The following is a 60,948-nucleotide window of genomic DNA, read 5'->3' on the forward strand; positions in this document are numbered from 1 at the left end:
GCGGAACTTGCAGTAATGGTTGGGTACGTGCACACACCTTCCTGGTTCTTACAGCCACCGTCTTGCATACCTGACCCACTCAATAACTGGTTCATACCACCACCGTCACACATACAAGTCCACTCATTAACTGGTTCATACCACCACCGTCACACATACAAGTCCACTCATTAACTGGTTCATACCACCACCGTCACACATACAAGTCCACTCATTAACTGGTTCATACCACCACCGTCACCACCGTCACACATACAAGTCCACTCATTAACTGGTTCATACCACCACCGTCACACATACAAGTCCACTCATTGTTCATACCACCACCGTCACACATACAAGTCCACTCATTAACTGGTTCATACCACCACCGTCACACATACAAGTCCACTCATTAACTGGTTCGCTCAAACACAATCACACATACAAGTCCACTCATTAACTGGTTTATATCACCACCGTCACACATACTAGTCCACTCATTAACTGGTTCATACCAGCTCTGTCACACATACAAGTCCACTCATTAACTGGTTCATACCACCACCGCCACACATACTAGTCCACTCATTAACTGGTTCGCTCAAACACAATCACACATACACGTCCACTCATTAACTGGTTTATATCGCCACAGTCACACATACAAGTCCAGTCATTAACTGGTTCATACCACCACCGTCACACATACAAGTCCACTCATTAACTGGTTCATACCACCACCGTTCATACCACCTCTGTCACACATACAAGTCCACTCATTAACTGGTTCATACCACCTCTGTCACACATACAAGTCCACTCATTAACTGGTCATCATACCACCTCACACATGTCCACTCATTAACTGGTTCATACCACCTCTGTCACACATACAAGTCCACTCATTAACTGGTTCATACCACCTCTGTCACACATACAAGTCCAGTCATTAACTGGTTCATACCACCTCTGTCACACATACAAGTCCAGTCATTAACAGGTTCCTATCATCAACATCACACATTATAATCCACTCATTAGCTGGTTCATACTACCACCGTCACACATTTCAACCCACTCAATAACTGGTGTATAGTGTTATGCCGAGGGATAATTTGGTATTATAGTGTTTGTAAACTAGGTGTTTTGACTATTTTCTGTCCCATGCAGCAGTTATTTTGGTATGTTTAGGGAGATTTTCTTGTAAATATTGATGTATAACTTATGAAAGATTATTCTAGAGTGTTTTGCATCATTTTGTTATGATTTACTTCTTATTGTAAGCCTCAATTAGCGTAGAACGTTCTAGAACAGGGGTTCTCAACCAGGGGGGAATTTCCCCCCTCAGGTTTTCAGGGGGGGGGGAAACTGATACTAATATGGAAAAAATAAAGGATTTTCAGTATTATATGCATATTATTTGGAATGCACTTTTTGAGGCAGACAATCTTGGAAAGGAGGGGGGAATGACATTCTGACATATGGTGCAAGGGGTGCATGGGGCAAACAAGGTTGAGAACCACTGTTATAGAACCTCCCAAGCGTCTGACGAGACGTATATAAACACCAGCGAACGCTGCTCAGAGTGTAAAGTACAACAAGCCTACTAAGACAACTGAAGATATTTGTTGTGCAAATATTGTGGAATTATTGTCATCAATATAAAGTGAAAAGGTTAAGGAATTGTTCACTGGTAGTGTGTTGACTATATATTCGAAGTGAGAAGTCCAGCTGTGAAGTCATTACCCTGTGAACAATATTGTGAAGAATTAATGACTATTAAAGACGACTAAAGTGCACAAGTGTGTTAATGTTACCTGGTGGAAATCTACCTGCCTCTTGTTTGTCTGTACACTGATACCGATCGTCGGGAAATTACTGGAGACTGGCGGGACAGCCAGGGGTAATTCGACGACACTTGTGAGATATCTATTGCTTCTGTACAGTTGCCAGCAAAATTTCTCCCACAGCCCTGTGTGGCAAATTGTGGGAGGACTTTTGCTGGCAACTGTACATACGACCTGGTAGCTGGTAACCAGTGGTGAAAACTGGGTAAGCGGTGAAAGGAAGGTCGTAACAATATCATCATTATCACACATTCCAATCCATTCATTAACTGATTTATACCATCACAGCCACACACACACACACACACACACACACACATACACATCACACACACACACACACACACACACACACACACACACCAATCCACTCATTAACTGATTTATACCATCACAGACACACACACACACACACACAATCCACTCATTAACTGGTTCATACCATCACACACACACACACACACACACACTCACCAATCCACTCATTAACTGGTTCATACCATCACACACATACCAATCCACTTTTTAACTGGTTTGGATCACATGAAGATTAGATCCACCTTATTTCACCTTAGGCTTAACCACACTAACGTTGAACGTATCTAACCTACCTTTACGCCCTATTTTGCGTTAGGGTGTTCAATCATCAGATGAACTAAGGTCACGGCTAATAGCTAGTATTCAGGTAATCTGTTGGTTTCTTTCATCAGTGTCCTACTTTGGCGAGTTTGATTCAAGTTGTATTCCCTTGAGTCCTCGCGTTACATCATAAAAGAAATTGGCCTGTCTTTACGTTTTCCATCTCTTTCAATAGTTTTAACGTTCCAGAGAGACTTGTCAGTCTACTTTGGTTATTATCCAGATGATCGGCTAACGAGCCCATCAGTGGCTAATAGGATATAAGTAAAAGTTTTATGAGGATATGTGTTTTTGGAGGTAAGGTATACAGTGTACAGTAAGGTATGCAATGTATAGTAAGGTATGCAGTGTACAGTAAGGTATACAGTGTACCATATACGGTAGTTCAGAGGGGGACATACGAGAGACTAATAGAATTGAAGGAACAATGTCTTACCTTTGTACAAAGTTCGTTAACTCCCCCAGCCAGCTAATGCTGCACTGCCTGCTTCAGATGTATGAACTTGAGTCTGTTACTCCGAACATTTAGATTCAATCGTATCGGTTTCATGTTCTGGTTGGTACTGAGACAGTTTCAAACATCTGAAGCAGGCAGTTCAGCAATAGCTGGCTGGGAGAGTTAACGAACTTTTGGGTGAGACTGTACAACTTAACTTATATTTCCAAAATTTCGGTTAGCTTTTGTTACATTTGCCAGGGGCAGAACCTGGAAAATTAAAAGAGGGGGGTCCAAGAAGTTTTGAGTGGGGGAACATGGCGAGCAAAGCGAGCCCACCCAGCTGGGGGGTTTTGGCAGATTGTTTCAAGATTCATAGTTCTCATTCCGAAAAAGGTTGCCCTCACTTTTTATTATTATTATTTATTGGGCACTCCCCTATATCCTTGTGTAAGGTGAAGAGCAGAAGCATTTACAGCGCCCAACAGGGAAGCATGCTAAGTTCATGCTTGCCTTTTATGTCTCATGAGTGAAGGGCGTAGAAGCCTGATGAGTCAGTGGTTTATGTCAAGTTATTGGAAGCTCCAACTTTCCCTGAATACGAATTCGCAACTTTCGACTTACAACAGGTACCTAGGTGCTAGGTGAACAGGGACTAATGGGGGCTAGGAAGTAAGTCCAAACAACTTCCACCGGCCCGGGAATCGAACCCATGACATCTCGCTTACGAGGCAAGAACGGTACCGCTTCTACCACCAGTTCCCCTGTTGCCCTCACTTTTTTCTGGACTTGTGGCTTCTTCAACCTTGAGCTGTGACCCCTAGTGGGGCGGGCGACCGGCAGCTCCATGTATGTACCGTACATTCGATCGAGTAGTGCCCTCTGAGATGTTTATATACTCAGATTAGGTTGCCCTTGCCCGTTGCGGGTTTTCTAATCTTTCTGGGTAGCTGAGGTCCTATAGAGCAGGCACAGTCTGGTGGCCTTCCTTTTGACATTTTCAATCAATTTGACAGTCTCAAGCATATCTCGGGGACCAGACAGGGTGACACTACTTCAATCGGAGATGCACCTCACTCTTGAAGATTGTGACGAGCGACGGACCATATCTAAACGACCTTCTTATAAGACCTACTGCCCTTCACTGTTTGGTCTAAAACGACGCCTAAACTTTCGTCCTTATAAATAATGTAAAAAAAAAAAATCCTCAATGCTGACAGTACATCAAAATATGAGGCATCACTGATATCAGATATGGATCCCATAACATTGAAGTCTTGTATTTTAGGGAATTATCTCAATTTTCTTTCTGTTATTTTGAGTAAATTAGCTCAAATGTAAGGTCTCAATGTGTTTGCGTTTGTATGTGTGTGTGCGTGTAATTATAATATTGCACATTAATAAGCTTGTATAGCACGAGGGATGTACGACAATTCAATGGACAACGTAGTACGATCACTTTGAGGGCGGGCAACATGGCACTGGCAGGTTGTTTGTTTTCTTCGCTCAGCTGAGTGTGGGGATAAACAATATTGGTGAGAGCAGAGTTATATTATTTCATTACCACAAAGACGAATGATTATTGTTCACGTAGAAAATAAGAGTCTAACGCGTAGTTTTTAAAAGGGTGTAGTTGCATTTTTACCTAAGGAAATGGTTGGGTAAGTCTACATTACTCATGCTCGAGTGAAATAAGTTTCGGTTGATTTCTCTGGTTTTCGTCCACTTTCAGCTGTACGTTAATAACATCACGTGTAGTATTCGTTTAGCCTAGTGCACGTGGAAAGTATTTGTATTTTATTTTAGATATAGATATTAGTTAAAAGTAGAGTGTTGCTCCTTGACGATAATATTTTGTGGGAACACTGGTCATTTCCCCCAATTGTGCTCGGTGGGAAATTCATAGGTGGCTGTTCTGGAGTGATATTGCCTTCTGCAGGAAGATTTTTTTTCTTTCTCTTATTGAGGTCAAAGATTTTTTTTAGTTAACTTTTGTAGTAAAATTTTATTTTTGAGTTACTGAATGATTTAAAAAAATTCAAATTACAGTACAGTATTAGAAAGATGAGTGTCCGGTTCTGCCTTATTTTAAGATTTATTTGATGGGATTTTATTTACAATAAACCTTTTAAGATTTATTATATACTATAATGTGATATTAAAGAGTGAAGGTGTGGATCTCATAGCCTTACAACTCCCTAAAAAGGAAAATTATGCTCATTAGTGGTAACCTGTTTCTCAGCTAGTGACAATAGGCATTCTTCCTTCTGCCAGCTCTGGGAAGGGGTGGGTGTGATCCTGAATCCTAGAGCTCAGTCTGCTCAGAGTCACAGACTCAGCTCCTAGACTAGTGTGTGCTTCTTGACAGTGAGTGAATATTACACAAAATAGTAAGTTTATTACTTTTCACACAGTTTTGGAAATGGATTAAATTTAGTGGTACCATTATGTTATTATTATAAGGTTTTTTCATTAAAATATCACGACTCATAAATATGGTTTAATGCACGGTGCAATGTGAGACCGAATTCTTGTGCACACCTCTTTTATAATATAGTCTTTGCAGCCTTCTTGAATATATCTTACGTTCCTGTCGCCAGTATTCTGTGTAATTTGAAGAATTGTACCTTCAGGCTGCAGTCCTGAATTTTCCTTCCTTCTTTCCAGAGTTCTGTTACTGGATAGTACAATTTGGTACAGTGCCATGATATCAGAAAATCAATCTGTATCACGTTAGGCCCGGTCCGACTAATTACCCAAATGTACCCAAATGTAGCCGCAATGAAGTCAAATAATGGTCCTACATGAATAAATCGGACTGCTAATCACTTCTCGACTAGTATTTGGTGTCACAAAGTCACAAAAAATTGGAAAACTTACTTTAATCTGAGTTAATAGATCGCGTGCTTGTACCGAGGGAGCGAGTAATTACCCAAATGTAGCAAAATGTAGCCGCAATGAAGTCAAATGATGGTCATACATGAATAAATCGGGCTGTGAATCACTTCTCGATTATTATTTGGTGTCATAAAGTCACAAAAAATTGGTAAACTTAATTTAATCTGAGTTGTGTTAGGTTAGGTTAGGTACATGCACTTGATCTATTAACTCAGATTAAATTAAGTTTACCAATTTTTTGTGACTTCGTGACACCAAATACCAGTCGAGAAGTGATTGGCAGTCCGATTTGTTCATGTAGGACCATCATTTGACTTCATTGTGGCTACATTTGGGTAATTACTCGCTCCCTCGGTACATGCATGCGATCTATTAACTCAAATTAAATTACGTTTTCCAATTTTTTTTTTACTTTGTGACACCAAATACTAGTCGAGAAGTGATTGGCAACCCGATTTATTCATGTAGGACCATTATTTGACTTCATTGCGGGTGCATTTGGGTAATTAGTGGGACCCCGTTAGTCCTCATAGTTTGGTCCACGTGTGATCAGTACAGGCACAGATATTTCTTCTCCGAGAGGTCTGCACCTGGAGGTTCACGAAAGTCTGTACAGGAGGGCAAAAACTAATGATGTCTGCTATGACCAGGGCATTTCCTGTTCACACCCAGCATCACATGATTGCATACAGGTACCTGTACCGTTAGTAGTGGTGTAATGATAAGTGCATTGTGCTATTATAGTAAGATCAGATTCATTTTCCAGATATTGTGTGATATTTTCTGGTATAACTGCATTTCGGACAATATGGATCTCGAGTTAAGTAATGTGTTTTTCAGATGTTTTAGACAATTTTAAAACACTTCTCTTCTACGACGTCATAGAAGAAAAATGTCTTAAAATTGTCTAAATCATCGGAAAAACACATTACTCAACTACTAGGGCATTTTGTCCAAAACTGCAGTTTTGCCTATTTTCTTTTGAATAATACAGGTCAATGTTGTATCTTGGCGATGTAATCCTTTTGTTTCGTGTAGTATTGAAGGAAGGGCAGTGCAAATAAATTGTGTATACTGTATACCTTCTCAGAAATGGTTACAGGATGAATAAAGATCTTCACACTATAAAGTAAGGTTAAGATTCAGAAAAGTGAACCATGGAACTCTAGATGGATTTGTGTATCGGGAGATAGTGCCCAAAATATAAGAATACTTTATTCAATGGCATTTTCGTCAGAAATTTATATTTTTTTATATTTTTTTTTACTTTTCAATATGAGGTTTGGTTCTTTAGGTTCCTTTGCTTCTTCTTTTGTCTTGTTGGGTTAGGTTATGTTAGGTTTACACACCGGGGGGTCCAGGGGGGCACACCCAGAATAGGTGATTAGGTCAGGTCCTAGTTCCTCTGGTTAGGTCAGACATGGATACAGTAGTGATACAGTACAGTATTTGAGAATTGTTAGGTTCAGTTTTTTATTATCTTTTTGTTTGCAAAAACTTGATGCCTGCTACATTTTTGGGATGTTATTGATAAACTGAAGAATTTTTCTTCCATTGAAAAGTTTCCTAGCTTGGCTCCTTAACCCAGGCACATTGTTCATAAATACTATATTATTAAACTTTAAAGTTTTCTGTAATAGGTTAGGTTTGGTTTTGGCAGCTTTTTTTTGTGGAGGGAGGGGCATGTTTTTATACTTTTACTTTTATTTTTATCCTCTGCACCACTGATTGGCTCGTTAGCTACTTGGGCGATTGGTCACGTCTCTTACGCACTGTTGGCAAGTAATGGGCATGCACTGGCTCCTGAATGTATCTGAACCTGCTCCAGTGCTTGTCAAGTCTGGTCTTGTTCCAAGAGATCACAACTCTCACTCTTATAATAACCCTCTTCTTCAAATCCCTTCCCACTTTGTGTGACCAAAATTGCATGTTTTAATTTAAATTGAATAGTAAAAAATACATATATAAATTTCCGATGAAAATTCTATTAAGTAAAGTACAGTACTATTTTTTGTTTTTTTAATTTCGGTCATGGGTCCAGTTAAGTCAGATATAGTTCCTGGGTTCTATGGCGAGGTTAGGTTAGGTTAGGTTGGATTAGGTTAGCTTAGATTAAATATCTAAATATAGGGATGACCGAATCTAAAATTGTATCTTTTTTGTTTTTGTATATCCCTATATACAATTCAGTACAGTACAGTGTACATGTGTAGGCGCTCATGCAACATGGTTGATCTCTGATAGGTCTTTATCAATTTCAGCTGAGAAAAGCTTCTTTCACCTGATGCAACTGTTCACTGGGATAGTGAGAAGGATCCTGAGAGCAATCCCAAAATTTGGAAAGTCTGCTGATTGTGTATTAACAGAGAAATTGCAACATTTTGAGAGGGTCTCCAATGACTGAAACTGACAAGACAGATTTCAAAGTCTCTATCTCTTCTGTGAGCATGTGACCATAAATATCACAATCTTTGTCAAATGTGAGAACGTCTTCTAGCTTTTAGGCACAAATTTTTATCTCAGACTTTGATAACTGATGAAAATTATACATAAATCCAAAATCTTGTAATGTGTTCTCAGTTGCTTAAATCTACTGTCCAAATATGAAATAGCTATGTAAATTATCTTAAGAAAGCAATTTACACCGAAAAACTCTTGTGTATCTGTAACGGATTCATCATCCGCTTCATAGGAGAACATTTTCTTCTTTCCCTGGATTCTAACATCGTTGAAAACAGGCTCTATCACTAGATCATTTGCTATTTCTCTAGCAGCTGTTACAGCACTTTGAAAAGCCTTTCTGTCAGTATTCCTTTAACCATTTGCAAGTGTTCTCTAAGCTTTGAAATGCACTGTCTAATCCTATGGATTCACCTTGTAGTTCTTTGTTGACAGCATTTACATGGAACAAAATGTCATACCAAAATATGAGAGCAACAAGGAACTTTAACTTCTTCATTTCTGTGAAGAGGGATTCTGCTTCACTGCAAGTCTGAGGATCATTTGTAGTACAATATAGGCAACTTTGACTAGTGCATCATGGAATTCCACAGTCTGGGATAAATTAATGTATGATTGCAAAGTTCCTAAACTCAAATTTACTGACCATACTACAACACTTACTCGTTAACTTTGTTAACAGATGCTGTTTTCTATAGTTTACACCAAGTGTCTACCCGTAGGCATATCCAGACATCAGCAAACACAATGACCTCCCAAATACCCTAGGAAAAACACAATGTTTACCTGAAATGTTGAGTGGCGCCCAGTACGAGTAGCTTTCCTGCCGACTGGTGTGGCGCACGCCACAAGGGTTCAGCTCGGGCTCATTATACATGCCAGTTCGTGCCGCAAAATTTCATTTGATAATGATATACACCTTTGCAGTTAACAAAATTACTATTTTTATATATTCCCTGTGTCACTATACCCAGGAGTGGAGTATTATTAATGTATTTACATATCTTATTGAAGAATACGGGCATACAGAGCATATATTTCTAACTTACACAGGTGCACCCAGAAATTGGGTGGGGGGGAGGGGTGTCCAAATATCAAATATTTGACCTAAGTGAGGAGCCAACATTGTAAACTACAGAGCACTACCGATAGAGAAACATTTCTTACTACAGGGGTTTCAGGAGCATATTTAATTTGTACAAACATAAAATTTACATGAATTTATTGAGCCGAATACATGCATACTGTATAACACATTTTTTATTATTTTTGCATCCCAATGGTTATAATATATAGATAAAAGAAAAAAATTACATTATTTTATTTATTGCGCTAAATATACACATAAATACCGTACTGTACTTAACTATGTAACACATTTTTAAAATTTTCCATCCTTATGTTTATATGTAGACTGACTGATATCAAAAGATAATAGAGGTCATAAAAATTTCTTAAAATATTTTATTTGCACAGACAGAACATCTTTACTTTTCAGCAAATTTATTTACAAATTTCATCTTCCTGGGATTTCTATGTGTAAATGTGTCAATTACAATACTGTACTTGGTTTATGTCCACTGGTATATCTCGGTGCATGTGCAGTAGTGTCAGGCCTATCAGTCTCTCATTCCCCATTGTTGATCTGAATGGTGTTTTTATTCTTTTCAGTCCACTGAAAGATCTTTCAGCAGAGCATGTTGTTACTGGCAGGGTGCGCAGAATAATGAGCAGGGCCCTCACGTTGGGGAACATGGAACTTGGTGTCTAGGAGAGGGTGGTGGTCAGTGTAGTTGGAAGGCTGGTGGGGCCCTGTTCCTTGGCCTTTTTTCCCTCCTGACGTGCCAGGTGTGTACCTCACTCTTGATACTGCAGGTCCTCCCAATAGAGGTCAACCAGGTCTTGTGTTCTTCTGCTGCCCTCTGCTGGTGTCAGGGTTACCAAGATGGATGGGATAACACTGAGTCCCTGGAAGGCCTTCTGGTGCAGGGGGTTGAACCTCATCTCCAGCTCTGCCAGGAGATGGCCAAGGAGTGGAATGGTCACCGTTCTCCTTTAGTATTCAGCTGGTCCATCAGATGACGTGTTGTCTTGGTGTCTTTGGCGTTTGTAGAGTCTGGGCATGGAAGGTGGGACACCTACAGCCTCACACAGTTGTTTTGCCTGACAAACCATTCAGTGTAGTGATCAATCATGTTGTTTCAGATGTCTTATAGTGCTGCTTTTAAACATTTAACTTTTTTGCTGGCATCAATTATGTCCTTGGCCTGTGCTTGAAGGCTAGTGGTCACACCTTTCAGGTAGCCTAAAGCGTGTTTTTTTCCCAGCTGAGAAAAGATGCCCTGCCCCCTCCTCAAGATTTATAGCTGATTGGCTGTTGGAAACCTGTCCAATTTTGTCCTGAGTAATGATGTACTGTGCAGTATTCATAATGATCGTTTCTGACGAGAAAGATATTTAACTAAATTATATAAAGATACATACCCGGTACCTTCATTGTTTCAAACAGGAGCACGTAGGAAGTTTATCAGAAGTATTATACGTGAATTAACTGATAAACTCGAGTAGCAAATTCACGCTTTCGGAGGATGCATTTAATGTACAGTATATTATTGTTACCTACAATAAGACATACTCAGACAAATTACATATCAGTAATATTATATTATGCAAAAACTAACATTTTAAAAGATCAGAATCACATTGAAATATTACACGGCTGTCAGCAGAGGCGGGAAATATGACTGTGAACCACAGTATTAGCATACAGTACTATACAGCCTACTTTGTCATGCCATACTAAACATAACACCTGGCTGAGAATAATGGGATTTAGCCTCAAGCTCTCATTACCAGTGACCATCTGTTCACCAGACACTCTATGTTACTCCTCTATTGTTGTCACTACAGTGAATCTATCCTGGCTGCAATCTGTTCATGATTTATATATTGTACTGTACTGCATTACTGTATTTTACATAATCAGTACAGTACTGTACAGGTTTTTTTTTCATCAATTTGTTAATCAGAAAAAAGTAGGGAAGAGATAATATGAATTCAAAAACCTTACACAAATGATGGAGAAAAGAATAGAAGCAAGAACTGACATAAGAAGGCAAAAAACTGGAAAAACAATGAGCAAAAGAAAACTGAAATGCTGTACTATAATGTACCATACAATACTAGCCTAATTCCCATTTCTTACATTCTTACACTTTCCCTTCAAAATTATCTCAGATTTATTACATCTACATCACTAAACTCAATTACTTCTACATCCCATAGTGTGCTTCTTACTCTTTATGTATATCATTTGCTTGCCTTATATGCCAAGCAGCCATCCAATGTACACTAAGATTTTAATGTTCAAACAACCACCTGTACTGGTACTTTCTCCCCAGCCGCAGTTCATGGGCTGAAGCCCGTTAGCAGCGGCGGGAAAAATATGAAGTACACTGTACATTAAAGAAGTTAGCTACTAAAAGTAGAAATTTCATCTCCAAATTTTTTCACTTTTACAGATCACAATGCCAAGCTATAAGAGTAGTACTGAATGCACAGGATGGCCTCAGGACGTGGGCATTATTTCCATGGAATTGTATTTTCCATCTCAGTATGTAGACCAAGCAGAGTTAGAGGCATTTGATGGTGTGTCTCAGGTAAGCAATATGCACCTTATTCTACTTATTCTTGATTTTTTTTTGTAGAACCATAACTTGTAGGGCAGTTCCACTGCAACTTAATTTTGAAACAAAGATTTTCTTAATGAAAAATCTTGGAAGTCCTGTATATCATGGTCTTGTAGCTAAGTAAGGCCATAATCAGCATAAGGAAGTGAGGAATAGCTCTGCAAACAAACTTCTACATAACTTCATTGTATTACCCTTTAATAGTTTTGTTTTATTTGTAACTAAAACAAATGCATGGGTAGGTCTCAGAAACTAAAAGGAAATAAATTTTTGAAGTTATCCTTACTGTACTACGTAACTTGTTTGGGGATAAGCGTTGACTTTACACCTCGGCTGACCACCGATTAATTGTCTGGTTTGTATGTTTTTTGAGGTGGGGGAGGATGGATCCAGCAAAGTTGCCAGTTAGGAATTTCAAAGCCACCAGTCTGTGGCTTACAAGTGGCCTGGACTGTACCTAGACAGTGCAGGTATACAACAATAGTAAACAGTAAGGCAATTTGACCAAGGATAGCTGACAAAACCATCAGATGCCTATTTTCAGTAGGGTCAGGTTTATTTACATTACTACCACCACAAACACAATCCACTGCCATTCTTCAAGTACAGTATAGGTATTATCTAACATAATGCTTTTAGATCTAATTAATTCATCTACAATATGTACTTTAGTTTGTCTATCCCTTTCTTATTTGTCTTCTTGCTGTTGTATCTTCACTTTTGATTTTATATAAGGCATCCCCCACATTACGGAAACTCAGGTTATTGAAATTCGCACTAATGGAATTTTGAAATTGTGACCCAAAAATTTGGATACAGATAAAAAAAACTCGCCCTTACAGAATTTGGGTAAATTTTTTAATTGTTAAAAAAAGTGCAATTTTTAATCAAAATTTTTACCAAAATTTTAAAATTTATTTCATGTGGATTATATGTGGTAGCTACAAGACAGCTCCCCTCCACAGTTGCCAGCAACCACCACAGCAGTGGCGCTCCACTTTTAGAATTCTTTCTCCAGCTTGTGTTGAGTTGTGCGTCTGTGTTCAGGACTATATTTGCCCTTATGGAATTATGGTTAATTTTTTAACATTTTCAAAAGAAAAATCACAATACAGGTATAGAACAAAAAATTTCATTAAAATTAAAAAAATTTTAAATTGTGGATTCTGGTGGTAGCTACAAGACGGTTGGAGAGTGACTCGCCTCCCCATCTGCCAGCAGCCACCACAACAATGGTGCTGCTCAGTTTGAATTCTTTCCCCAGTTTGTGTTCAGTTATGCATCTGTGTTACTATGTACCCTAATTCAAGGTGAGTGGATAAAGTTCAAGTGAAAGCTGTGGTGATTCAAAGATTCTGTAAAGGAATAGCGTTGAACAATAACCATGATGTTTAAAGGAGGTAACTTCCCAGTAATTCCAATCGCACCACCTCACCTGAACCTCCTGCAGCACTCATCATAATTTCTGGTGAGTTAAATTCAAGTTTGCTCATATATTGTTATGTTACATCATGAATGAATCATTGTATGTGTCTATTTTCATTCATAAATGTGCTTTTGTTACATTTTGGGGCTGCAAAAAATTTATGGGAAAAATGGTCCAGCATTTTGGAAATTCAAGTTACGGAAAGATTTTCAGGAGCGGAACCCTTCTGTAACCCGGGGGATGTCTGTACTGTATCTTTCTAGCCTATCTCTGCTGCTATGTCTTCCATATGCCTATAGTGTACTGTACTGTACCATCATAGTACATTTTATCCATTTGACTTTGGAGACTTTTAGACCTCATACTTTTTCCTACAAATTTGCTACTTATCAAATTCTTATAGCTCTCATAACATTGCACAAATTATCCATCTTAACTACTTTCAGTCTTGATCTGTTATTACTCTGAAGCACCAGAGTTACATAAGAGTTACACCAAACTTGTCTTCATGCATTCTTCCTGCCCACTCTCCACTCATGCTCTTCACATTGATTATAATTGTTTTTTCCTTATGTTACTCTGTCCTTAACTTATGCTCTTGCATTTCATTCTTTGATGAAAATTGCTCCTTAAAATTTAAACCTGTGAAAACTTTAATTTTTCTCCATTCATAGTGATATTCACTTTGTTAATGGAAATAGTAATACAGCTGTACTGTGCTGTATTACTGTACCAGGAAATTTATTTTTCTCTAATTTGGTTTCTCATATTATTGTCTCACCTTGTGCTTTATTGTTTCCTTCTTCCCACACAAAGTTTATTAATGTACAGTATTTGTACTTTTTTATATTTTAGTACAGTACACTACATACAAATGGTGATTCACATGTTTATAGGTTAGTAAACTACTGTAGCTGACTTTATATTGGTACAGTAGTTATATAGATTAACATTTTAGCTTAGATTAAGACTTCATTCATTGTTCACATTCATGTGTTGTGTTTTCCTAAAGGGGAAGTACACCATTGGCCTGGGTCAGACCAGGATGGGCTTTTGCTCAGACCGAGAGGACATCAACTCCTTGTGTCTCACTGTTCTCTCCCGTCTCATGGAGAGAACTGGGGTTGGTAAGTACTGTACTGTACAGCAAACTGACTTAGTTTTGTGAATATAATTGTCTTTTAATTATCTTTTCACTACATTGCCTCATCTTTATACCTGTGTATGATGCCCAATCACTATTACAGCAGTGCTGAATATTAATTTTTTTGTGCGTGTGTGTCTAGTGTAGAAGATGATGCAACATGTACTAATATTATCCAGGACTGTAACATCTAGGCCATCCTCTCCTGTGTGTAGATAATGGCTAGCATAGATAGATAATGGAAAGATGATGTACAGCAGGTATATAATGGTTAGCATAGATAGATAATGGAAGAATGACATACAGCAGGTAGACACAGGCTGGACCCCAGTAATTCGGGACCCGATAGTTCAGAAGCTTCGATGGCTCGGGACGCATACAGTGAACACTTAATCTTATGGGAAAAATTAGTTGTTGTGGAACAACTACTAAAAGTCAACAGTAATGTTATGAAAGTTGTGGAAAAATCATTACAATTATCACAACTTGTACTCAAATGTGCTAAGTAATTACTAAAATTTTTATGCCTGGTGGCTGGTGCAAACTATGGGATGTTTATATTCAAATTAATTGCTAACTTACAAGAATTCCAGCAATGTCAGTTATATTCTGCTAAATCAAGTCCGTGACATTTTATAAAGAAAAAACTTAAAATCCCTCTATTGTTTTATCCTGAGTCCCTGAACCCCCCCACTGATAACTAAGCACCTGGTAATCTCCCCTCCTGGCTGTCAATACCTCACCTACCCCTCCCCCTTCCTCCCAGCCAGAAGGCAAAAAGGATCATAGATGGTGAAGGTGGTTTTAGGCTTGAAGTTTTTCTCTTATAAAATGGCACTGACTTGACTTAGCAGAATATAACTTGCATTGTTGAAATTCTTGCAAGATAGTGATTAATTTGAGTATAAACAACTCATAGTTTGCACAAGAGATAAAATCTTTAGTCCTTTAGCTTAGTACATTTGAGTACAAACTGAGTACAGTAATTTGTGGATAAAGATTATGGCTTTTTCACAGGGAAAGGTCTGTATAACTAACCCCAGTGGTCAGGATATTATGGCATTGAATGTTACACAGAACAGGTATTTCAAATAAATTCTTTGTTTAGTTCTTTACATATATGGAAATTCCCATAAAGTGAATGTCATAAAGCGAGGGTCCAGGTGTGCCATAGCATTAACACTTTGTCATAAAGAGGTCCAGTAAGCCTCCGCTAGATTTATGCTGATGTGAATTATATTGGTACCTGTAATAGTACATCTTATGCATTATTTTGCCTTTTTTTAACCTCGGCTTCGATGGTTCAGAATTTTCGCTAATCTGGAACCAGTCTGGTCCCAAGCTTCCCGGATTGGCGAGGTCCAACCTGTAGTATGTATATATTATATACTGTAATGTCTTTAGATATATTTTAAGGCATTAATGCTATACGTATATCCAGATCTTCGTCCTTCATCAAACTATGGTAGGAATGACAAAATTTGTTTTTTTTTACTCGTAATATTCTGCAGCGGTAGATTGTGTTGTGTTCTAGAGAATTAAAGGGGGGATCAGTAATATGTGATTTATATTAGTTCAAGAATTTGCATTAATCTGGGGTTGATTTCTTAATCTTAAGGAGCTGGAAGCATTAGTATTATACCAGTACAGTATTAAGTACAAAATCTAATCCACTGTTGTTATAGGTTATGAAAACATTGGTCGTCTTGAAGTTGGAACAGAAACCATTATTGACAAGTCTAAGAGTGTCAAGAGTTGTCTGATGCAGCTGTTTGAGGATTCAGGAAATACTGATGTGGAAGGGATTGACACCACCAATGCGTGCTATGGTGGCACGTCTGCGCTTATCAACGCCATCAACTGGGTGGAGTCGAGCTCCTGGGATGGTGAGTACATTGCGTTTATTCTTGCTCTTTACCTTTTGTTTATGTTCTGAAAGAGTTCCAACTATAAATAGTTTTAAAGGTGCTTACCATTTTGTGTCACAAAGCAGCACAGAATAAGCCCCTGCTGCTTCTGCTGATACTCATTATGCAGAACCTGAGCTTGTCAAAGCCTTATTTATGCACGCGAAATACGCACTGCAAAGAAGTCCCACTACCCAACCAAATTACAACACCTGAAGCAGACCAACATCAGTCAATGGTATGGTAAGCTTAAAGAACTCTGTGGACTAAACAATAAGACACACCCCCTCCCCTTCCTTAGCCATCTCACTAATGTTGACGCAGCTGAGCAAACAAATAACCATTTCGCTACTATATGCCAGACGCTCCCCCGGCTTGACACAACCACTCTCCCTGCTTACCTACCAGCCCCCCTTCCCACTGACTTAGTAGAAGAATTTCAAGTAGCAAAACGCCTGGACAAACTAAAATTAAAACGCTCTACCACCCCCATTGACTTACCAATGAAACTCTTCAAGGAGTTCTCCCCGGAGCTTGCTAAACCCCTATGCTCCATCATCAATGCTTCTCTCAGTCAAGCCAGATGCCCAGCTGACTGGAAGACCTCTTATGTATCACCAGTCAACCAGCCCACAATCCTTAAATCAGCTACGACCTATAATCACCCCAATACCCAGCCTAATCTGTGAAAGTTTTGTGTTCGACTGGGCTTATGCTGATATTGCAGGAGTCGTAGACCCTCAGCAATTTGGCAACATGAAAACTTCCTCCACCACTCACTGTCTTGTCACCTTTCTCGATTACATATACCGCCATCTCGAGAAACGAAAAACGTCTGTAGCTGTCGCCTTCATTGATTTCACTAAAGCATTCGACCTAGTCGACCACAATATAATCATCAACAAAGCTATTGACCTCGGGCTTCGGAGAAGTCTTATACCATGGCTTACAGACTTCCTCAGTGACCGACGCCAAGCTGTACGCTTCCGAGGGGCTGTCTCCACCTTTCAGTCACTCTCCTGTGGCGTCCCCCAAGGCACCAAGATGGGACCACTCTGCTTCCTTATGCTCATCAATGATGCCCTAAGAGAAACCCCTGCTCGCTGGAAATATGTCGACGACTCCACCATTGGGATCAGCGTCAACAATTCTGCTCCCATCTATACCGCCCTTCAGGATTTATTGAACAGTCTCCAAAACTGGGCCACCAACAACCATGTCACCATCAACCATACCAAGACCATGGTTATGCACATCAACCTCTCCTCCGACATTGTCCCACCTCCTTCCATTACCTAGGTTCCGAACACACTCCAGGTTGTAGATTCCACGAAGCTCCTCGGCGTCACCATAGACAACAAACCAAATTGGAAACCACACGTCAGTGAAGTTGTCAAATCCTCCAGTTTCCGCCTCCACCTCCTCCGCCGACCGAGTCCCTCGAGTTCCTGCACCGAAGCCCCTCAGTGCTTATACATAACATTCATACTTCCCAAGCTCACCTATGCCTCCCCCCACCTGGTCTTCCTCCCTAAATGCCACACAACGTAAACACCTAGAAAAAGTGCAAAAGAGGGCATGCAAGATTATTCTCTCCCCTTCCTACTCCACATATCAAGAAGCGCTCAACACACTGACCCTTTCGACTCTCATTGACCATCACCACGACCTCACCTGCAAATTTGGTAAGAAGCTTCTACACCATCCTTGACACCGGCTCCTACTACCACCTGAGATCCCTAGCCCGAGAATTGCTGTTCGACACCACAACCGCATCCAGCCCATACGTGCACGAACTGATCGCTATAAGAACAGCCCAGTCCCAACCATTGTAAAAATTATCAATAACTTGTAATAGACCAGTGTATTCACTCCCAGTAAACACTACTCCTTGCACTGTCACTATGTTGAAATGCACTGTAGTTTGAGCTTTTCCCCATCTAGTTATTATATATCTTATTTATATCACTTATGTTACTTGTATATTATTTGTAATTCGAAACCCATTCCCCAAATATGTAACTGTATATTTTCAGCCTTCTGGCTGCCAAGTTCTTTCAATAAACCGTTAATTATTATTATTATTATTTATTACAAATACCGTATATCTCGGCTTATAAGACGGAATTTGAACATTAAAAAAATCTGCCCAAAGTTAGGGGGTCGTCTAAACCACCAAGTATAAAATTCTTACCTCTTAAATATTGTGGTTTAGTGTGTCAAGAGTGGTGATGGAAACATCGTAAGCCACTCGCAAGGTCTTACCACTAATTATTTTATACTGAAACTTACATTTGGCAAGCTGGATTCAAATTAAGATTACCAGTATATTAAAATAATAAAAATGTATTATAAACCTGTCTAACATACCGTAAAAGAGAATTATACCCCTATAATAAACACAGCTATCATCACACACCCCTCCCCACGCCTCCCCCCATTTGCCAGTGAGGAGACAAGAAAGGGAAAGTGACCGCGAGATTGGGCTATTTTTAGCCGTGGAGGTGGTCAGTAATGCATATCGGTATATTTACTGATAATAATACTTACGGTATCTCCTATAAATAATTAATTTAAAATTTATTTATTTTACAAGGAATATTCAGTAAATGACTGCATTAATTCTTGAAACTACTGACAGTTAAATACAGACGCTTAAGTGACGTCACTAGTGTTTACACTACACCAGCTGGTAACATTTGATGCCATTACTTGAAGTGAATTGGCCTTATTTTAAGTAACTAACCATAAATAAATACAAAAAGTAAAAAAAAGATCAAAAGTGAGAAATAATATACTGTATGTATGTTGTGTTATCAAAGTTAGAGGAACAATTCAAACTGCAATTGTGTGTAAATGAGGCAGAAAGTCAGGTCAGCGCTGAACCTGGGACTTGGTCACAATTTTCGTGATGCCATATGGCAGCAGGGTCTACCATTAGACAACACATTATGCTTCCAATATCTTCCCAGGCAGTAGTATCTACCTGTTTGGTAGCTGCCTACTACCTACACAATTTTTAGTAATATTACTTTGATACAGTGGGGTATGCTATAACGAACGGATTCTACTACGAATATTCCTATAACGAACGGTTTTACCTATAAAATTGAGAATGCTATAACGAACGAAACTCCTACAACGAACATTATTTAATTTTTTTTCTAATTTATTGTTTTTTTATTACAAATATTAATGATATTCTTTATTTCAGGGGTTTAGATGCATCTTTATGCACTTTTTTAAAATTTTTACAATTTTATATTATATTTTTCAGTGTTAAGTGGTTGTATTTGGGGGCCTGGAACGGATTAATCCTATAACGAACGAATGCTATAACGAACAAGGTTCTAGAACAAATTAGATTCGTTATAGCATAACCCACTGTACATGATAAACTAGACAATGAAAATAAACATCAAATTTAATTACCAAGACGCTTCCCATTGGCAGCTGTAAGAAGAGGGGGAGATGGGCTATTTTTATCCCGTCTTTGTGTCTGAAGTGGCCAGTAATACCATATATTTACTGATCATAATACTTACGGTATCTCCTATAAATAATTAATTTAAAATTTATTTTTTACATAGAATATTCAGTAAATGACTTTTAAATAAATAAACAAATAATTCGGTAAATCTATTTCAAGTAAATGGAAAATAAGCAAACAAATGTTATTTACCACCACCCCTTCCCTCTGGCTCAGAGTGAGATGGAGGGGAGATAAAGAAGGCTATTTATAGCCCGTCTTTGTGTCTGAAGTCACCAGTACTCTAATGCACCATAAATAATTCATTTAACATTTTTTGTACATATATTTTTTGTTGTATATATATATATATATATATATATATATATATATATATATATATATATATATATATATATATATATATATATATATATCCTTTAAAAACAAAAATTTAAATTTTGCGCCATTTTCGATATTCCCCTATGCGGTGCAGCAAACAGACGCCACCCTTTCCCGCCTCAGACACCTGCTGCTCCGAGAAGCCTCAGTCCAGATGTGCCTACCGTACTGTGAACGCTACTGCAATTACCTCTTCTGTTTGTCCTCCCACATGCATTCCACATGGCTCCGGGATGTAAGCCAGCCTCATCAAAGGCAAATATTACTAGCAAAGACTCTAAAGTGACCAAGAGATCAAGAATAGTGATGACCTTAATGGAAAAAACAGTTTTATTTGACAAGCTCAGCAGTCGTAAGAGCTATGGCTCGAGATGTGGTGAAGACTGACAATTCATTTGTGTCTTTTGTCAGAATACAAGTCTTCAAGTGGAGGAATGTGAGTGGAAGAGGACTGTGCTGGCTGGCGTGACTGTGTGAGGGTGTGCAGACGCCGGGACAGCAGGGAGAGGCTGGCAATGCGGGTGTTGCCGACCTCAGCGAAATATAATTGTTTTTAGTTACTTGTAAATAATTTTTTTTGTATATAACTGTGTTTACGTTTTTCCATTATTATACTACAATATGATTAGTTTCAAATAATTATGTTAGTAAATGGCGTGGCAGTGCATTAGTCATCAGTGTGACCACTGGGCCGTGAGTGGAGAGCATGGCGTGGTTAAGTGCATGACCTACCTGAGCTGTTTGGTGGCCACAGGTACAGTGATTCCTAAAAGAGTATTTGCGGTTTTGGCTGTTCGCGGGGGTTATAGGAACGTAATTCCCGTGAAAAACACAGGATTACTGTACTGTACTTGTACAGTGTGGTATGCTATAACGAACTGATCCTACTACGAATATTCCTATAACGAACGGTTTTACCTATAAAATTGAGAATGCTATAACGAACGCAACTCCTACAACGAACGAGGATGAATACGGGACTATTTCGCCTGGCGCATGAATATTGTTGTACCGCGACCCACAACAAGAGCGTCAGGCGCCATCTTTGTCTCATTGTGTAGCCAGTGCACCACTCATTGTTGAAATTTCGTCTTTTGATGTGGAAATTCGCGTTATTTGTATAACTATTTTGTTATACAAGTATACAATTGTAACAATGAATCGTCCAAAGAGAGTGAGAAAGCTAATAACCCTTGAAACTAAGAAAGAAATTATAAAGAAACGTGAGAATGGAAGAAGCATTGCGAAACTTAGTGATGTATGGGATGGCTAAATCGACTATATGTACGATTTTGAAGAATAAAGAGGAGTTAAAAACTGTGCAAGTGGCTAAGGGAATCTTTAGACTTAGCAAAGCAAGGTGTAATGTGGTTGAAGAGAAGGAAAATTTACTCTTAGTGTGGATAAAGGAGAAAGAAATGGCAGGTGGTAACATTAGTGAAGCTATAATTTGTGAGAAGGCTAAACAATTGTTTGAGGACCTTAAAGCCAAGACTCCCAGTGGAAGTGATAGTGATGTGCCAGTGTTTAGGGGTACCTGCATGCTGAATAACACTAAGGTAAGATAAAGTACCGTATTTTTTACATTTTCCACAGAATTTTTTCAGTGTTAAGTGGTTGTATTTGGGGGCCTGGAACGGATTAATCCTATAACGAACGAATGCTATAACGAACGAGGTTCTGGAACCAATTACGTTCGTTATAGCATACCCCACTGTATATGACATTTATATTCAAAATATTCCTGGTCTTACAAGGAATCCAGCAATGTTAATTACCATATATACTCATCTATAAACCCCCCTCGTTTATAGGTCGACCCTGATTTTTTGACCAAGAAATCGTTAATTTACCATATTCCTCGTTTATAGTTTGACCCACGTTTTTGAGGGTAATGGAACAACAAAACCTTCAGTAAATATGCTCCACGTCCTATAAACTGAGGCTCGCCGTGCATGAAACACGAGTGCCGAAGGCAAATTGTTTACCATTTATTATTACGACACTTTACACTGAAACGCGGGTAGTTTCAACAAAAATATTGTATATCTCCATTCAAGTATTTATTCAAGTCAGTTAGAAGGGAATATTATTGTAATACAACAGTTTTTAACTAAACCATTCGAAAAGCGAATACGGTAACATCTTTTGAACGAAAGAAAGCGAAAGTCATTGTTTTCGTCACGATTTTATCCCACTTTCCACTTTAATACGTATGTAATTTCAGCAAAAATATTACATTTCTGTGAATGTATTATATCAAGCACAGTGTGAATAGAATATCATTGTAATATAACAAAATTTTAACCGAAAACTATTAAAAAACGAGTGACATCTCAAGAACAGAAGCTTAGGTAAAGTCTTTAGTTTTCGTCATGTATTTTATCCTATTTTACATAAAAATATATCACGTTTCAGCAAAACTACTATTTATTTCCGAGAACATATTCATTCAGGCACAGTTAAGGTAAAATATACATGTGATGTAACAGTTTTTTAACTGAAAACGATTCGAAAAACACGTGTACCGTCTAGGTGATACAGCTGGTGGTGCGTCATGCGTCGTTGTAAACAATAGGAGGTTGAAGTAGATTACCGGGTATTATATTAAGTGTGAAATATCGAAAAGGTTTTTATTACCGGTATTTTTTGTAGATCAATGAGAACTGTGATACCGTATATATGATATGATAAGTTAGCCTGTGCTAAGAACTTCAACATAGACTACTGAAAGCACGTTGTAAGGTAATTTAGCCTATTGTAAGTTGGTGAGCTTCATTTACTGAAGGAACTGCACAACTTTTCATTACTAATTGGTACATATTTTACATTTCCATTGTTTACTGGCAGTAAATGGTAAATATTTTTCATGTCTGAAGCTAAAAGTTGCTCCTCGCCCTTCCCATCATGCACGGGTTCAACCTAACAAAACTATTACGCATGTATAGGACGACCCCCAATTTTTTGCCTAAAAATTTGGTCTTAAAAACTCGAACTATACACGAGTATATACGGTATATTATCCTAACTTTAGTTTGAGGTAATATTTATTACTATACCTTAAAATCTAGTGTTTTCCCCCAAACATTTCTCAAAGAGGGAAGAGCCAGCGAGTGTGAGAAGAAGGGGAGGGAGTTGAGTCCATTATTTGAATGGACATTAACTTGGCGACTGTATTTCTCTATTTCTCTTAAATATTTATTTTGTGCGTGTACCATCATAAAATTAAGATGTTATTTTTACTAGAACATAGGTATTGTGTCGGAAAAAGTGGAGTTTGGGGGTCAGCCCGGTCTCTATTTCAATTAATCCCATACCGGTATGTCATGTTGTTCACTTTTGTGCGTTTCTCACTTTACGCGGCCCAGTGGGTTCAATTGACCGCGTAAAGTGAGGGTTCACTGTATTTTTCTAAATATTCTTAAAATTTGATAATTATCTTATAAAAGTTTATATTTAATCCCTCAGTGTATCTCAGTATGGTACACACAAATCATACTACAGTATTATCTCTGAATACACAGGTACACACACACAAAAAACTTATCTATCCACCTTGGTCAGGTTTTTGGAAATGAACACAAATGTACAGCAATTTGGTTCAGTTGGTATTTCTGATATCTGCTGGTGCAACTCACATTAAGAAATACCAACTGAATTGAAACTGCTGTACGTGGTGTTCACTTCCAGACACAGGACCCAGATGGGCAGATACTGGGTGATTATTTTTGTGTATACATAAAACTGTAATTGGTTTTATCAAAGCTGTCGAGTACTGTACAGTACAGTATATGACTGATTGGAAAAATACATTAAGTGCTTCAGAAGTTGTCACTGTAAATAAGAAATTGTTTTTTACCAATTATTATTTTAACCAAATTCTTCAATTAATTGGTGGAAGGGCAGCTGTAGGGAAGAAGGAAGTCTTTAAATTACCTTTTGTTTTTTTTATAATGGTTAGGAAGAATTTACCTCTGGTCACAAAAAGGTCAGAATATTTTTTGTGGTTAGGAAAAATTTACTATTGGTCAGGAGTAGATCAGAATGTTTTAGTACAAGACCACAGTGGGAACCCTGCTAACACCAACAATGCTGACATTAAAATTCCATAGGTATTGAATCTCTCACTACCAGTGTTCTTAAGTAAGTCTGAGTTAAAACTGACAACTCTAGAATGAATCAGCCAGCTCATTCAACCAGTTGGCCTTAAATAATAGAAACCCTCATCATCATAGCTAATGAGGGCAGAGCCAGGATGGTAATGGGCACTGAGGGGCTACAGTAGTTATCTTTGTTAACTGTGGTCAGCTTTGCCATTAGTTAAACATGTCACACCACCTCTGCTGGTGCAAGTCACCTCTTCAATACTTAGCATCAACTCAGGTAAGGGGAGTCATCTTCCAGACGTTATGTCTTATTGGTATAAGAAGGTTGTGCTGTAACAGTAGCTTTAGTATGATAAGTTTAGAAAAGCATCAGTATGTCATGTGGAATAATTTTTTATGGAACCTTCTCTACTTTAAATTTTGTTATTTTTTTTACTTCATGGACACTAGTCATATATAGTACATAGTGATGTCTTTTTCTCAACTTCATTTCCATTCTCTGTTCTCTTTTCTGTGTGTATTCCCTTTTAGCTCTCTGTCTTATATCTGATACTGCAATATTCGATGTGTTAATAGTTCAAACAATCAGCAGTCATTTTCTTTTGCAGAATGAGGCTGTTATGGAAGTTTTTAACAAGCATAAGTGATGTTAATGATAACTTATAATCACACAGACATGTCACTATATAATGATCATAGTGTTTAATTTAGGTTCCCTTTAACCCACCTTCCTGTAAATGTGGAAGGCATCTTATAAAATGTGTTAATGACAGAAAATTATTTTCTTCGATAATTATTGTCCAAATTATGTTTTACAGGTCGATATGCTGTGGTGATTGCAGGAGACATTGCTGTGTATGCCAGTGGACCTGCCAGACCTACTGGTGGTGCTGGAGCTGTGGCCATGTTGGTGGGCCCCCATGCCCCATTAATCATGGAGAGAGGTACATCCACACCATTCCAAGTTGCTTGTTGTTATAACTTAGAATTTATTCTACTGTATTTCCATACCTGTATTTTACAGTACAGTACTGCATAGTGTTAATGGAGGATTTTAGAAGAAAGGAATTTGAATTTAGACAATTAAATAGAAAAAGAGATACAGTATTAGTAAGGTTGAAGGATATAGAATTTAAATTTGTTGTTGTTGTGTTCAATGCTAAGTTATTCAGGTTAGTTAATAATCAAATGAAGTGTGAAGCATTAAAAGAAGAACTGTTGGCTTCAGGTATGGTCAAAGGAATGACTGTCAAGTTTCAATGTTAAGAAATGTGAGAGGATGCTCCTTGGCCATGTCAATAGAGAAGAGATATATCACATGATCCAATGTAATGAAACATCATAAAAATTTGAAACCAAATTTGAAAAGGATCAGTGTGTGTACAGTATGTTGACAATGAACTGAAGTTCTTGGGTCATTGTGAGAAGAAGGTAAATCATGTAAATAAATTACTAGGATTTATACAAATATCATTCACGTATCTAGATGGTCTGTCCATCATAACACTCTTCAAAAGCGAGATACTCCTTGCTTGGATTATTGTCTGTCTGTCTGGTCAGTAGATTGAGAATATTTAAAAGAGGGCTACCTAATTGGTGCCTGCACTGTGGCACCTCAGCTACCCAGAGAGATTAGAATGCATGCAGTTGCCCAGCTTATACTATAGATGGACAAGGGCTGCTTTAGCACTCTCGGGATTGCCTAAAATTTATTTAACGAGTCTATCACAGGACCAATTTTTAGTCTGCAGAATGACCAGAAATCACGAAGATATTTTTTTCCCGAGTGCTATTCGTGGCTTAGATATTGTCAAATATTTATTCAGATGATGCCTTCTTACTCTAAAAAGGCTGGGAAATAACATGAAACCCTAAAATAAAATAAAATAAAGGCATTTTGGAGAGTACAGTATAAGCGAAAAGAGAATTTAATGTTGATTCCTCTTCGCGCTGTACCCACATCCGATCCTGGACCCTATCTGTAAGCCGAATCTTCTGTAAACCAAAAATGACCCTTCCATAAGGTAAACATGTACTGTACCCTGTACTGAGTCACAGATGGAGTCTCACAAGAAGATGTGCCAGCCACCTGATGCATAATTCTCCACAAATAGTGTTGTTACTCCGTACTAGTTACCTTCCCTAATAACAAAAACTCTTGCCCAACCCCAAAAATTTTATAATGGGACTTATTGGCAGCATTCTGTATCCTTGAATTTTTGTAAACTGAGTGCTCTGTAACCTGGAGAATGTCTGTATAGACTATTATAAAACATAATTAGATAGAGGAGAGTGTGAATTAACATAATGATTGTTTTGCTAAATATCTTAAAACAATTTTGTTGTATTGGACATTAATTGGTTGATAAATATCAATATACATAGCTTTTATTATTCGATCCTATGCATCAATTGGATTGAGGTAAGATTATGAAAGGAAAGCTAACACAAAGCTTTTGACACTTCCATTGCTGTTACTTGACCATTTCTTATGGATGGCATAATCCATCATCTGATACTCAGATCACAGAAATGTCCCCAGCTATCAGTGACTATGTACAGTGGTCCCTCGGTTAACGAGCGCCTCGGTTAACGAGATTTCGGTTAACGATTTACTTTCCATAAGATTCTTAACTTCGGTTAACGAGCAATCCCTCGATTAACGAGTTTTTTACGAGCCAACTTCAACATGTTTTCGCTTGCATTTGGCGGTCCACCAGCTGTAGTATTAGTCCGCCAATACAGTAATCAGTTTTAGGGCTTAAATTCCTTACTATTTTAGTAAATATCAAGAAGTTTATACTATTCAATAATTTTAAAAGTTTAATATTAACTTTTTTAGTCATTTTAACAATTATTGAACATAATTGAAGGTAAAGAAACTAATTTCTGGCGTGCCATCCAGCCTGTTAACACACCAGACAGGCGTTAGTCTCTCTCTGTTTTCAGTGGAGGTAACATCTTGCTTGAGACTCTCTTCAACTAAACGCTTTTTTTCTGTGTTTCCAAGCAAATTATTGGTCATTTTTAAATATATTTTACATATTGACAATATATAATGCAGTGCAGTGTTGATTTAAAGAAAATAATCTTGAATTACACCAAGAGAGCTAAAATTTTATGGGTGAAATGGCACCATGGGGTGACTTCTCTTCCACCCCAATACCTTCTCTTCTTCCTTCTCCTCCACCCCCATTCTAATTCCCATCATCATCATCATCATCCAGGAGCCTTCTACATACGCACCTCAAAGTAAGTGTACTTTTCTACCTTTTTTGTTGAATTTAGGCAATTTTCGGTGAGCTGGAACCAATTACCCAAAAACCCATTGAAACAATGGTTTCGGTTAACGAGTTTTTCGGTTAACAAGCAACCTGCTGGAACGGATTGTGCTCGTTAACCGAGGGACCACTGTATACATCCATGTTGGTGTATGGTAAGTGGGGTGAAATAGATTAACACACAGTTACTTAAAAACCTTGTTAAATACTTAGCATTCATTGAGACTTCATTATAGTACTTAGATAGTACAGTATATCTCATAGCACTGTTATAAATAAATCTTTTTCATAACTGTCATTGGAAACGTGTCTCACCCATCACTGCAACATTACCACATGTAAGGAATGTCTGCCAAGGGGAAGAACACTATACCTGCCGGCATGTGTACAAAGGGAACCATTTTTCAGTCTAGATACAACGTTGTAAGGTCAGACTTACCCTGGATGTTAGACCTGTCATAACGTAGATTCATTATTTATTATCTTTTTTTTTTTCTCATTCAAGTAAACTTTTTGCCATTGTTATTTTGTTTGGGTTGAGTAAAGTGCATTGCTTTCAGATAACTTAAAATGTTAATCACATGATGAGGGGGGCCAGCTACCATTTTTAATATTTAATCAACCTAGGTATATTACCATTTTTTCCTAAACACTAAAACAAAAAACCTGTGCTTGCTTGCTAGTAATGCGTGTATTGTGACCAACACAGACTCATATACTGTAGTATGTGATGAGATGGTTAACATGATCTATTAAAAAGTAAAACTTCATAGCAAGTAAACACAATCTGGCACCTGTTTAAGTCCCAGACACTTTTCCCTTCTTGTCTTTATCCTCCTACACTCTGACAGCATTTTCTTACTTGGCAGTGGTGCAGCTTCTTTCCTTTGGCATTTCTTTTCCCTTCTTACTCTCTATTTCCTGTTGGCTCCTGTTTTAGTGCAGATCATATTTGAGTTGCATTTATTTTAATACAGTATTTACAAAAATAACCTGACAAACCATTAATTTACACCTATAAAAGTTGTAGTAATCGTATATCTTCATATTTGTTTTTTCTAATGCAGAAATATATTTCAGGTGTTCGAGGATCACACATGTGTCATGTGTATGATTTTTACAAGCCTGACCTGTCATCAGAATACCCAACTGTAGATGGAAAACTGTCAATACAGTGTTATTTATCAGCACTGGATGCCTGCTACCAAACTTTTTCCCGGAAATCAGATGCCTTTAAAGATTGTAAGTTCTCCATGATGAAGGTTTATATGTGATGTGATACTGTAATACCTTATTGGGTGGTATCTTATTTTATCTCAACCCTTTTTACGTATTGTCAAATATTTTGTGTCCATTTACTCATGTACAGTCGAAGGATAATAATAGAGTACCTGGCTTATTTATGGGGTTAGGTTGTAATGTGCCCAATGGATTGTAAATCAGTTGTGCCTTTGGTAAATATGGGATAACACAATCAGAATTCTCTCAAAATTTCCTTAAAATTAACTCAACCTGAGATTGATGCAATTGCTATACAGTCTGTTCTGCTATAACGCGTTATAGAAATTCGCGTAATAGAAATAACAGGGCTTATGGAGAAAATAGGGTTAGGTGCAGATTACTACTCGAAATCGAAAAATTTTTGGTAGTTAGCCTAACACAAAGATTAGCACAGTCTAAATAAATGTTACATTCATATCTAGTAATGAAATCATACAGTAAATGTAACACTTTACCGTGAAGAAATATGAATATAACTTGATGGGGGAGAAGGGTGATTTTGAGGTTGATAACATCAAGTGTTATAGCCTTTCTTTTACGTTCATCATCGGGAATGCGATCAACAGAACGCTTCTTGGATATATTCTTCTTTACCATATTCACAGTTAATACCACAAAATTGGAGAAATGGTAAGCAAAAATCGCATTACAGCAAACAAGCATTCGCGTTATACAAATATCGTTCCTCTATTCATAAATCGTGTTAGAGCCAATTCGCGTTGTCAAAACACGCGTTATAGCAGAACTCACTGTACTGTATTTCACTTGATAGTTCATTAAACACTCCTGAAAGAGAAAATCACCAAGAGTAATGTAGAATTTTATATAAAGTGAACAAACAACAAAAAGTAACGTGAAGGAAAGTATGGGGCAAGGAGCTAGGATAGACAAGAGGAGCAGATTAATATGGATTCTAATGCAGTACAAGAATAACCCGGTTTTTGCAAAGGATGATATTCTTAAAAGTCATTGCAAGTAATGAATTTGCGAATATCGGGGCAATTTTCCCCAAAAGAATTACCGTATTTTTCGGCTTAAAAGACGCACTTTTATGACAAAAATATACCTCGAAAATTACCATGCGTCTTCCAAGATGCTAGTTGATGAGTTGTAGCAGAGGTTTTTTAAATCGGCCCCTTACAAAGACTGTTACAGGTTGTACCCCTCTAGTCCGGCAACCTCGGGACCTGACCGGTGCCGGACCATGGAAATTGCCGGACCAAGGAAATTCACCCTTTTCCTGGTTAGATAGTGACTTGTGCTTATGCCTGAAAGCACTAGCACCACTTTCTCTGCGTCATGGTCTCTTTGAAGACATATTGAAGGGTTAAATGTCGTATAGTAGCTTCTCAAATTTCGCGAGTTTTTAATTCTTAACGTATTTTATTGGAACACACAAAAAAATAAATAAATAAAAATTTTGACGGCGGAAACTTGAATTTCGACGGGTTTGAACGGCCCGCCAACGTGCAGACGACGTGCATAATCGTGTAAACAGGGTCATTTCTCTTATGTACAAAAAGATTCATTATTGTTTATTACTGAATGTCTTTTTTATTGAATTAATGTTTATATGTGCAAAATGAGCAATACAATTAATTAATAATATGTAGAACATTAAAACACATGAGGAAATGACACAGCATTGTTTTCGTTGATTACAACACCAGTGACTGACTGGTTCTACATATAAAACTGAAGAAAATAAGACCTTGGTTGTAGCTGTAGTAAAATTAATATGGTTGTTTTAAGTAATGTTATTTAATGTTAATAAATGGAACAATAGAAGTAGCTAACGATAATGGTAAAGAAAAAGAGAGATCGCATATGTAAGTGCGCATGCGCACACGTGAAAACATATCGTCATTACTTTACATAAGAATATGAAAGCAACACTTATTTACTGTTCATATATATTTTAATTAATGTTTCTGAATTTGTTTTTATTGAATTAATGTACGTGTGTGCAAAATTAACAATACAATTTATTAATAATACGTGGAATATTAGAGGAGACGAGACGGCTGCCGGCATTGTTTATGTTAAAGCTTACGAAACCAGTGACTGATTGGTTCTACATATAAAACTGAAGAAAATAAGACCCTGAGTTTAGCTGTAGTAAAATTAATGTAAAGAATGAATATGGTTGCTTGAAGTACCTGTAATGTTATTTAATGTTAATAAATGGAACAATATAAGTAGCTAACCATTAATGGTAAAAAAAAAGTGAGACTGCTCGTATGTAAGTGCGCACATGTGAAAATATATCGTCATTACTCTACATAAGAATATGAAAGCAACACTTATTTACTGCTCATATATATTGAAGGGTTAAATGTTGTACTCTGTATAGACAAGCAGAGAGAGAGAGAGAGCAGCCGAACTGCCGGATGTAAACAAACCTTAATTTCCCGCGGCTTTTTTTTTTTTTTTAAGGGGATTAGCCCACCCGGGCATAGGTCACTGACCCACATTGGGGCCTGAGGGGCAAAAATTTAATACTCCTGTAATAATAATAATAATTCAGATAAAAAAAAAAAAAAAAAAAAAAAAAAAAAAAAAAAAAAAAAAAAAAAAAAAAAAAGCTGCCTATCTACCTATTGGACAAACTAGAATCGTTCCGGACCACAGAATGCCGGACTAGAGAGGTACAACCTGTACCTCATTACCGTACTTAACAATTACAAGTATTCTCTATACAGTACAGTGGTCCCTCGGTTAACGAACACAATCTGTTCCAGCAGGTTGTTCGTTAACCGAAAAATTCGTTAACCGAAACCATTGTTTCAATGGGTTTTTGGGTAATTGGTTCCAGCTCACCGAAAATTGCCTAAATTCAACAAAAAAGGTAGAAAAGTACACTTACTTTGAGGTGTGTATGTAGAAGGCTCCTGGATGATGATGATGATGATGATTAGAATTGGAATGGGGGTGGAGGAGAAGGAAGAAGAGAAGGCATTGGGGTGGAAGAGAAGTCACCCCATGGCACCATTTCACCCTTAAAATTTTAGTTCTCTTGGTGTATTTCAAGATTATTTTCTTTTAATCAACACTGCACTGCATTATATATTGTCAATATGTAAAATATATTTCAAAATGACCAATAATTTGCTTGGAAACAAAAAAAAAGCGTTTAGTTGAAGAGAGTCTCAAGCAAGATGTTACCTCCAGTGAAAACGGAGAGAGACTAACGCCTGTCTGGTGTGTTAACAGGCTGGATGGCACGCCAGAAACTAGTTTCTTTACCTTCAATTATGTTCATTAATTGTTAAAATGACTAAAAAATTGAATATTAAACTTTTAAAATTATTGAATAGTACAGTATAAACTTTTTGATATTTACTAAAATAGTAAGGAATTTAAGCCCTAGAACCGACTAATGTATTGGCGGACTAATGCTATAGCTGGTTGACCGGCTAGTGCAAGCGAAAACATGTTGAGGTCGGTTCGTAAGAAATTCGTTAACCGAATTTTTGTTCGTTAACCGAATTTAAGAATCTTATGGGAGGCAGTTCGTTAACCGAAATTTCGTTAACCGAGGCTTTCGTTAACCGAGGGACCACTGTACTATAAAACTATTGATTTAACTATTATTGTTGATATATTGCAAAAAAAAAATAACCTTGCTGCTGTGTGGTTTGTATACTAATGGCAGTGGTGCTGCAGTGCCATCTATTGAGGAATTGCTAAAGGTTGTCTGCTGGTCTCAAATGCAGGAATGTTTGTTTCTTTATATGTAGGCTCTCATATTTGGACACCTATTTACAGTAGGCTGTCATATTTGGATACCCATTTAGACTGTAAAAACCCCACATAATTAAAATCTTCCAAATTTAAATACAACTTCATCATCCAAGTAAAAACACACACACAACATTATTGGCTGTCCTTATGTTTTCAACTTTATTACCACTGGTGGGTAGATATTTTTTTTTAATTCAGAAACATTAATTAAAATATATATTAACAGTAAATAAGTGTTGCTTTCATTTTCTTATGTAGAGTAATGATGATATGTTTACACATGTGCGCACTTACATACGTGATCTCTCTTTTTTTTTTACCCTTAATTGTTAACTACTTCCATTGTTCCATTTATTCACATTAAATGACATTACTTAAAACAACCATACTAATTTTACTACAGCTACAACCAGGGTCTTATTTTCTTCAGTTTTATATGTAGAACCAAGGAGACAGTGTTGGTTTGACAGCTGATGCCGTGGTCCTTACGCACGTAGCAGCTATTTTTAGCTCGCCTTTGTGTCCGAGCCGCCAATAATGCTTATATTTACTGATCTTAATAATTATTTGTTAAATATAATTCATTTAGAATATTTTATTTGCATTATTTTTCATAAAAAGTGCTTGGCAACGCTCACCAGTCGGTCGCCAGTCTGCCTGGCTGTCTTTGTGTTTGGTAGAGCAAATAATGCATAAAATAATAATAATTCCTCAAATACAGTCGACCCTCGTTAAAACGGACTAATAGGGAGGGAAGGGTGTCCGTTTTAGCCGATTGTCCGAATTAACCGATTTAGGCGTTAATATTGCATTATACAGCTATGTGTATGTTTATTTGAGTGCCCCGTCGTGGGAGTCCATTTTTTCTTAATCTTGGAGTGCACTGCACCAGAGACTTCGTTATTCTTTAGTAATGACACAGAATTTGATATTGCAACTGGGGTTGCAATTGTTGAGGCAACTTAGGTATGTCTGATTACAGTTGGAATTTGCAAGGTCCATTGTGAGTGATGTTTAAAGTATTTTACAGTAATACTACACTACAATACAACTATACCACTTTTAACAATATTACTTTGATACAACATGACAAAATGGACAAACAATGAAAATGAAACAAACAAAAGTAGGTAATTATGTTCCGGAAGCTTCCCTGTGGCCGAGCGTGTGGTGTGACAGGCAAATAGTCACACTAGAACCTGATAACCCGTGCTGGGCATTTAAACAATGGTGGGAATAGGCGGACGTTCTGGAACATCACCTGGGGCACACTGGTCGGACGTTCTGGAACGTCACCCGGGGCGTGAGGGTTAATTCACCTGCAACGGGCGTGATGCTTAACTCTTAGAGAAACTTGCTATATTTTCTTAAGTATACTGTACATTGTAAATATCCTTGCATTGCTAATAATCTAAAAAATTTAGTTGCTTCATCCATGTCATCAGCAAAATGCCCGGCAACCCCCCGCCCTCCCCTCCCCTGGGTATTTTCTTATAATTTTCTTTTTCTATATCACTTAGTTTTTGGAGGACTATGAGATCATAAGGCATTCATTTTGTTATACCTAGCCACCGAAAAGCCTTAGCCTTACTAGTATTCTTAAAAAATGAAACACTCAAACATCAACCAAGCCAAGGCCATAGTCCTTAGGGATCCTCTGGTCACCACGGGTAGTGCGACGTTATTGAATGGGGCAGAGCTAAAGTTTGACATTACAGCAGTGTGTCCTTACTGTATACAGCCCTCGAGTTAGCGTGTCATCTGCTGTTATAATTCCTTGCTCCCTGCCATATTTCACTGGATTTACTGTTACTAGGGGTCTTTTTGTTAGAATAGTCCTAAATAGTGATTAATCATGGCATTGTAGCTAGGATAAGCTCATCATTGTAACCACCAGGCCACTGGGCCAAGCTGTGAGGTGTTATGCGTGTTTTTTAACTCGTATTTACTGGTAGATATACAGTACGTAACTTTGTTCATTTATTTTTACTCGGCTTGGAATCATGCTTCGGTTCAGCCCATCACAAAGAAGGGTGACCATTCCAATCCCTCTAACTATTGCTGCATTGCCCTAACTTCATCCCTCTCTAAGATTTTTAAAACTATCTTAAACATCTCATTTTCTCCATCACCTTGAACACCAATCTCTTTTGTCGGAACACCAGTATGGCTTTTGCCAGGTGAGATTACTGGTGATCTGCTCTTCTACTGCACCCATCTTTGGTCATCCTCTCGAAGGGATTATGAGGAAACTTTTGTCGTGGCCATCGACATCTCCAAAGCAAATGACAGGGTATGGCACAAGTCTTTGCTTTCTAAACTTCCCTCTTATGGTTTCTGTCCCCCACTTTGTTCTCTAATTCCTATCTTCCTTGAGAACTGATCCATGGCATTTGTTGTCGAGGGATCGATCTCTCGCTCTTTCTCTATCAATAGTGGTGTCCCACAGGGTTTTGTTCTTTCTCTCTTCCTTCTTTTTTTCAATGATTTGCTTCACACTATGACTACCGGTAATTCTATCCATTCTTATGCTGATGATTCTACTCTTCACTCTTCTTCACATTTTCCCCTTCCCCCTAATTCTCATACTAGATCAGTTTCTAGAACCAATATCATTATATCTATTAATGCAAATCTGTGCAGCATCTCCGAATGGGGAGGTAGAAACTTGGTTAAATTCAATACTGTAGTAATAAAACTTAGTATTTACCATTTACACTTCCCAAATTAGATGATCTCCCACCAGTCACATTTCAGGATGCAATCATTCTGCCAAAGTTTAAAATAGATTTGCTAGGCCTCACCATTTCCTCTAACATGTCATGGAACCATTGCTAAAGCTGCCTCCAGAAAGCTGGGAATGCTGTACAGATGCCGTAGCTACTTCACTCCTGAGCAGTTGCTTCAAGTATATAAGGGATTTCTTTGTTCTAACTTGGAGTACTACTCTCATATCTGGGGTGGCTCTTCTTCAGTCCAACTGTTAGATAGGGTGGAATCAAAGGCATTTCATCTTATTAACTCTCCTCCTTTAGTTGATAATCTTTCTTTCCTTTCTCTTTTCCATAATGTTGCTTCACTCTCTCTTTTACAGGTACTTTAATGGGCAATGTTCTGTGGATTTGGCATCCTGTGTACCGCCGGCAAGGCCGTGGGCTCGTAACACTTGTCTTGCCCGCAGTGCCCACCTTTCTCTGTGGATGGCGGTCTCACTAGAATAACCCATTTTAGTTTATCCTTCTTTCCTCACACAGCCAAACTGTGGAGTGTCCGGGTGGGCCATTCCCCATAAAAAAAGAAAATCAAAACAAAAAACAAAACCTGTTTCACTGTCCGTGCTAATACAATATTAAAATTACTTTTTGGTTAGGCAATATATAAATTTTAGTGGGTTGGGCCACAGAAAAATACCTAAATCATAATACGGTCCATGACCGAGGAAAGGTTGCCCATGCCTGATTTGGAGGACCGACAGTATCCTTGGTTTTCATTTTATTCCTGGCATGCGTATAACAGACGTGCGAGTTTTCGTAATGTTTTGGGCCAATTTCATCTTGAAATGCTGTTTGGATGATTTAATTTTCTGATTGGCTACTTTTAGGATTTTTTATAATTATGTAACATATTCCGCATGATGCCCTGTATTCCGGAATTTCTTCCACGTCTTGTATTTTTTTCTTGCAGAGTTCCTTAATTTTGTGATTCATGCACCTGGTCTTATTCCCTCTTCTCCGTGTTTTCTTGGGGTATACATTCCTCTACTGTTATCTCAAGGATTTCCATGAAGTTTTGCCAAGATATATTAATGTGTGCCTCCTTTTTAATGATTTTCTCTCAGTTACAGTGGGGTATGCTATAACGTATCTAATTGGTTCTAGAACCTCGTTTGTTATAGCATTCGTTCGTTATAGGATTAATCCGTTCCAGGCCCCCAAATACAACCACTTAACACTGAAAAATTTCTGTGGAAATTGTAAAAAATACGGTACTTTATCTTACCTTAGTGTTCTTAGCATGCAGGACAGGAGGCAGAGGATGAGGGGGGAGGAGAGAATTATGGAGAAGAGGTGGAAGGGGAGGAGTCATCCTTCCTAGCCCTCTTTGGTGAGTCTTACAGGCACTTTGTCTGTTTATTTATAATTTCTTTCTTAGTTTCAAGGGTTATTAGCTTTCTCACTCGCTTTTGACGATTCATTGTTACAATTGTACACTTGTATAACAAAATAGTTATAAAAATAACACGAATTTCCACATCAAAAGACAAAATTTCAACAAGTTCAATGGTGCACTGACTACACAATGAACCAATATGGCACCTGACGCTCTTGTTGTGAGCCGCGGTACAACAATATTCATGCACCAGACGAAATAGTCCCGTATTCATCCGCGTTCGTTGTAGGAGTTGCGTTCGTTATAGCATATTCAATTTTATAGGTAAAACCGTTCGTTATAGGAATATTCGCAGTGGAATCCGTTCGTTATAGCATACCCCACTGTAATTGATAAAAGAAAATAATAATTTATAAGTGGATGGTAGGGAGAAGCAAAATCCAAGGAGATAGGAAGGATAGTGTGAGTAACACAATAGAAATTTGTAAGATGGACTTCTATGGAGCAGCAGAGTGCATGAATGAGCAGAGCCTAATACCTGTATCAAGTAATTTTTGGGAAGGATATGGTGCTGATGGGTGACATTGGGTTGTGTACAGAGATGGGTAATATCACATGGATGTATCTTACAGTAGCAAGAATTAATAATTGATTAATTAAAGGAGATTATGTATGTGTGTGTATTTGCTCCTGATTTTGGCCGCTCTGCATTTAGCACGAAATAGCTTTGGGAAAACATTGAAATTTGGCTTTATTTAGGGAAGGGCTCCCTTCTCATCTACTGTTAATACAGTACTAATTATGTTCATTTGTCCACAGCCTCGATACCACCTATGTGTCTGGACCAGCTTCAGGCTGTTATCTTCCATTCTCCGTTCTGTAAATTGGTGCGGAAGTCTCTTGCTCGATTAGCTTTCAACGATTTCCTTAACACCCCAGCTGAACAGATATCTTCAAAATACCCTGGACTTGAGGCATATCGGTAAGGTAGTAATGGTTTATTTGACAAGGATTAAAATAGTTTCTTTTTTTATGGTTTGATTAAATTAGTTCATATGTGCCTTTGCAAGTTCATTTAAAAAATTAGAAATATATTGTGTAAATATTTCTGGATTATATACTTTGCTAGGCAATTTCATGTAATACAGACTGCCAGTTTGGGATATTATTATCTTTAGACAACCCACAAATATTTAGCTAAGGATTGAATCAAAATAGGTACACCAATCATTCTCACCACCCCATCACACTTATTAGTAAAAATGTAGTAGATCAGGTGCAATATTTGTTCTCTAGAGAGTAGCCATCTTGTTCAGGAGTAATTCCATCATATTGATTCATATTCAAGCCAAATAAATATCGAGTGCATATCTAGGGACTGGCTCTCTTACAGTCTTGCTTTTTTACTTCTAGTTGTGCCAAATAAGGGATTTTTTTTATTAGGAACTACAACAATTGTTTGTAAAATTGGTGAAATAATATTGTTTTAGGCTTTAAGTTTGTCATTTCATAAGGTTTATTGACAAATATTAATTGTCTTTCCAAGTCTGGGATTAAAATTTCTCTGGCACTGTACATTACTTCATTCCACATACCTCAATATATATGTTATAACCTGAGTCAACTTACACTATCATGAGATGTGTTGGCCAAAACATTATTCCAACTGAATATTCCTTACTTTATAGATGGTAGAGACAAAATATCATTTGGACCACAAGTGCTACTTGGAATGAGTTATGTCATGATGACTTTCAAGTCTTGAGATGTACAATTAAAATACTGTAATCTGAATTGATGTACATGTATTGTTTAGACTTTAGTTGGTAGAAGTTACAGGAACATCTAGTAGTTAGCAGGCCCTTGTTCTCCTCAGAGGTTCATCTGGCTCAAGCAAGGGTTGATGTACGGTAGCTCTTATAAGCGTTGGTGCTTATCTGTTTTGGCGTCCTGAGGAGGTGCTATCCTCTCGCATATCCCTGCCATCAATTCGCAGGAAAAATCTCTTGGGGATAACTTGAATTATCTCCAAAACTATAAATTGTGATTGTTTTTATTTGCTAAACTTATTATTTTGAGCAGTTGTTTCAAGCTTATAAGTGATTCATCCATCCTAACTTGGAGTACTGCTCTCATATCTGGGGTGGCTGTTTTTCTGTCCAACTGTTAGATAGGGTGGAATCAAAGGCATCTCATCTTATTAACTCTCCTCTTTTAGTTGATAATTTCTCTTCCCTTTCTATTCGCTGCAATGTTGCTTCACTCTCTCATTTACAGGTACTTTAACAGGCAATGTTTGGTGGATCTGGCATTCTGTGTACCGCCGGCAAGGCCGTGGGCTCATAACACTCGTCTTGCCTGTAGTGCCCACCATTTCTCTGTGGCTGTTGGTCACGCTAGAATAACCCGCTATACAGTGGGGTATGCTATAACGAATCTAATTGGTTCTAGAACCTTGTTCGTTATAGGATTAATCCGTTCCAGGCCCCGAAATACAGCCACTTAACACTGAAAAATATAATATAAATTGTAAAAATTGTAAAAGTGCATAAATATGCATCTAAACCCCAGAAATAAAGAATATCAGTAATACTTGTGATAAAAAAAACAATAAATTAGTAAAAAAAAAAGAAAAAGAAAAATTCGTTGTAGGAGTTTCGTTCGTAATAGCATTCTCAGTTTTACAGGTAAAACCGTTCGTTATAGGAATATTCGTAGTAGAATCCATTCGTTATAGCATACCCCACTGTAGTACCTCCTTCTTTCCTCACACAGCCAAACTGTGGAATGCTCTGCTTTCTGTGTTTTGATACTCATACTATGTCTCACTTCAAAAAGCGAGTTTTCCAGCATCTTGGTGGTGTAGTACATAAAAAAAAAAAAAAATATATATATACAGTGGGGTATGCTATAACGAACGTAATTGGTTCCAGAACCTCGTTCGTTATAGCATTTGTTCGTTATAGGATTAATCCGTTCCAGGCCCCCAAATACAACCACTTAACACTGAAAAAATTCTGTGGAAAATGTAAAAAATACGGTACTTTATCTTACCTTAGTGTTATTCAGCATGCAGGTACCCCTAAACACTGGCACATCACTATCACTTCCACTGGGAGTCTTGGCTTTAAGGTCCTCAAACAATTGTTTAGCCTTCTCACAAATTATAGCTTCACTAATGTTACCACCTGCCATTTCTTTCTCCTTTATCCACACTAAGAGTAAATTTTCCATCTCTTCAATCACATTACACTTTGCTTTGCTAAGTCTAAAGATTCCCTTAGCCACTTGCACAGTTTTTAACTCCTCTTTATTCTTCAAAATCGTACATATAGTCGATTTAGCCATCCCATATTCATCACTAAGTTTCGCAATGCTTCTTCCATTCTCACGTTTCTTTACAATTTCTTTCTAAGTTTCAAGGGTTATTAGCTTTCTCACTCGCTTTGGACGACTCATTGTTACAATTGTATACTTGTATAACAAAATAGTTATACAAATAACGCGAATTTCCACATCAAAAGACGAAATTTCAACAATAACAGTGGTGCACTGGCTACACAATGAGACAAAGATGGCGCCTGACGCTCTTGTTGTGGGTCGCGGTACAACAATATTCATGCGCCAGGCGAAATAGTCCCGTATTTCTCTATAGAGAAATGAACTAAGTGTTCACAAACACTATGGAAATGAACATTGGACTGATTGTGTTTACAGCAATAACTAAGTGTATTTAGATAATATGGAAATGGTGTATGTAGTAATAATATTACAGGTTGAAGCTCCCATATCCAGAATTCTAACATATGGCAACTCTTAAAAAAAATTGCATTATATTCAGAAATTCCTTTACCTACAGTACTATCCAGCTGTACTACCAAGCAAACCTCACATCAAGCAGCTGCATCTTGTAGTTACAGTATGTCGGTTGGCTGCTAAAGTCTTGTTGGTGCTCTAATCGCTCCAGCCATTCAATACGTTTGTTTGAATTCACAGCTGAGGGTGGTGATGTGCTTATTTAAGTCCTACACTTTTATTCTACCCTTATTAAACTGCACCATGGCTCCCAAATGTAATATTAATATTAATAATAATAATAATAATAATAATAATAATAATAATAATAATAATAATAATTAACTGTTTATTGAAAGAGCATGGCAGCCGGAAGGCTGAAAATATAAAGTTACATAATTGGGGAATGGGTCTCTTGATTTACAAATAACATACAAATATCATCAGTGATACAAATATGATATATAATAACTAGGTGGGGAGAAGCTCAAACTACGGGTTATTTCAACATAGTGACAGTGCATAAAGTAAGATTGACTGGGAGTGAATACACTGGTTGATTACAAGTTATTGATAATTTTTATAATGGTTGGGACTGGGCTGTTCTTATAGTGATCAGTTCGTGCTCGTATGGGCTGGATGCCGTTGTGGTGTCGAACAGCAATTCTTGGGAGAGGGATCTCCGGTGGTAGTAGGAGCCGGTGTCAAGGATGGTGCAGAAGCTTCTCACCAAATTTGCAGATGAGATCGTGGTGATGGTCAGTGAGAGCCGAGAGGGTCAGTGTGTTGAGCTCTTCTTGATATGTGGAGTAGGAAGGGGAGAGAATAATCTTGCATGCCCTCTTTTGCACTTTTTCTAGGTGTTTACATTGTGTGGCATTTAGGGGGAGGAAGACCAGGTAGGGGAGGCGTAGGTGAGCTTGAGAAGTATGAATGTTGAGTAAACACTGAGGAGCTAGGGTGCAGGAACTCCGAAGGACTTGAGTCGGCGGAGGAGGTGGAGACGGAAATTGGAGGATTTGACAACTTCACTGATGTATGGTTTCCAATTTAGTTTGTTGTCTATGGTGATGCCGAGGAGCTTAGTGGAATCTACAACCTGGAGTGTGTTTGGGCCTAAAATAATGGAAGGGGGTGGGACAACGTCGGAGGAGAGGTTGATGTGCATAACCATGGTCTTGGTATGGTTGATGGTGACGTGGTGGTTGGTGACCCAGTTTTGGAGACTTGAATAAATCCTGAAGGGCGGTATAGTCGGGAGCAGAATTGTTGACGCTGATCCCGATGGTGGAGTCGTCGACATATTTCCAGCGAGCGGGGGTTTCTCTTTGGGCATCATTGATAACCATAAGGAAGCATAGTGGTCCCATCTTCGTGCCTTGGCGGACTGAAAGGTGGAGACAGCCCCTCGGAAGCGTACAGCTTGGCGTCGGTTACTGAGGAAGTCTGTAAGCCATGGTATAAAACGTCTTCGAAACCCAAGGTCGATAGCTTTGTTAATGATTAAATTGTGGTTGACTAGGTCGAATGCCTTGGTGAAGCCAATGAAGGCGACAGTTACAGACGTTTTTCGTTTCTCCAGATGGCGGTATATGTAGTCGAGAAAGCTGACAAGACAGTTGGTGGTGGAGGAAGTTTTCATATTACCAAATTGCTGAGGATCTACGGCTCCTGCAATATCAGCATATGCCCAGTTGAACACAAAACTTTCACAGATTAAGCTGGGTATTGGGTGATTGCAATGGGTCGTAGCTGATTTATGGATTGTGGGCTGGTTGACTTGGGCACTGGTGGCACATATGAAGTCTTCCAGTCAGCTGGGCATCTGGCTTGACTGAGGGAAGCATTGATGATGGAGCAGAGGGGTTTAGCAAGCTCCGGGGAGAACTCCTTGAAGAGTTTCGTTGGTAAGTCAATAGGGGTGGTGGAGCGTTTTAACTTAATTTTTTCCAGACGTTTTGCTACTTCAAATTCTTCTACTAAGTCAGTGGGAAAGGGGGCTGGTAGGTAAGCAGGGAGATTGGTTGTGTTAAGCTGGGGGAGCGCCTGGCATATAGTAGCGAAATGGTTATTTGATTGCTCTGCTGCATCAACATTAGTGAGATGGCTAAGGAAGGGGAGGGGGTGTGTCTTATTGTTTAGTCCACAGAGTTCTTTAAGCTTACCAAACCACTGACTGATGTTGGTCTGCTTCAGGTGTTGCAATTTGGTTGGGTAGTGAGACTTCTTTGCAGTGCATATTTTGCGGATGATCTCGGTTGCGAGGGGACCTGTAGCGGTTGTGGTCATTGAGATAAAAGGCTCTGTCTCTCTGTTGCATAAGTCTTTTGATCCGAGGTGTGTTTATATACAGGTACAGGTATACTATACAAGGTAACGATAACCTGTTACATGTCCATACAAAATACGCCTTAATTAATGGTAATTTCCTATATTCGGCTTTAAGCCTCAATTTTAATTCGGTGACATACGACCTACTGGGTAAGCTGTTGCATCGCCAAGGATGTAATTACTACAATGAATGAATGAATCAATCAATCCTATATTCGGCTCAGAGCTGGTCACATGGTTACCGGATATGGTAGCTTCAACCTGTATATTTGTAGTAACATATTTTATTTTTAGTAGGTGTCTTGTTATATTTTCTGATTAACAATTGTTTTCAATATTTTTTAGGGAAAAGAAGCTTGAAGACACTTACTTTGACCGGGATGTTGAGAAGACCTTTATGAATTACAGCGAAGGAATCTTTCAAGCCAAGACAAAGCCATCATTAGTTATTGCTACACAGGTTGGCAATATGTACACACCCTCTGTGTATGGAGGGCTAGCGTCTTATATTTCATGGTGAGAATCTGAAATTTCAGTTCTGTTTTTGTTTTTTGTATCTAAATATGTGATTTAAAGCGACACCCACAATTAAGGACAATGTTTTAATTTAAAGCGAATCATTCCTATTTTGCGCGAGTCAATCTGGCGCGTCATATTTTAAAATTCGCGCCTAATGTTTCTCTGGGCACGCTACACTGTCCTAAGGGCAAAGCTGTACTGTACATGTACTCAAAATAATGCACTAAATGATTAATAAAATTTTTGTTCAGTGCAAACTGTGGCATGATTATATTCAAACTAATCACTATGTTATAAGAATTCCAGCAATGTAAATTATATTCTCCCCGTTCACTTCTGTGATATTTTATAAACAAAAAACAAAAATTCCATCTAAAGGACATAAATAAACAAATAAATACTTCACTAGACCTTCGGCACCAACTGTCAAACATGTCACTGTCACCTCTCCCCCCTACATCTTCCCAGCCAGTGTTGGGTGGTTATACGCTTAGTTTTTTTCTTACATAATATCACAGACTAAAGTTAGCATAATATAATTTGCATTGCTAGAATCCTTGCAAGACAGCGAATAATTTGAATATAAACGTCATATATTTTGCACAAGAGATAAATTTTAGCCCTTTGTAATCAAATTAATTAAAACATGTCAGTTCAGTGCATTTTATAAGAGAATAACTTAAAGACACTCTGAAGGACAGATAAATAAATAAGCACTAGACCTTGGCATCAACTGTCTAACATATCACCTTACCCCCCCCCAATCTTCACATCAGCTGATCGCTAGTAAACAGACCATTTCACTTCCATAATTTTAGCTGTGTTGATTTATGAGTGTTTGTTTTAACATAATACTACGAAAAACAATGTTTTGTTTATTATAGGAGATGGGCTGAGGTTCATTTGGGTAGACTCTCAGTCTTTTTAGTATTTTGTTTCTCTCAAGTACCAAACTAAATTATTCCATTGAAACAACACTTCGATTTAGTGCGAATTCGGTTTAAAGCGACCTCTCTTGGAATGTATCTCGTGTTATATCAACGTTCTACTGTATGTCTAGACCCTTCAGTGGTCAAGGATGTATACAGTCTCTCCTCGACTTACAACATATTCGACTTACGACAACCCGGACATACGACTGCCATGGTCGTATAAAATATTTTACACATTATGTATTTTCAAGTCCCAACATTAGTGATCTCGCTGTGTACTGACAAATTTTTCGTTTGTAATTCCCTTTAAAATGGCTGGCAAGCATAAAAGTGAGAGGTCTCGTGGTGTTGAGAAGAAAAAGAGACACCCATTTAAAAAATTTTATGTATTATTTTCACCTTTTTGACATGACCAATTCAACTCACGACCTGGTCGTCGGGACGGAACCCCGTCGTAAGTCGAGGAGAGACTGTATATCTGTGTGTGTGGACACACACAAAACACTTAAACATAAATAATAATGGGAAATACTCTCACAAATAATCAAACAAATTTATTAAAAATGTGACAGTCTACTCTCAAGTCCCTGCTCTCTTAATAGAGTAATAAAGAACGGACTTGAGGGAATTACTGTCTAGAACGAATGGCTCCCTGTCCCAGCCGCAAAAATGCCGGCAACTTTAAAACTGCCCACAGACAATCTTGGGTACATCCAGGGTGTCATCCACGAATAATAGAAGACCTCAAAATAAAAATCTGCAAACTTGGGGGGGGGCCCCATGTACAGGTAACTTTATCACACAAGTTGAAATATGTGGTTGTGCAGCTGTCTCAACATAGCGTCACATAAGGGTGGATGCTGGTGAACGTTTCTAGTTGGTACTGAAGGCAGCAATTTTATAATAAAAAATCTTTTTGGTAATGAGTGAAAGTAATTTGTTATTAACCCTAAATAAATTCACAGTTAACATGTGTGACCATAAGGTGTGAATTTGGAAGAGGACAGTGACATTGTTTGGAAAGCCTCAAATCACATTGACCCCATTGTATAATATGGACACGAAGTAGTACCTTAAGCTGTGTATTCTTATATTACTCTATTAATTATGTATAGTAAAGTATTACAGAACATGTATTAATCCTATGTAATATTTCCATTTATTATGCACCATGTTATGTATGTGAATTACCATATTTACATTTTATGTATTTAGCTTGTGAATGCTGGCATCTGTACATGCCAGTGCGGAGTAATACAGAGAGTGAAGATCACCAGTCCTTATGGTGTGGAAGCGAGCTTCTTTGTCCATCTGTATTCATCTCCCGTACGAGAATAAGAACCTATTTTCAAGATAACAAGTGTTTGTGTATACCCTCAGTAGTGTAGAACATTTTGGGGGTACCAAAGACAAACATAGACCCATGGCTAACGATACTTTTTGGGGGGACTGTACATTTGTACTGTTTTCTCATCTCATTTGCTCCTGCACAATTCGTTTTAAACAAAAGTATTTATTGTAATAATTCATTTTTATTCAAATGAAACCAACTAGATTTTTAGATATTTGAAAATGAATTTATACACTCCTTGTAACTGGAGTGTTAAACATGTAAAGTACAGCTGCTGTAACCAATGTTTCTCTCACCACTGTGTCTTGGGTTCAATCTTTGGCCCATGTCAGATGTGAGAAGTGTACTAACACTGTACAATTGTGGTGGGGTAGAGCTCCTATTATTCTGAATTAAGGAGGGTTTACAGTATACTTGTTGGAAATGAGTATGTATTATTTAGTGAGGAAACACTATGATTATACAGTACAGTACATATAATGGCATTAACACTTGATTTCTTTCTCACAGTAACTCAGCTGAGAATCTGGCAGGCAAACGAGTAGCCATGTTTTCATATGGCTCTGGGTTGGCTGCTACAATGTTTTCACTGCGTATATCGGAAGACACAGGACCTGACTCTTCACTTTCCCAGCTCGTTGCTTCTCTATCAGATCTGAGCATCAGGCTTGATGCACGGACTAAGGTTCCTCCCACAGTATTTGCCGAGATGATGAAGTTACGGCAGGATACTCATCACAAAGGTGAGGTGTTTACACTTTTATTTGTTACTGTTGTGCATTGTGTATTAACCTTAAGTCTTCTATGGAATAGATATAAGTTTATTATTCATAATTAATATGGTTCAGTAATCTCCCCAGTTCCCAGAACTCTTCAATAGCTGGAATTAAAATCAGCCTGGAATTTTTGTTTTCATTTTTAGGTCTGCGAAAGACTTTACCGAGGTTGAAAATCGGCCGCATTTCTGGAATTTTTTTTTAGAAAATTTTGAAAAATCTCTCCAAACCTTTCTTTTTCTGAGCCTGGGAACAAATTCCAAGGATGAAATAATGCACGATATCCAGTAAAATTATGAGAAAATTTCTCATGACTTTTCTGCTACAGACCTGAGGACGAATGTTCCAGGAGTTACAAAAGATTATAGCATGCTCAGCCATGTCCTCACTTGCTAGGTATGTGGGTGGGAAGATCTCTTTGGTAATTTGGGCCTAGTTCTTACTCTTACTCAGTTCCGTCACCTATTCTTTGGTAGCATGGACATTCTTTTGGTAGCCTGGGCATTCTTTTGGTAGCATGGTTGAGGGTCTAGGCACGTGAGTATGGTAATTTTGGTATCAGGTCACTTGGATGGAAATAAAGGTAAAATACTGTGGGAGAAATGAATACACCTACAGTACTCTAAAAACAAGTTTATTAATATGCAATCAATGGGGGAAAGATATTGTATTAATCATATAATTACCCGGTTCACCTCCTGGGCTTAGTGCAAACTCAGTTCCTTCTTCTTTACTCTTACTCACACCATTACTGGTGGTACATTACATGGCACTCTTGTAGATTATTCAACATATACGTAAACAATGACCCTAGTATATGCAGGGGTCCACTACCCAACATGGGATAATTATTTCCAACTAATTATCCCTCACATACATGTTACACCACTCTCTGGACATTCACTTCCAAGGAGTAACCCAGGGTAGAGCACTGGGGCTGTTGTTATTGTGGGGTAGCCAGACACATGGCGGGTCTGGGGTCTGGCCCAACGAAGCCGTGGGGCACATTAATCAGGCCGCATCGGTGCCATCTTCTCATATATGATCCCGGCTGGACATCTAATACATCCGAGGCCGTTGTTGGATGGTAGAGCGATTCAAGAATCACAATGGGATCTGGAGACAAACGGGGCAGCGTCAGGGGACTGAGAAACATGACAGCACCAACAAACTCTCTTGTCTAGACGACAGACGTATTTACGTTATATTACTTCCACACTGGGTGAATGACAATTCAACTGTTAAATCATGAACACTGGTGAACACTGATATTCACTACAATTGACTGAATTAACTGAATGGCTAGGGAACACGGAACATACCTGGAGACAAACGGGGCAGCATCAGGGGACGCTCTCCCTGGCCATCTTGAGTTTATATACCCCTGAGTTGCCAGTGATCGCTACTCACGCAATGACAATAATCACAAACTAACTGTTACTCATTCAAAGATGACCCTCAGTTGACAAAGGTCTGGCGAATTACTTGGGTTGATTTACACAGACTAATTCAAGATTGAGCTTCCCAGGATAAAGTGGAATAAACAACGTATTGATAACTGTCTTCACAAAGGCGGGGCTTACTGGGAGAGATCGCGGGGTAAACACGCTCCTTCCAGAGGTCGCGGACTCACTCATGTTTTGCGGGCGTGGAGTTTAATAAGAATCATTAGTTAAATAGATCAGCAGTCAACGTGACCATGACACTTCTAGCATACGTGGTAGTTTGTCTGGCCCTTCTAGCGTAAGTGGTAGTTTGTCTGGCCCTTCTAGCATAAGTGGTAGTTTGTCTGGCCCTTCTAGCATAAGTGGTAGTTTGTCTGGCCCTTCTAGCATAAGTGGTAGTTTGTCTGGCCCTTCTAGCATAAGTGGTAGTTTGTCTGGCCCTTCTAGCATAAGTGGTAGTATGTTTGGTCCTTCAACAAGCAATCCTAGTGCTATGACTCAAGACTGTATGTACAATTATCATTTGCACACAAAGGGAAAACATTAATAATCTGTACTTGACCTGGGCACACTTATCAGAACGCAAAATTTACATCACTATTTCCTAACGAAATATCTAATTTTTCATAAATTTTCTTTTATAACTATTTTTTCATAAATATGTGCACTTTATAATGGAATAAGGTTCTTAAGCAACCACTTTACTTAACGAAGGTATAAAGTGATGTGTAAATATTTTCATTAAGCGTAAACAAAAGTTTTGTGTTGTATTCGTGCTTACCTATAGAAATACTTATTTTATCAGGATTACTCATATAAAATTATTTGTAGATAATTTATTTACCTTTTTATCTCAAGTAGCAAGCTAGCTATGACTCATTACGTACAATTATCTCTCGCGTGGTGCAGTGAGATGAGTAACAGTCCAGACCCCAAGTGTTTCTTGGGAGAGTGCCTACCCAAACCCATGAGTGTTAGGATGTAGAAATGATTACAGTTACATGTACTGTACTGTACATTCAGTAAGTGTGAAAGTGCCATAAGTACAAGAAAGGGGAAACAATGAAGTACCTTAGCTTTTATCTTTATTCAAGACATCATTCTTCAGGTCATGAGACCCACTAATCCTCCACTCCGACAATGGGCGACCTGACAGTGCATCAGGTCAGGTCAGTAACGTGAGTCCCGCTAATCCCCTACCCCACCTCCATCACAAGTGTTAAGAAGTAAAAAGTGATTACATTTACATTTTACATTCAGCAGAGTGGACAGTATACCTACTGTAGGCTCAAGATGACAGCATCTGCTGGCGAGTACAGTATATACAGTACAGTAGTACAGTCAGTCCCCGACTTACGACAGGGTTAGGGACCCAAATCCAGGTTGTAAGTCGAATTGGCCGTAAGTCGAAAATGCAAAAAATAATACATAGAAAATCTAAAATGAAATACAGTACAGTGGTCCCTCGGTTAACCAGCACAATCCGTTCCATCAGGTTGCTCGTTAACCGAAAAACTCGTTAACCGAAACCATTGTTTCAATGGGTTTTTGGGTAATTGGTTCCAGCTCACCGAAAATTGCCTAAATACAACAAAAAAGGTAGAAAAGTACACTTACTTTGAGGTGTGTATGTAGAAGGCTCCTGGATGATGATGATGATGATGATGATGATGGGAATTAGAATGGGGGTGGACGAGAAGGGAGAAGAGAAGGCATTGGGGTGAAAGAGAAGTCACCCCATGGCACCATTTCACCCATAAAATTTTAGTTCTCTTGGTGTAATTCAAGATTATTTTCTTTAAATCAACACTGCACTGCATTATATATTGTCAATGTGTAAAATAAATTTCAAAATGACCAATAATTTGCTTGGAAACACAGAAAAAAAGCGTTTAGTTGATGAGAGTCTCAAGCAAGATGTTACCTCCACTGAAAACAGAGAGAGACTAACGCCTGTCTGGTGTGTTAACAGGCTGGATGGCACGCCAGAAACTAGTTTCTTTACCTTCAATTATGTTCAATAATTGTTAAAATGACTAAAAAAGTTAATATTAAAACTTTTAAAATTATTGAATAGTATAAATTTCTTGATATTTACTAAAATAGTAAGGAATTTAAGCCCTAAAACCGATTACTGTATTGGCGGACTAATACTACAGCTGGTGGACCGCCAAATGCAAGCAAAAACATGTTCAAGTCGGCTCGTAAAAAACTCGTTAATCGAGGGATTTCTCGTTAACCGAAGTTAAGAATCTTATGGAAGGTAAATCGTTAACCAAGGCGCTCGTTAACCGAGGCGCTCGTTAACCGAGGCGCTCGTTAACCGAGGGATCACTGTACAGTAAAAGAAATCAATAATGAAAAATGAATAAAGTGTTACTGTGCATTTACCTTTAATGTAGTCAGCTGAATGCACACGGGGCCCCAATAATTTTTTAATTAAACATGGAGACTACATTAATTGGATGAAGCAGAGGAGGAGACAGGGCTGGGTGGGTCATGAATGTCACTTTCTTCAGACAGGCCAACATACTTGCTTGTTAAAGGTATTGGATCATCTTTAGGGAGTGAAGAGGCAGCACTGGTGGGGCGTGAGGAGACAGCAGTGGGGGACTTCTTAAAATATATGTCCAAATTTAGACTGCACAATTTGCCTTTTCTTTTCATTGTAAATCTCCCTGTAGCAAGCAAGTGCATCTTGGATAATTCTGTCAACTTTTGCAAAACGCTCAACATTTTGATCCATTTTGTCAAACATTGCATCCCCATATTAATAGTAGCAAATGCCTCTGCCATTTGTTTCTTCTGAGCACCACCAGAACTCTCACTTTTACGCTTGCCAGTCATTTTGAATGGAATTTTGAACCGAAAATCTTTAAAATATTGTCAGTACACAGCGCGATCACTACCGACAGCAACGACGGCCAAACACCAACAAAGCGCGCTATGGCGGGGACACTGTACACCACAAGGTGGCCCAGCCCACGCCACGCTTTCGTACGGGATGGAAACATTTCGCTACTGGAAAATACGTACATAATTTGAAAATGTTTTGGTACGACTGCGGCGGTCGTATGTCCGGGTGGTCATATGTCAAGTTGGTCGTAAGTCGAGGAGTACCTGTAGTACGGTATACATTATTTTGTTTATTTACAATTTAAAGTATTGTATGTGTACAGTGGTGTTGAATAAATAAATACAGCTCACTGCGAGAAGTGTCATTAAGACCCTGGAAAATTTTCCCCAGTGCGTGGTGGAAAATTCAACTGATTTGGTTGTGACATGTAACTCCATTCATGGCTATATCATATAGATTTTTTTTAATATATTTGTTTAAACTTGTAGAAAAAATATTCAGGGTCATTTGGGTAATAAAATGGTGTTTCTAACTTAATTAGAACTGATTTTATAGACACCAGTATCAACATTTCTTACTTTAGTCTGCCTTTTCGCTTCTCGTAAAGAATTGTGACCTTCCCTAATCCTAGTACATACAGGCATCCTCCGCATTGCGGTATTTTGCCCTTACGGAATTTTGAAATTATGAACATAATTTCAGGTTACGGAAAGAAAATCCGCCCTTATCTAATTTAAAAAAAAAAATCACCCCATAATCAATATTTTTAATCAAAATTTTTACGCAAATTTTAATAATCATTTCGTGTGGATGCATCTGTGGTACCATAAAGGCGCCAGCAGTTCCACAACAACAATAACAGTTTGGGCTGCTTGAATTTCCAGCCAATGTTCAGCTTTCCCTCAGTTTTCTGGACTGTATTACAGGTACAGGGGGTCCCCGACTTACGAACACCCGCCAACACGAATGAGGTCCCATAAGGTCGTTTATTTTAAGAATCCGACATAGGTACAACTGGTTCATAGTATTAACGTATGAGAACTAGTTTGCGTGGTGCAGTGGCGAGGCATGGGGAGTAATGCGTCACCCAGCCACGTGCCTTGAGGGAGTGTCAGTATGCATTACCCATACTGCATTAACGTGTGTGACCAAGTGCAAACTTTTTTTATGATTAACTCTATTTGTCCTCATCATGGCTCCCAAATGCACTCCTGATGCAAGTGATAGTAGCGCATCTAAGAAAAGAAAAACAATTACAATGGAAGTGAAAGTTGATGTAATTAAACCATCTGAAAAAGGCGAAACACATTGGTAAAACGTTGGGCTTCAGTTGGTCAACAGTCTATATTTTATAGTTCATGCTAAATGTTATCACTATATTTGCAGGTACTGTATTAATGATTAACTTGTATGCAAGAGAAAACATCCTTAAATAAAATAGCAGCCTAAATGACTAATTATTGGTTAAGTGTCAATAATGTTGAACTATTAGTAAATTTGAGGTTTAAAAGTATAAATGTAGTTTGTGGTACAGTACATACATGTTAACTTGTATTCTTATCATCTTCCACTGCAGCGCTGTATATGCCAGTGGGAAGCATTGAGGCGCTTTTCCCAGGTACCTGGTATTTAACTCGTGTTGATGAAATGCATCGTAGACAGTATGAACGCCGACCTCTTACTGCTATGTGCACTATGCCTGGTGCTGTCAGTGCATCAACAAACTCTGTAATGAAGGAAGCTTCAGCCAAGACAACAGATTTACTGTCTCATCAAGTTTAGCTATTACAAGTAGTTTAAATTATTTTCCCATAAAATTATCATTCCCGTAGGTACAGTAGTTGTTATTATTGTACAGTGAACCCTCACCTCTGTAGGTAAAGAGTCCATCAAAAATATTATGTTGACAACTTATAGGAAAAGTGAGCATTGTTCTGGGTCCTGAATTCTCACTGTCAGCCCTTCACCACACACTGTCTCAAGCCTTTCTTGCTGATTGGTTGTAAATTTTTACAGAAATCCAAGTTTTTAGACTAAACCTCACTCGTCTCCTATTTCTTAGAAATAATGCAGAGACAATGGCAATCTTAATGCTCTCTGCCAATGTATTTAGGTGCTAATAATAACATGAGTATTGATTGTAGACTATTTTTACCCATTTTTTACTTCAGGGGCTAAATATTTTTTACCCTTTACGTGGTACTTCTTGTACCAGAATATTTCCCTTAATGGAACAATCAGAATTCATGGGATTAAAGAGCACAATGAGCATTTCCATAAACAAATATTCTGGATCATTGAATTTAGTATATCAGATGCTATTCTACATGAATAAGAAAACAAATAGCCCCTACAGTAAAAAATTAATAAATACAGTAGTATACTGTATTTTACAGTGGTTAAGTACTGTAGCACTCTTGCATATAGTGCAGTCAACCAGCAGTACCTTGCTCAGCATTCTGACTTCTCTTCAATTTTGATTGTACCTAAGGCAAGATTCTAGGAATAAATCTTTGAAGTCATTGCAAAATGTTTAGTAAAATATTTGTAGCAAAGCAAAAAACTACATCAAGAGTGGAATTGCCTGTTTGTGAAAGTTCTAATTAGGAATTACTACTGCCAATTTGGCGCTTTTGTCCCCCCATTTGGAGATTCATTATGCCTCTGGTGATGAATTTTCTTGAATCAACTCGGAAGCTTCCAGAAAATCTTTGTAAATTCATCCTTGTCATGATTTCTATTTTACTTTACTTTATCATCATTACCATTTGATAGCTTACTAGCTGATTGGGTAGTCAATCAATTCTCAGTTGGCAAGTATTTAGCATATACAACCCTTCCAAAAAGTATCGTCAGATTTTCTGTCCCTGCAATTTGAAAAAGTATACAAAATTCTTTGATATGATCCCCAGTGCATCATCTTAAGTTGGTATGCCTGCTTGCCATATTAACAGCAGTTAGAGAAGGTGGTAGGATTGGGGGAAGGAGCCGTCCTTGTACGGCATACTAGATACACATATAACAAGAATTCCATTAAGTTATATTAATGTATGTATCATTAAAAAACGTGTACTGTATACTCATTCATGCTGAAAGGTTGTGGATTTAGAACTACCATGCCTTCAGAAACAGGTCGAGTAACATTGCTTGGAAGGTTTCGAATCACATCTACCCCATATCTAACGTTAATTTTTGGGGGGACAGAACAAGTTCTTAAATGTACCTGAACATGTTTCAAATTTAGTCAAGTCTGGACTTAAGGAGCTCTCACTTGGTGCTGTCACAACATTCTCTAGTACAAGGGTTCTCAAACTTTTTCTTACCAGGCACCTCCCGAGTTATCAGACCATCGACCTGTACCCTCATTTCTGAGACACTGAATATAGAATTGTATTACATTAACACTAATTCAAGATAGAATGGCAGTGTCAAAACATATTTGATTCTTGAAGAAAAGTTACTTTCCATATTGTAAATATAACAGTTATTTATATCACCTCATGAATTAATATATTCTATATTGATTTTCGCCAATCCTCACAACCCCTGCCCAGCAGGTTATTTAAGAGTTCACAACTATTATTCCAAAGAAGTTAGCCCTAGCAATTTTCTCTACTGATAGCTTCTTTAACTCCACATATATACAGAACAGAATATAGAGATGTGACTGAATAATGCCCTTGTGGTGATTAGAAATTTCTTTTAATTGTCCCTTTCCCTTCTGTAGTATAAACTAGACAAATGTCAACATTCTAACCTCTTGGTGAGTTAGATGTCTGAACAGTATAAACTAAACAAATGAAGGCATTCTAATCTCTAACGATCTGAGGTGCGGAGTGGAAGCACCAGTTTGCTGGCCCTCCAATGGACATTTTCAATCATCTGGCTTTTTTTCTTTTTTTTTCTCATATCTTAGGGACCAGTGATATGAGCGATAGACCATTTAGGTATGAGTACGATTTTTGTACGAGACTTAGTAGTTTATTTCTTTGATTCACCTTCTCACAATGTTCTGAAAACTTAAGCTCATTTTGACCACACACACACCCAGATCTTTTTCACATTTGGAGTCAGTCAATGATGTTTCTTCATCACATTGGAACATGTGATATACTTCCTTAATGTTGGTATGGCCTAGGTGTGTCTATATGCATTTTGTAATGTTAAATATCATAGCCATTCCTCTATTTCATGGTTGTGCAGAATTGGAAATTTGTTCTAAATTGGTTAATATTGAAATATAGAAATCATGAACTTGGAGGCTGTGGAAGTTGAGGAGTTGAGGGTTCACTGTACAGTATTACAGTATATCATAGTTTAATATAATTTGGGCATCTAGTTTATGCTCTCTAGGTTTGGGTTATTGATACTGTACTATGATTAATAATTTTAGAGAATGTTACCAAGATGGCATTAGGAGTGCTTTGAAATGGACCTCAGTATGGGCAGCTCATCACTTATAATGAACAGCACAGTATAAGGATAGCCACTGTCAGGGGTGAGTACAGACTGTACTCACCCCTGAAGATGTGAATTACACGAAAGTTCTTGGGAATTTCGTGTTTTTTTTTATTATTCAGTCTCATATTACCTCAGTCAAGTAAAGAGGATATATTTTTCTGTATTATCAAGGGAATAGCATCAGGGTACAGATGGTATCTATTTTAACTTAGTTTTACATGTTTTATCTTAGTTATGAACTTGATACCTTATTGTAATACATTATTTAAAAAAGCATTATATTTTATTCTAATACAATGGGAAGTTGCCTTCCTTGTCTCTGTATGTTCTCTGTAGATGTTGTATTGTACTTGATACATGTATTTTCTCATATATTGTAGCTATAACTTAAATATTCAACACATTATTAAATTGTTAGGTTGCAGTTGTATCTACGGTTACCATTTCCATGGTAATGGTAGCCAACCTCCATGTTTGATGTTGAACCAGTCCACATCAGCATTGCTTGTATGAATACACTGTAGTAGCATACCTGCCAATGTTTGTGCATCCAGTAAAGACACAAAAGATTTAGATTCACTTACTTTAGCAAATATATAATTTACATGCAGTGAAGATACAGTACCATTAAAATTTCCAAGAAAATGTGGAATTGTGATTCAGAGACTGCATAACTTCTCAAATTGTTAACTACAGTGTCTACAATCATATAAATTAAGTGACATGGATATGGAACCTTATATTTGTGTTGTTGGGATTAAGATTTATGCCCTAGAATTGTCAAAGATGAAGTATTTGTTATGGTAAAGGTAGTTGTAAAGCGCAGCACTGTATTACCCAAACCGATGTCTCATTGATAATTATGTAAGTAACAGACTTGTTTTCCACAGACATAAGAAGATCCAAATTCAGTAATATGATGAGTTCTGGTAATTGTTATGGAGATGGATATCACTCTTATTTGTTGCCAATTTTTGGTAATTCAAAGAATATAATTCCAATGGGAGAGAAGTGAATATAAATTATACTGTAGTGTGATTTTAAGGAAATAATGTATCAAATTATCTTAGAAAGCATCTTAGTTTTAACAATAACGTTCCCTCAGTCAGGCTGTAGAAATAAAGCATTTATGATAGTAGATGACATGAATTAACCTTGTTTAGTAAAACCAACCATTGTGGCCTGATATCAAATGAAATATTGTTTGAACCACTCAGCGATGATAATTTTAGGGCTGTTGCTTTGCTTTTCCAGTACCTCATGGGGACTCTCTGAACCCTAAATTCTAATATTATGCCAGTTTACCATCCCTGATACTGTACACTCGCAACAAAAAGTATCGTTGCATACTGTAGTGTGAACAATTTGAGATCAGTGATGATAGGTATTGGGAGAGGCGAGATGTTCTAGCCATATGTTGGCAGCCCTGATTGTCAGCCATATGGCAACACCTAGTGGAGGGGGGGGCGGGGTTTATGAGGATACACTTACCAACCTTCCCAACATATCACAGTGTATACGTATCGTTTCGGAACTCGTCGATCTCACCCTGCACCGATACTTTTTGGTGTGAGTGTACATGTAATGTTGCTTCATCTGAGAACATGACTGTTGAGGAATTCTTTGTCAGTGTCCACTCTGGCCAGCATGTCCTCCACAAATGATTTCCATTTAGGTTTGTAATTTGAGTTCAGTGCTGCACAATCTGCACCTTGTAGATGTACAGTCCAAGTCTGTTTTCTAAAACCTTGTGTAGAGCTGCTGGTGGAAATTGTAGCTATCTTGATGTTCTCCTGATCAATTTTCAGGGGCTGTGTGCGAAAGACACTTGTATCCTCTCGACCACTTCATCAGGAATATCTAATTCAATCAATCTCAATGAAGGAATGTACAGAATTGGTTAGCAAAAAAATTAAATAAAAATGTATAAATGGCCAACATCAAGCTGAATGGATTGAGGTAAGTTCATTGGAATGACAAGTTGTTTAATCCAGTAAAATTTCTTGACCAGGAGTCTGATGTTTGTGTTGTGTTTACCCCAAAAGGTTAACTGTATAGTATATTGTATATAAAAACTTGTACGGTATCCGCAGAGTTACCAGGTTGCTGTTTTTTACGCCAAATTGGGGTAGTTTTGAGTCTGGTTGGCAGGCAAATTTTGGCTTAGACGAGTTGGTGTTTTTTTTGGGGGGGGGGGCTGTCTTCTACATTTTATTGAGTGGGTTATTGAGTAAAGTTTGATATCTAATAAATGCATAACTGGTAAATATGGCATTATCATAATGTAAAGTTTGTTCTTTAACATTCCCACAACAGTCAGTTGTAACTTGATAGTCACCTGAGGTTGACTTTGACTCTCACTCAGTGACCCAAGGACCCCATCCACCCTGAGGCCCTCCTTCATCATGCCACTGAGGTGCAGTCAGTTGGTCCCCTAGACAATGCAGTACTAGGTCAAGTGGAGTTTAACTACTGCATGTTAGCAAACCTTTATATAGGTTAGTTAAGTATAGTCATTTGTACAAGCCTTCCTATAATTTAGTAGAGTTTGGAGATGTTGACAAGCCTTCTCATTACTCAAGAATTTTCTTTGTATTGGCAAGGGTTTATATAGGTCAAGTCAATTTGGGCTATGTTACTTTATAAGAGATGATAATTGCAGGTTTTGCAAATACCCTTTATTGAAAATGAACTATCAGATAGGTGCTTATGGGAGAGTATACTATTATCAGGGGCAGATCCAGGAATATAAAAAGGGGGATCCAAGAAGTTGTGGGTGGTGGACCATGGTGAGCACAGAGAACACACCCAGTTGGGTATTTTGAGGCCATGTGCACTTGATATTTGGAGATATTATTAGGTCAATAGCAATTACATTTCACTGTACAAAAATGCCTGAATACAATAGTACTGCATTAAAGAAAAAGCATTGGAATTTTCTGATGAAAAGGGGGGTCGGGACCCCACCATCCTGGATCCACCCCTGAATATTTGAGGTAGGTTAACCATGCCAACTGTACAGCTATACAATTATTTCCCTGCAACTCCCTGTATGGCAACAAGGGAACCAATTTAGGCTAACCAGTGATGGTTTTATAGGCGAATGAAAATGAAGAGGTGAAAATGGGTCCCATAAGCATGACTGGCCATTAGTGTAAGTAGGTACAGTACTGTACTGTACACACCCCAACTTTTAAAGTTAGTTACAGTACCCATTTACAGCTGGGTGGACTGGGAGTGCCCTAGGCTTGAACCAATGACCCCAGGACAGGAGGTGAGCACTGTATTCACTAGATTGCTGCACGCACTCCTCTTATCAGTATAGGTTTTACAGCTGCAGTGCATACACAACAATGCCACATTACTACAATGAGTGGGGAACGGTTAGGTACAGTGGGTTTGTTTAATTAAGTGAGAAACCAGTAGCCTTTGCCATTTGTTAAATATTTTCACTTTGTGTTTTATTTAATTAGTTCCAATTTTAAAACTGAAATAAGCTTAGCACCTGAGCATATTTTCGATTATAGAGCTGCAGTATAGTACTGTATCTTACAGTATTTTGTTTACTTGTATCAAAATTATAACCTTTAATTCCTTCAGAAAAGACTGAATGTTTTTAACCATCTTTGCAAGAAATAATATACAGTATATTGAGATGAAAAATATTACCTTGTAGTGATACTAAGAGCCAGAGTCAAAACTTATATAATTACTGTCTTTTCAAAATACAAAAGTATGCCTTCCTTCTTTATAGCAGTACTTGTAATTGTTAAAGGTATGTTATCACATCTCTTAAAAATGTAAAGTACAGTACATTACTAAATGCTACTGTGGCCAAGAATATGAAATATCACAGGAAACTACTGTTTAATATGGTAGGGCTTCCACACACACAATTAAGCCAAGATATCCCCTCAAGTACGATACATGTTTTACAGGATTTTGAATTACAGCTGTATTGTTGTAAGGTATTGTATCCATATTCACATGATCACACAAATTATCTCAAATATTAAAAAGATTTTCTAATGCTAGTATTGAAGTTATCAAAACTTTTAGGTTCAGTGCTTTTATTTTAAAAGAAAATATTTACTATTATGTAGGTGAAAAAATTATTTTTGTTTTAATATATATCTTCAAGTACAAATAATTTTAGTAACCTACTTTACTTATTCTCTCTCTACTGATGTTTTAAAAATCTGTAATGTGTTTCACCATTAAAACATGGTAACATGTAGAATCTTCAATAAATTTTAGCCAATGACCCATACCACACTTACAAATGTAGACAACCTAGCACAGGTCTGTCACTTGTAAAATACTCAGTTAAGACTTACTAGGTACATGTACAGTACTGTACCTTATTCTGGAGCGTGAATTTGTGAAAAGAATAAAGGTGGCCTCTTCTGGTTTACACAAGGTGGGGAATAGGAATAATGAAATGAAAAACAAGTAAAAAGCATAAATGAAGAAGTCAATAAGGAGAAATATGTTGCTTGGGTGTGTGGTAATTGCTCTGAGAAGTATATACAGTAGAAAACACTCATAGGATATTTTATTTTTATATTAGGAAGTGCTGTATACAGTATATGATTTTATTTCCATTTATCTTTCTTGTTGTAGAAATAATGACAATGACTTTGTCCCGTATATGATAGTCACTGGAATATCCCAGTAATAAACATGTACTCATATAAATAAATGCTTACATGTAAGTGTACTAGATGTAAAGCAATCCTTTTTTACGGATATATTTTCACACTACTACTACTTTGCTGTCACTCGGAATCTAGTATGACGACCATCCAGCTATGATACAGTACAATGATATGAGTTATTAGGGGTGTCACCTAGGTTAGTGAGTTTTGAGGTGACTAAAGAAGCCGATATGGGACCCGCAGCGTCGTCCACATTTGTTGCACAGATAGGGGAAGGCTTCCTCTATTGTTGGAGGGGCGGTGGCAGCGTCTTTCCGACATTGGCGCTTGTCTGCCTCGGTTTGAAGTTGGGCTAACGCGAAAGTATTGACACCTTCTCGTGTGGTGCTCCTCCAAGTGTTACGATGTGGAGTAATCAACTCCCAGGTGAGGGGGTCGCTTTGGCACCTTTTCAGGTTTGTCTTGAGACTATCCTTATAACTTTTCAATTTCCCGCCGGCTTTACGTTTACTATTAGTTAGGGGACTGTAAAGTAGTTCTTTGGCACTCTACTGTCGTCCATGCGGATATCATGGCCAGTCCAACATAGTTGTTCATGGATAATGGTAGCCTCTATGCTCCTACAGTTTGTGTTGGTAAGACTACTGGCATTTGTTCTCTTGTCTTCCCAGCGAACTCAGAGAATGGAACGTAGATTACGTTGGTGAAGTTTTCAAGTGCCTTGAGGTGCCTCTTGTATGTGACCCATGTCTCACTACCATATAGTAGGGTGGGCAGGACCACTGATCGATATATGTGCGGCTTTGTGGATAATTTCAACTACCCTACAGCTAAGGACACGATTTCGGAGTCCCCCCCCCCCCTTACACAATGATGGCCGATGCGGGGAGAATTGGCTTCACTTGACAGTACTGGGTGCGTGCGGCATGCCACCTCCACCCTTTATACCTCCATGGTAGAGATGGCTGGTAATCAGAGGTCCTCTAGCTTTATACACCTCGG

General features: G+C 38.0%; 1 protein-coding gene across 4 annotated transcripts; it reads left to right on the forward strand.

The window, feature by feature from the left end:
* The first annotated feature begins 4,370 nt into the window (after window positions 1-4,370).
* LOC121858226 (hydroxymethylglutaryl-CoA synthase 1-like) lies at window positions 4,371-60,029 on the forward strand. Of its 4 annotated transcripts, none has more exons than XM_042354513.1 (10): window positions 4,371-4,439; window positions 11,784-11,921; window positions 14,390-14,504; window positions 16,207-16,407; window positions 25,224-25,349; window positions 28,767-28,928; window positions 37,641-37,803; window positions 43,293-43,463; window positions 46,260-46,492; window positions 52,404-56,423. In XM_042354513.1, the coding sequence occupies exons 2-10, from the start codon at window positions 11,790-11,792 to the stop codon at window positions 52,607-52,609; spliced, it is 1,509 nt and encodes a 502-aa protein (XP_042210447.1). In that variant the 5' UTR covers window positions 4,371-4,439; window positions 11,784-11,789; the 3' UTR covers window positions 52,610-56,423. The 4 variants fall into 4 exon arrangements, with proteins under 4 accessions (XP_042210447.1, XP_042210448.1, XP_042210445.1 ...); XM_042354514.1 differs by lacking the exons at window positions 4,371-4,439; window positions 52,404-56,423 and adding exons at window positions 5,170-5,294; window positions 57,097-60,029; XM_042354511.1 differs by lacking the exon at window positions 4,371-4,439 and adding an exon at window positions 5,170-5,294.
* Window positions 60,030-60,948: the final 919 nt, after the last annotated feature.

Source organism: Homarus americanus, unplaced genomic scaffold, assembly GCF_018991925.1.
Source record: "Homarus americanus isolate GMGI-L3 unplaced genomic scaffold, GMGI_Hamer_2.0 scaffold57980, whole genome shotgun sequence".
NCBI classification, from domain to species: Eukaryota; Metazoa; Arthropoda; class Malacostraca; order Decapoda; family Nephropidae; genus Homarus; species Homarus americanus.

Bases quoted from the DNA above. Each gene is read 5' to 3' on its own strand.
- LOC121858226 (XM_042354513.1), top strand. From the start codon at position 11,790: ATGCCAAGCTATAAGAGTAGTACTGAATGCACAGGATGGCCTCAGGAC. The intron at 16,408-25,223 runs GTGAGTACATTG...TATGTTTTACAG, and splicing joins GGAGTCGAGCTCCTGGGATG to GTCGATATGCTGTGGTGATT. The intron at 46,493-52,403 runs GTGAGGTGTTTA...CTTCCACTGCAG, and splicing joins GCAGGATACTCATCACAAAG to CGCTGTATATGCCAGTGGGA.